The sequence below is a fragment of the Macaca nemestrina genome, chromosome X (genome assembly GCF_043159975.1).
Source record: "Macaca nemestrina isolate mMacNem1 chromosome X, mMacNem.hap1, whole genome shotgun sequence".
NCBI classification, from domain to species: Eukaryota; Metazoa; Chordata; class Mammalia; order Primates; family Cercopithecidae; genus Macaca; species Macaca nemestrina.
In genome coordinates, this window is record NC_092145.1 from 4,419,156 (window position 1) to 4,491,244 (window position 72,089).

Genomic DNA, 72,089 nt, shown 5'->3' on the forward strand with positions numbered 1-72,089 from the left:
CTATGAGGTAGGTGGCTCAGAGGTGATATATCTGTCTCGCTTTTTAGAGAGTTGATACTATTATCCCACATATATCACACCATCTAGGTTCTGGCAATCTATATGCTGATATTGCTGACCTACCCCTGCCCCCCCACAAATAAATGCGAAACCAGCAGGCCTTTTATTTTCTTACTAGTGAGACAGTGATAAGGAAGAAATTTGTTTTCAGTGCTCAGTGCTAACCTAGTCCTTATCCCTCAGTGTCCGGTTAACTGTGGACCTGTCCTTCTGGCCCCAACCCCGCAACCCCACCTCTCTCCCTTCCCACACACCTCCTCTTCCCTCCTTCCTCCCTCCCCACCATCCTAGAACATGAAGACACTCACATCATTTTACAACAGATTCATTTTATTTTCATCACCATGGGGCGTACCCTGTGGGGTGTAGAATGTATTCTAGACCCTGCTGGCTATTTCTCTAGGGTCAGATCTCTGGAGACCTCTCAGATAGATCTAGGCCTCTGAACTTGCCTTGAAATCACTGGCTGTCCAGGGAGACGCTGGAGATTGTGGAGGTCTCCTGGCTAATTTGGTCCTGCTGTGGCTCATTTTGAGTGAGTTTCCCATTCAGCTGGTCATAGTGGCTGGATAGTGTTGGCCCGTTGCCTTCCTCAGGTTTTCTTGAAGCGGTAGGCTTTTTGGGAGTGGCTTTTTCCTGGAACTTTCTCGAAGGGTCTCTTTTCCCTTCCAAGTTGCCTTTGGAACCTGGAAGGACAACAGGGAGATCACAAAAGGGCACTGGTTTTGGGAAAGAGGATGGAAGAGGGGTGGGAATGGGGGTTTCATAGATAAAGGGTGCAGGCTGGGGTGGGGATTGTGCCAGGTGAGGACAGGGTAAGGCGTCTTGGGCGGGAGGAATCAAGGGGTAGATGAGGAGGAGCCTGGGTTGGTCACTCACCTTCAGAGGGCTTCTGGACCTTGGTTGAGAGGGGGCCCTTCCTGTTCCACACCTCTTTTTTTTTTTTTTTTTTTTGGCCTTCTGAAGAAATGTAACTTACCTTAAGGGAAAACACTCATAGAATTATTTTTCATGAATAGTTCTAACAAGCTTCCAGCTTCTTGGAGGAGACACTTTGTGATCAATTTCAGTCCCTCCCTAGGTAGAGGGCGTCTCATTCAGGTTTTTGTCCCTGGAAGAAAGAAATGATAGAGTTAGCCACAGGCCAGAGTCGCTGTATTAATATCATACAAAGTAGATTTCAGAGGAAAAAACATCATCAAAAACAAATAAGTCATTTCATAATAAAGTTGTCAATCAAGAGAACAAAATACTCTAAACTTTTATGCCCGCAAAAAGATCAAAATATATGAAATAAACAATGATAGGACTACATGAAGAAGTAGACAAGTCCATAATCATAGTCAGAGATTTCAATACCCTTCTCTCAATAAGTGAAAAAACAAGTAGACAGAAAATTAGTAAAGACATAGAAAATTTGAACTGCACTAGCCATTAAATTGACCTAATTTACATTTACAGAATAATCCCAATAACATCAGAATTTGTACTATTTTCAAATGCGTATGAGATATTTATCAAGGTACATAATATTGTGGGTCATAAGTAAAATCTCAATAAATTTAAAATCTAAGTCATGCAAAGTTTGTTCTCTGACCACAATAAAATTGAATTTGAAATCAATAAGGGAAACATATCTGGAAAAAACCAAATATTTGGAGAACTAAGTAATATACTCCTAAGTAACTTATGGGGCAAAGAAGAAATCAAAGGAAAATGATCATATATTTTAACCAGAATGAAAATGAGAATAAAACATAACAATTATGTGATGATACCAAAGTAGCACTTATAAGGAAATTTATATTACTAAATGCTTATATTTGAAAAGAAATATCTCAAATCAACAGCCTTAGCTTTTCCTTTAAGAACTTAGGAAAAGAAGAGCCCATGAAACCCAAAGAAAGTACAAAAAGGGAAATAAAGATCACAGCAACATCAATGAAATAGAAAAACAGTAGAGACATTCAATGAAACCAAAAGGGGATGCTTTGGGAAGAACAATTAAATTGATAAACTTCTAACAAGAGAGATGAGAAAAAAAGATAAAAGATACAAATTAACCAATAGCAGAAATCAGAATGGTGGTATCACTACAGATTCTAAAGATAATGAAATTATAAGAAAATAATAGGAACAATGTGCAGCAATAAATTTGACAACTTAGAGGAAATAGACAATCTCCTGAAAGACACAAAGTACCAAAGCTCACTCAAGAAGAAATATATAACCCAAATAACCCTATTACCATTAATGAAATTGAACTTGCAGTTTTAAGTATTCTCAGGAAGAAAATTTCAAGGCCAGATGGCTTCACTCCTCAATTCTACCAAATGTTTAAGGAAAAATTGACAGCAATCCTTCAGAAACTCTTCCAAAAATAAATAAATAAATAAGGAAGGAAGGAAAGAAGGAAGGAAGGAACACTTTCCAAAGTTATTCTTTGAGGGTAATATTACCCTGAAACCAAAACCAAAGACATCACAGGAGAGAAAAACTGCAGACCAAGAGCCCTTATGAATAAAGGCTCAGATATTCTCAACAAAATACTAGCAAACTGAATCCAGCAAACTGTAAAAAGTATTATACCCCGTGATCAAGTGCAGTTTATCTCAGAAGTGCAATATTTGTTTAATATCCAAAAATCAATTAATGTAATACCCTCATATTCATTGATTAAAGGGAAATATATATAATCATCTAAATGACAAAATGCAAATCTTTTCATGATGCACTCAAATCAGGAATAGAAGGGAAGTGTTCCTCAACCTGATGATGGCAATGTACAAAACACTACAGCTAACATCATACTTAAAGGGGAAAGACAAAGCTTTCTCCTTAAGATCGGGAATAAGACAAGAATGTCTGCTTTCACCACCTCTATTCAACAGGATTATTAGGAAAGAAACAAATGAAAGGCATCCAAATTGGAAAAAAAAATAAGTAAAATTGCCTTTATTTGCAGATGACACACTACTAAAACTAGTAAATTTAGTAATGTTGCAGAATACAAAATCAATATACAAAAATCAATTTTATTTCTATTGGTATCAATGACCAATCAAGTGGTGAAATTAAAAATTCACAATAGCATCTAAAATGATATACCTAGACAAAAGTTTAATAATATAGTGAAGGATCTGTGCACTGAAAAGTATAAAATGTTGCTGACATAAAGAAGGTTTAAATAAATGGAGATACAGCCCTCATTCACAGGTCAGAAGACTCAATACTGTTAAGATGCCAAGTCTTCTCAAATTGGTCTACAGATTCAACACCATCCCAATCATTATCCCATCAGTGTTTTTGTAAAAATTGGCAATATGATCCTAAAATTCAAATGAAAATACAAAAGACCAGAGCAACTTTAGAAAAAAATTAATTTACAGGATGAACAGGGCCTCATTTGAGGTTATTATAAAGCTACAACAGTCAAAGCAATGCAGTACCAGCATAAGGGTCAGTGGAACAGAATGGAGAGTCCAGAAATACACTGATACATACTGTGATGGTTAATTGTATGTGTCAACTTGACTGTGCTAAGGAATGTCCAGATAGCTGGTAAAACACTATTTCTGCATGTGTCTGTGAGGATATTTCCAGGGGAGATTAGCATTTGAATCAGTAGACTGAGTAAAGAAGATCTGCCCTCACCAGTGTGGGTGGGCATCATCCAATCTTTTGAGGGCCTGAATAGAACAAAAGAGAGAAAAGGAGAATTTGCTCTTTCTGCTTGAGTTGGGCCATTCATCTTCTCTTGCCCTTGAATGTTAGTACTCTTGGTTCTTGGACCTTCATTTTGTACTGAGACTTACACCATTGACCCTCCATCCTCGGTTCTCAGGCCTTTGGACTCAGACTGAGACTTACCTCATTGACTCCCCTGATTCTCACGCCTTTGGGCTTGAGCTAGAATTGCACCACTGGCCCCCCTGAGCCTCCAGCTTGCAGATGGCAGAGCATGGGACTGTTCAGCCTACATGATTGTGTGAGCCAATCTGTCATAATAAATATCTTTATATCTATATCCTACTGGTTCTGCTTCTATGGGGAACCCTGACTGATACACATATATAGACAAATGAATTTTTTAAAAAGTGCAAAGAAAATTCAGTGGAGCAAGAGGTACTAGAAATGGTACTAGAAAACTCAGATATAGATATGCAAAAAATCCCCCAAACCTCTGATTACCCATACCTCACATTATATACAAATATTAAATAGATCACAGACCTAAATGTAAAACCTAAAAATATAAAACTTCTAGAAGAAACTAAAGGAGAAAACCACCGGGACTTCAGTTTAGACAAAGATTTGTTAGATGTGACGCCAAAGCCCAATTCATAATAGATCAAATTGGTAAACTGGGCTTCATCTAAGTTAGAAACATTTACTCTTTGAAAGACACTGTTAAAGGAAGTAAAGGACAAGCAGCAGATGGGAAGAAAACCATATATATGAAGAAAACCATATAAATGGTAGAGAAATTGTATCTAAACATATGAAGAGCCCTGAAAACTCAGCAACAAAAACCAAACAGCCCAGTTTTTAAAAACTTGGGCAAAAGATTTGAACAGACACTTCACCGAGGAAGATATATCAATGGTTAATAAGCACATGAAGAGATGCCCAAGATCACTGGGGAAATGTAAACTAAAACCAAAATGACATAAACTACACCATCATTAGAATGGCTAAAATAAAAGACTGATCGTATCATATGCCTACACAGATGTAGAGGAAATGAAGCTCTCATACACAATTGGTGGGCCTGTAAAATGGCACAGGCACATTGGAAAAATTTGGTAGTTTCTTAAAGTTAAAAACATACATCTATGATATGATTTACCTATTCCACTCCTATGTATTTATCAAAAAGAAATGAAAGCACATGTTCACACAAGGGCTTGTATACAAATGTTCGTAACAGCTTTATGTGTAATAGTCCAAAACTAAAAAATTTACAGATGTCCATTAACAGATGAATGGATAAATAAATTGTGGTATGGTCATACAAACAACATACAATACTACTCCACAATAAAAAAGCAACAAAAAGGAACACATTATTGATATGTTCCACATGAATGAATCTCAAAATAATTATGCTGAGTGAAAGAAACCAGACCAAAAATTGTACACACTGTATGATTTTATTTACATAATAGTCTAGAAAATGCAAACTAATGGATAGCGACAGAAAGCAGGTAGTGGTTACCTGGGAACTGGGGGTGGGAAGGAGAAGAGTGAAGGATGACCAGGAGGCACAAGGAAAATTTGAGGAGAAGGATATGTTCACTATCTTTATTGTGATGATGGTTTCCTGGATGTATAAATGTGTCAAAAATTATCAAACTGTACACTTTAAATATGTGCAGTTTACTGTATGTCAATTATACCTCAACAAAGCTATTAATAATAATAATGAATATAATAATAAATTATAATATTCTGTCAGACCAGACCCTTCCTTCTAAGTTTAGCCCTAACCAAGGTCCACCGGGGTAAATGGGCTACTGGTCAGGCTGATAACGACCAGAGGAAAACTATTCCCTTTATTGAGTGTTTACTTTGTCCCTGGCTTAGTGCTGGGTGCTTTCATAGGCATTATCTCATTTAAGGTTCATAGCAAATGTATGTGGAAAGAAAAAGGGTCAGTGACTTACCTAAGGTCGAATAGCTTTTAAAAAGTGAAGAGCTCTTTACCATGCTGCAAAAGCCCTTCACTTCTAGTCAATGCCAACAATGCAGTCAGTGTGTAAAAAGCAAAGCCGGCCAGGCACAGTGGCTCACACCTGTAATCCCAGCACTTTGGGAGGCCGAGGCGGGTGGATCACCTGAGGTCAGGAGTTTGAGACCAGCCTTGCCAACATGGCGAAACCCCGTGTCTACTAAAAATACAAAAATGAGCCAGGTGTGGTGGCAGGCATCTGTAATCCCAGCTACTCAGGAGGCTGAGGCAGGAGAATTGCTTGAACCCGGGAGGCGGAGGTTGCAGTGAGCCAAGATCAGGCCATTGCACTCCAGCCTGGGTGACAAGGGCGAAACTCTGTCTTAAAAAAAAAAAAAAAAACCACAGCCTTCTCATATGCCAATGACTTGCTTGGCAGGGCCTAGAGCAGAAAATTTAATTAAGGGCCTGGTTTTGGACATGATTTTAAATATTGTTCACTTCATAACAACACTGGAAAAATTAAGCTACTTTTGTTTTAGTCATTTTGAGAATCTTACCAATTACACTGACATGCACAAACAGCTGATGTAAAGCTATTTGAGTTCTCAAATAGCTACAGAATTTTTTTCACCAGTGCCTAATGAATCTTCCTAAAAATACTTCTTTCCTCTAAATCCTGACCCAGTTCCCTACTATTCACAAAAGAAATCCCCAAACTGAACATTCATGGAAAACCCAAGCTATGAAGTTAGAGTTATTTCTTACTAGTACCTTCTACTTGGTGAACACATTATGGTTTTCTAAAATCTTCCTTATAATTATCTTTTTATAATTCTCACAAAAGAACAAGAATTAGAATCCCCATTTAGCTACCTCATACCCACTAGAATAGGATTGCTATAATCAAATAAGACTGACGGTAAAAAGTGTTGTAAGGAGGTGAAGAATTGCAACCCTCACACACTGAGTGTGGGAATGTAAAATGTTGCAGTTGCTTTGGAAAACAGTTTGGCAGTTCCTCAGAAACTTAAACATAGAATTACCAAATGACCCAGCAATGTCCACACAAAAACATGCACCTGAATGTTAATAGCAGCATTACTCATAATTGCCAAAAGATGGAAATAACCCAAATACCCATCAATTGATAAACAGATAAACAAAATGTAGTATATCCATAAAATGGAATACTATTTGGCCATAAAAAGGAATGACATAATGTATAGTACAACCTAAAAACACTGTGCTAAGTGAAAGAAGCCAGGCACACAGGGTCACATATTGTATAATTCCATTTCTATGAAAAGTCCAGAATAGGCAAATTCATAGAGGCAGAAAGCAGATTAGTGATTGCCAGGAGCTGCAGGGATGGGAGTGGAAATGAGGAGTGACTGCCAATGGATACAGATTTCCTTTTGGATTGAGGAAAATATTCTAAAATTGATTGTGGGGATGATTGCCCAACTGTGAATATACTGTCAACACTGAATCATATACTTCAAAAGGGTGGGTTTTGTGGTATGTGAATTATAACTCAATTTTTAAAAAAGAATCTTCATTTAGCAGATGAAAAAACCAAGGACAGGAGAGGTTAACTGTCCTGCCTAGATTTCCTGCCTCTAACTTTGTCAGCTATTCTGAAACCCAAAATGTTTGGAGAGAACTTAAGTTAAATTCTCCTTTTCTACCTGGGCTGTTTCTTGTCTGTCCCAGAGCTCACCATGCTGTTTCTTGAGCACAGATTGTGCTCAGTACTGTATCAGGAACTCGAGATGTATGACTCCACATCTCCTCCCGATGAGATAGGACTTTAATTTTTCTTCTGTCATTTTAAATAAAAGAATCTGAGACTCAAAGAACTTAAGAGACTCACCCAAGGTTACACAATAGTAAGAGATAGGGAGGCTAGAGTTGAGTCTAGATGGTTTGAGTCTGGGCTCATTGCTATTGTCATTGCATTATCTCCTCTTCTTCTCCATTCTTCCACCTCCCCGCCCCCAACACATATCTTTATCCCACTCATCAGAACGCCTTTTTCCTCTCTTACACATATCCACAGCAGACTCATCTTTCCATAAGACTCACTTGTTTCTCAACTGTAACTGGAGGAACAGATTCCAATGGCATGGTGGAGACACTGGGTAATCAGATGTACAGTCTGATCCCTCAGCACCAGTGGGGGATTGGTTCCAGCATTCCCATAGATACCAAAATATGGGGATGCTCAAGTACCTGATACAAAATGGCATAGTATTTGCACATAACCGATGCACATCCTTCTGTATATTATTTATTTATTTATTTATTTATTTATTTATTTATTTGTTGAGACAGAGTCTCGCTCTGTCGCCCAGTCTGGAGTGCACTGGCATTATCTCGGCTCACTGCAACCTCTGCTTCCCGGGTTCAAGTGATTCTCCTGCCTTAGCCACCTTAGAAGCTGAGATTACATACCCAACTAATTTTTGTATTTTTAGTAGAGACAGGTTTTGCCATGTTGGCCAGGGTGGTCTTGAACTCCTGGCCTCAAATGATCCACCCGCCTCAGCCTTCCGAAGTGCTGGGATTACAGGCATGAGGCACTGTGCTCAGTCCCTCCTGTATCCTTTAAATCAAGAATGTCCAACCTGTGGCCCAGGATGGCTTTGAATGCAGCCCAACAAAAATTCATAAACTTTCTTAAAACATTCAGGGTTTTTTTGTGTGATTCTTATTTTTACCTCAACATCTATAATTACTGTTAGTGTATTTTATGTGTGGCCCAAGACAATTCTTCTTCCAATGTGGCCCAGAGAAGCCAAAAGATTGGACACCCCTGCTTTAAATCATCTGTAGATTATTTGTAATACCTAATACAATGTAAAGCTATGTAAATAGTTGATATATTTTATTATTTTAAAATATGTCCTTGTTTTACTTTTTTGAGACAAGGTCTCACTCTGTTGCCCTGGCTGGAGTGCAGTGGTGCAATCACAGACCTTCTAGGCTTAAGGGATCCTCCCACCTCAGCGTCCTGAGTAGCTGGGACCACAGGCATGCACCATTATACTCAGCTAATTTATTATTATTATTATTGCTATTATTATTACTGTGTAGAGACAGGGTCTCCCTATGTTGCCCAGGCTAATCTCAGACTCCTGAGGTCCTCCCACCTTGGCATCCTAAAGTGCTGGGATTACAGGTATAATCCACTTTGGCCAATTTGTCTCATTTTTATTGTTGTATTGTTATGTTTTGTTCTTAAAAATAACAACCACTCCATGGTTGATTGAATTAATAGATGAGGAACCCATGGATACAGAGAGCCCACTGTACTGATTTTTCTAAAAATCAGCCTGATATATTTTGACATTTCCAGTTCCTATCTTGAAACAAAAGGGAGAAAACACTGTTTCCTTGCATTAGATGCACTTCAGAAATGACCATTCCCAAAACATACTGTTTCTCTGAAGAACAAACTTGCTGCCCCATTTAAAGGACAGCCCTGGCTATCCAGCTGTTCAAGCTGAGAAACTTGGGCATGTATAGAAGCCATGACCCTATGAAGAGTTGGATGCAGAGAAGGTACAGTTTTTCAAAAGCCTCCCAGCAGAGTTCAAGGTGTTGTTAGGGCCAAAGTCCAGTGCATAAGGCCTCTGGTGCAAGTGTGCAGGGTGAGGACTTTTCTTATCCCCATATGTGGAAGTCACCCCTCACTCCTTTGAATCCTGTTCCCTGCCTCCCCAAATGAGACAGACTTCTACTATCACATATGGGATGATTCTGAGTACTTTCCCACATAGTCACCCTTCTCGCCAACCAGACATAAGGTCCTGGAGAGCAGAGCCCCTGCCTTGCTGTGGCATGGCATGTACTGTGGCAGACACAATTTCCAGCACACAGTAGGTCTTTATCACATGTGTGAACGCTCACTGGATTTTAGACTACATAAAAGAGAAATCAGGTATTTTTAGCCTCGGAAGAAAAAAAAAATCTTATCACTTTATAATACTCAATTTAACTTTGCAGAGTTTCCTTTTATTCTGAAAATACATGAATATATTTCCCAAACTTAATTCTGAGAAATGTCGCAGCAATATTTCCTGAAAGTTAAGGGAGTCCATGGTATTGGAACAAGGGAGGGAAATGAGGAACTTTGCTCTGACCTCTCCTTTCAAGGGGTGACTACTTAAAATGGGAGGTGGGTGGCAGCAGAGAACTGCTACATATGACTAATTAGCATGTGGGAGTCTGGGGAGCTAGTGGGGCATTTTGCCTCTGACATCTGAAGGTTGGCACAAAAAGGCACAGGCCAATGGGAAATTGGTGTGAGGGCATTAGGGTGGGCGGAAGCAGGCTCTCAGCCACTTTGCCCCAGGACAGGGTTAGGGTTGGAGACACTAAAATGCAAGGCAAGTTATGAAGACAAAGGCAAGTCCTGCAGGATGAAGATGAGACCAGAAGCCAAACTAACTAGCAGCAGAGCACGCTAAGAGCCTGACCTGAGGACGCTCCAATCTTCCTAAGTAACAGGGTGAGTCCCAGTATCTGGGAGCCAGTGACTTCAACTAGGAGGAGAGGAAGACTGTCCTTCAGGAAGAACAGAACTCAGCACTGTCACTGAGGCCCCTGAGTCTTCACCCAGAGTCGTCTTGATTGTGCATTTAATCATCATGACAACCCTGGAATTAAGATGTTATCATACTTCTTTTACTGAAGCTCAGACAAGTAGAGTAGCCTGTCTATGATTCAGCCCAAGGTCTGTCTGACTGCAAAGCCAAGGCCCATTGGTTCCTCTGTATCTCATAAGTAGAGGCTATCATGTGTCAGAGATGTGGAAGGAAGATATAGACTCACATGGAAGGTTGCTGTAGATAACCTACAAGGTAATCAATCCAAACCAAAGAGTTTTTGAGTCTTTAGAAAGGCAGAGAAGATCACCTGATGGAGGTGCTCAAATCCCAGGGATGGTGGGAGCTAGAAGTCAAAGTGCTATACCTGAGGTTCTTGGAGCCTGACTGCTTTTTAAGGCTGATATGGCAGCAGACCATAGACAACACACAGTGTGCCTGGTATCTTGCTAGTAGTACAAGTATTTGTTGAATTCAGTGAAAGAAAATAATAGCACCAACAGTAATATCACTTTGCATTCATATTGTTCAAAGTAAAAATAAGTATCAAGTTGGTTTGAGCCTCAGACCATATCAAGACATATAGAAGGAAAGGAATTTAATTTTTAAAGTAGGTTATAAAGTTCAAAACAGAACAAAGCTCAAGTGAGTTTCCAACATAAAAATAGATAACATTTTAGATTTTGTTCCATAAAAGAACAAAAAGTTCCATAAAAGAATAATCAGATCAATACTTCAGTAAGCAGTTTCAGCTGTACTGACAAAAAAATAACCAACACGGATTTCTGAAGTGGCTAGCGTAAATGGACTGTCATCTCTCTTATTGTGTTTGTATCAGGTACCAATTCTCCTTTTCATGAAAGTTTTTAAGATGGAGAAGGTGGAATATATTCCCTCATTTTCTCAGTAATGTATTAATTTCTCAGTAATGTATTCTTGAAAGAATAGCATTGATTAAAAGAAAAGATATTAGAGGGGAAGGACAGTTATAAGTCTAAACTGCAGATATGTAATTCCAAAGAAAATGTTCATTTATCATCACCAAAGTCAATCTAATTCCAGGAAATAAAATGTCATTGCTTATTTTTGTACTCAAAATTGCTAATATTACAGGCCAACCTTGACAACTTTGTAGCAACTTGACAACTTTAAAACCAGGTTTTAAAAAGAAAATCATTTCACCTTTACCTCCCCTCTTGAAGCAGATGAGAATCTCACTAAGATCCTGTAAATGCAATAATGTTAGTGCTTAGGAGATAGATGGAGAAGCATGTCTCTGAACAGCAGGGCTAACTCATTAGGCATGAGATTTCTGTTTCCATAAGTTATTCACTTATAGTGAGATTCCCAACTCAGCACTCAAACCCACAAAGGAAACTGTCTCTGGATAGCCAGTCAACACAAAGCATCAAAATGGTCCTTTCAAATTGAATAAACCTCACTTCAATAAGGCCCAGATACATGAAGTCAAACCATCTGGATGAAAGGTAAGTAATTTCTGCTGACATCTGGATGACTTGTCTATGTGCCAAAACTGGATATTTTTCCAAATCTCGGTGACCAGGCCACGGTCGCTGGGTACCAAGACATGATGGCATCATATATCGTGTCAAGGCCCACAGAAATAGATCTCTGCTGATGTTAGTGGCATATTCACCAGATTCTGAGTGCTGGCAATCCAGTTTCCAAGCATGCTTTGATGCCTGCGTCTTCTTGATTCCTCACTGCCACAACATGGCAGAGGCATGCATTAAACAGTGAATTCAAGGCACAGGTGGAGAATGAGAAAGTTAAAGCATGCTGCTTTAATACAATACTTTCAATGATGTTTCTCCGTAGTAACAAATGCAACTGAGGAAATTGAGAGAATTCCGACATGTTCTTGTTGGGCTTTAATACTGATTAGTCGCAATGATGCGAAAGTTAATGTATCCAGAGAGAGGAAATGCCAGAGACATTTTAAAAGTATTGATGCCGTGTCAGTCTTTAAGTTTTTAGTATTCTTAAAAACTATAGGGTGTGGTTGAGAACAAACGAAATACTGAGTAATAACATGAAACTGGGAGAGGCCGGGTGCGGTGACTCACGCCTGTAATGCCAGCACTTCAGGAGGCCGAGGCGGGCGGATCATGAGGTCAGGAGTTCAAGACCAGCCTGGCCAATATGGTGAAACTCCATCTCTACTAGAAATATAAAAATTATCCGGGCGTGGTGGCGCGGGCCTGTGGTCCCAGCTACTTGGGAAGCTGAGGCAGAAGAATCGCTTGAACCCAGGAAGCGGAGGTTGCTGTGAGCCAAGATCGCGCCACTGCACTCCAGCCTGGGCAACAGATTGAGACTCTGTCTCAGAAAAACAAAAAGCAAGCAAACAAACAAAAAAACAGTGGGAGAACTGCAACTTAACTATCTTTACTTCATTGCCCAAGGTCTGCTGAAAGAAAATAAAAACATAAATCAATTATATCTGGATGTAAAAACCAAGACCTAGGAAGGAGAAGAGACTTGCTCAAGTCAGTAGTGGGCTAGAACTGGAATCCAGACCTTCCTGGGTGCTAACTCAGACCTTTGTAACCCATGCTGCATCCCTAAGTCAGCAAGGAGCACCCCCTCTTAATAAGGTTGCACGAATTCTAGTGCATATCTCATAAAAATTTATAGAGCCATCAATGTCTGCAATAAAAAGCTCAGCTAGATTTCCATTTAATGAAAATATTAAAAACACCGTTTGAGAGAACATTGTTTATTTGCAATATCTCTTCCTGTTAAGTTTGATTTAGTGTTTAAGCAGAGAAATCTAATCTCATATAAATCTCAACAGCAAATAATTCAGGTTTCAAATCAGATAAGGTATGAATTCAACTTCCAGATTTGTGTTCCTTTCTCTAATTGACAATGCAAGCTTTTGCTGCCATTTATACAGGGAATTGTGTGTCTCACCTGTAATCAAATGAACTCTTTGAGTTAAATACTGATCAGTTGCCTTCTGCTTTGAAGTTTTCTTTAAACAATCAGGATCCACAAGTTTCTCAAATTCAAGCAGACATTCATGCTTGTTTGAAGTGATTTTTTTTAAAATTTCTATGTGTAAATGGAATGAATCTATAGAGTTTTGAAGTCTTAATTATGACTGAGCTTTATATATTAGACTTCTAAACACTTCAAAACAATATTAAATACTTGGATGCCACATGGCACACATTCCAAACCTGTCTAATTTCCCATGGGCTAATGCAGAAAGTAGAATTTCAATCATTTGCTCATCCTGAATTCTGGCTTTCCACGTCAGCATTTTCTGATTGGCCTTTCTGAGCAGGTCACTGTGGTAGACCCAAAGATGAAATGTGGAGTTGAAAGTGGAGGAAGGGGAGGCATGGATAGGAATAGACGTGACTAAAACCTTGTCTTTTTACTCACATCACTCATGGTCTAGATGGAACATTAAGACAGAAACATATGTATCACTCAGGAAGGGCAGTGAAGGGAGTGTTTCTGGGCAAAGTCTTGGGGTGACTTCTTAGAAGAGAAGGGTGGGAAATTTGTCCTTAAAGAATAGGAAAATTTCAACAGGCATAACTAGGAAGGTTGGGAGTGAGGGAGTATTGCAGGTAGAGGGAACAGCAACAGCAATGGTACAGAGTTGGGAAAGGGCAGATGACGCTGGGGATTGAATGGAAACAAGCCCATAAACTTTGATTGACTCCATTTGGTAGGGCTCATGTATGCAGCAAAACCATATGGTTGGCTAATTAGAGACACAAATTTCAATGCTCTTGTGCCATTAAGATAAGCTACAGGCAACTCTGGAGTCTAAGGCTGATTTCTTCTACTATAATCCATCTAATGATGATGGATTAAGGACTATTGTCTAGCTAGGCCCCACTGAAAGTTTCTCTCAAAGCCAATAATGAGAACTGGGAGCTCCAAGGACCTGGGACAAATGTAGAGCCTTCCTCTGTGCCTGACAAGGTGCCATAATTCTTTTGTTTGCTTGGAACTTTGTAAATTCAAGAGAGAGCAGGAGAGCAGAGGCCAAAGCAGGCTGCTTCCTTTCAGTGGGCCCCATAAGAGGTCTGAGGGAATTTTTCAAGTTGAAGCCTCTAAATTAACAGGGACTAATTTCAGCATGTGCAAAGATAGAATCTGGAGGTCTGAGGCTGGAAGCTGTAATTCTCTAAAGCTGCTATCTAAACAAAAGCCCACAGAGGCAAACTGGAGCAAACTATGTAGAAAAGTCAAGAAAAGTCTGTTTGGCTAAATTTGTACAATAGGCACATTCAAAAATCCTTCCAGAATTTTCCATTTTCCATTGGGCCACAGCTCAAAGCTGCCCTCTGTTACAGATAGAACAGAGGTGCAAACCCTATGAGAAAGAAACGAATAACCCAAGAAACATTTATCAGGACTTCAAGTATACCTATACTGCCAAACACTTTGTGTGACTGCTTTAATCCACATTCTATTTCCTCACCAAGACCATCAGAATCTGGGACAATTTTACATTGTACATTTAACAGTGGTGGTCAGGATTGGTGACCACTTTGAAGTACTAGCACTTGGAATTGAAATACAGGGTTTTTACTGCTGTGTAAGACACCCAGGAACAGAAACCCAATGCAAAAAAGGCAATTGGTCTTTCCTACTACAAACACTGCTTCACGTTCATTGACTTCATTTATGTTCATTTAACTCCAGCAACCTGAAGAATAGGCTATATCGTATTTCAACTCAGAAATATAATTTACATGTGATAAAATTCATCCTTTTTAGTGTATAGCCCTGATATCTGATGAACACATAGTTGTGTAACTACTATTACAATCAAGATATGAAACAGTTCAAGCAGTCCTAAAAATACTCTCGTGCCCCTTTGTAGTCAAACCCTTTCAGTATTCCCACCCTTTGACAATTGTTGGTCTGTTTTCTGTCCCTTTAGTTTTTCTTCTTGCAGAATGTTATGTAGATTAAACTATACAGTATGTAGCCATTTGTATCTGGCTTCTTTCACATAGCATAATGCATTTGAGAATCATCAATGTGGTTGTGTATATCAGTAGTTCATTCCTTGATAGTTTGGTAGAGCGTTCCACTGTATGAAAGTACTACAATGTGTTTATCCTTTCATCTGTTGAAGACTACTTGTGTTGTTTCTAGTTTTGAAAATTATATATAAAGTCTTTACAAACATTCACATACAGGGTTTTGTGTGAACATAAGTTTTAAGTTCTCTTTAGCAAATACCTGGGAGTGGGATTGTTGGGTTGTATAGGTACTGCAGATTGAACTATACAAGAAACTGCCAAAATGTTTTTCAAAGTTTTGGTACCATTTTGCATTCCCACCAGCAATATGTGAGATTTCCAGTTGCTCTGCTTCCTTTTCAAGATGTAGAATTATAGTTTATTAACCACTAGTATAGGTGTGTATCTCGTTGTGGCTTTAATTTGCAATTCCCTAATGAGTAATGATGCTGAGCACATCATTTCATGTGCTAATTTGCCATCCAAATATCTTCTTTGATGAAGTGTCTCTGCAAACATTTTTGAATATTTTATTGGGGTGTTCGTTTTCTTATTATCCGGCTTTGAGAGTTTTAAAAAATATATTATGGTTACAAATCCTTTATCAGGTATGTGTCTTGAAATATTTTCTCCAAATCTATAGTTTGTCTTTTCATTCTCTTAACAGTGTGTTTCATAGAGTTTTAAATTTTGATGAGGTCTAATTTATCAAATTTTTTTTCCGTAAAAGTATTATGATTTTGGTGTCATATATAAGACATTTTTGCCTAACTCAGGGTTACAAAGATTTTAGCTTAGGTTCTGCATTAGTCCGTTTTCATGCTGTTGATAAAGACACACCCGAGACTGGGCAGTTTACAAAGGCAAGAGGTTTAGTGGAGAACTCACAGTTTCACATGGCTGGGGAAGCCTCACTATCATGGCAGAAGGTGAAAGGCAGGTCCCACATGGCAGCAGACAAGAGAAGAGAGCTTGTGCAGGAAAACGACCCCTTATAATAACCATCAGATCTTGCGAGACTTAATCACTACCCCAAAAACAGCATGGGAAAGACCTACTCCTGTGATTTAATTACCTCCCATCTGGTCCCTCTCATGTGGGAATTCAAGATGAGACATGGTGGGGACACAGCCAAACCATATCAGGTTCTCTTCGAGAAATTTCATTCTTATAGCTGTTACATTTAGGTCTATAATCAATTTGTCTTATTTTTTGTTTATGTTTTGAGGTTGAAGTGAATATTTATGCACACGAATATTCAGTGGTTTCAGCAAGTGTTAAATACGTTATTATTTTCCATTACATTCTTTTTGAACCATTTTTGAAAATAAATGGTTATATGTGTGTGTCCATTATTGACTATATCTTGGTCCACTGATCAATGCTATCTTTTACTAATGCTATATTGTCTTGATTATTGCAGCTTTATTGTAAGTCTTAAAGCCAGTTAGTGTGATTCTACCAAATTAGTTCATTCTCAAAAAACATGTGACTGTTCTAGAGTCTTTGCCTTTTCATATACATTTTAGTATCAGTTTGGTCATTCCTTTAAAAAAAAAAAAAAAGACAAAATCCTTCTGAGATTTTTATCGGGATTGTGTTGAATCTATACATAAATTGAGGTAGAATTAACATCTTAACAATATTGAGTCTTCCAATTCATGAACAAAGCATATCTCTTCATTTATTTAGATGTTTTATTTATTTCTCAATATTGTATAGTTTTTACCATATTTTGTACATATTTTGTTAGATTTATATATAAATATTTCCTGTGTTTTTGAGTGCTGCTATAAATCATACTATTTTTGTTAACTTGTTTTCATTCATTGCTAGTCTATACATATGCAATTCATTTTGTATATTGATCTTTGATCTTACAACTTTGTTAAATTTGTTCTAGTATTTTTTTTTAACTTTTATTTTAAGTTCAGGGGTACAAGTGCAGGTTTGTTATATAGGTAAACTTGTGTCATAGGGACTCGTTATATAGATTATTTCATCACTAAGGTATTAAGCCTAGTACCCATTTGTTATTTTTCCTGATCCTCTCCCTCCTCCTAACCTCTACCCTCCAAAACACCCCAGTGTGTGTTCTTTCCCTCGATGTGTCCATGTGTTCTCATCATTTAACTCCCACTCCTAAGTGAGAACATGCGGTATTTGGTTTTCTGTTCCTGCATTCGTTTGCTAAGGATAATGACATCCAGCTCCATCCATGTCCCTGAAAAGGAAATGATCTCATTCTTCTTATGGCTGCATAGTATTCCATGGTGTATATGTACCACATTTTCTTTATCCAGTCTATCGCTGGTAGGCATTTAGGTTGATTCCATGTTTTTGCTATTGTGAATAGTGCTGCAGTGAACTTACACTTGCATGTGTCTTTATAATAGAATGATTTATATTCCTTTGGGTATATACCCAGTTAGAATGATTTATATTCCTTTGGGTATATACCCAGTAATGGGATAGCTGGGTCTAATGGTACAATGAGTTACCATCTAACACCAGTCAGAATGGCTACTGTTACAAAGTCAAAAAATTACATGCTGGCTAGGTCATAGAGAAAAAGGAATGCTTATACACTATTGGTGGGAGTGTAAATTAGTTCAGCCATTGTGGAAGACAGTATGGCCATTCTTCAAAGACCTAAAGACAGAAATACCATTTGATCTAGTAGGTTTTTTAATAGATGTTTTTAAGGGCTCTCTATGTAGATAACAATGTCATCTGTGAATAGTGACAGTTTTACTTCTTCTTTCCAATATGAAAGTGCCTTTAATAAATATAGGACTGTTCAGTTTATCTTCATCTTCTTATCTTTTGGTGCCCCAGGAAAACGTCTTTGAACCTCTTCTCTACTTTCACTACCTTTGTAATCTCATTCTGTCTCATGGGTTTAAATACTACCTACCCACTACTAATTCTCAATCACCTCCAGCCAAGATTTATTTTCCATTCTCCAGACTTACCTAACTGCTAACTTGATGTCTCCATTTGGAGATCAAGTAGGTATCTCAAACTAAACAAGTCTATAACTAAATTATTAACCTTTTCCTCTGATCTGCCTTACCCATGGCCTTCCCTTTCTCATTGGATGCAATTCTGTTCTTAGAGTTGGTTAGGCCAAAAACATTGGCATCAAACTTGCCACCTCTCTCACATGACAACAATCTGTCAGCAAATCCTGATGGTTCTACTTTCAGAATATATCTGGAATCTTACCACTATTCACCAACTCCAGTGCTACCACCCTGGTCCAAGCCACTTTCATCTATTACTCGGACTAATGCATTCACATTCTAAAGGGTCTCGCTGCTTCAGCCCTTGGCCCCTATAGTATATTCTCAATGCTGCAGCCAAATACATCATTCTGACATGTTAAATCAGATCATGTCACTCCTTTGCTTCCCATTTCACTCAAAGGAAAAGGCCCAAGTCCTTCAAATGTCCTGTAAAGCCTTATATTATCCCTTTTCCAGTTACCTGTCTAATCCTCTTCTACCACTTTACCTTGATTTCTCTGTTCTAGCCACACTGGTATCCTTGCTGTTCCTCAAACATGTGAGTCTCACTCTTGCCTCAGAACCTTTGCACTGATGTTGCCCTCTTCCCTGAGAATTTCCTAAGGGTAACTTCCTCAAGTCTTTGTTTAAATGTCACTTTCTCAATAGGACCTATCCTGACTATCCTACTTAATACAGCATCCTGTCCCAACTTCACCACATCCCCCTCACCACATACATTGTACTCTCAATTTACCTTGCCCTGTTCTACTTTTTCATTTTTATAAACACTATGGCCTTCTAACATAGTATCACAAAATTCATATATGAATCAGGTTTTGGGGTTTGAGGGGGGCTTTTTTTGAGACAGGGTCTCACTCAATCACTGAGGTTGAAGTGCAGTGGCACTATCATAGAATACTGCAGCCTTGAACAGTCCTAACCTCAGGTGATCTTCCTACCTTAGCCTCCTGAGTAGCTGGGACTACAGGCATGCACCACCACACCTGGCTAATTTTTCTGTATATTTCGTAGGGTCGGGGTTTCACCAGGTTGCCCAGTCTGGTCTCAAACTCCTGAACTTAAGTGATCTGCCCACCTTGGCCTCCCAAAGTGCTGGGATTACAGGCATGAACTAACACACCTGGCCAGGATGAGGTTTGATATCTGTTTTTTCTTGTTATTATGTAAGTTTCATGAGGCCAGGACCTTTACTTTATTCACTGATATATCTCAATTACCTAGAATACTACCTGGAACAAAATAGGTACTCAGCAAATGCTTGCTGAATAATTGAATGAACTCCTGCAAGAACAATCCTTTGTGTGAAGCTTCCTAATGCCAGATTCCCAGATGGTCTTTATAAAGGCTCTTATGAGCTGTGGCAGCCTGAGTGCCATGGAAGGAGGAACTGTGCAATTTGGAGAGTTGGGAAAAAGCACCGCCACAAATCTACTGCTGCAAAGCCTGTAAGAGAATATCAGAAAGGTCTCTGAATCACAGTGGCAGACCCAGGGACATTTGGCTGATTTACATCAAGATCTAGCCCCGCTGCTGCCAACAGTGGCTCTCTGTAATACCAGTGACATATTTGTGCTGCAACATCAAATGTTTTCCAAATAGTAACTGCAAAATAAGAAAACTGCTCAGCATATGCAGAGCCTCCAAGAGGGGGGAAGAAATACCATACTGAGCAAGCTCAGAACTGGAAAATAACCCTCCAAAAAACCCCCTCCAAATAAAAAAAAAAGCCTATTTGGGTTGGGCTAGTTCTGCTGATATCTTAGTTGAAATGGGAAAGAAAAAAAAGAGGGGCTTTGTACACTGAATAAACTCTCCTGACCATCTGTCTGTTAATTCAAAAACATCCTTCTCAAGAATTGGCTCATGTTGTTGGTGCTATTTTCTGGTGAGTATTGGGACTTTTATGTGTGTGTGTGAGATAGAGTCTGACTCTCGCCCAGGCTGGAGTGTAGTGGCACGATCTCGGCTCACTGCAACCTCTGCCTCCCAGGTTCAAGTGATCCTCCCACCTTAGCCTCCCAAGTAGCTGGAACTACAGGTTCGTGACATCACACCTGGCAAATTTTTGTATCTTTAGTATAGATGGAGGTTTCACCATGTTGCCCGGGCTGGTCTCAAACACCTAACCTCAGGTGATCCACCTGCCTCACCCTCCCAAAGTGCTGGGATTACAGGTGTGAGCCACCGCGCCCGGCCTACTGGGATATTCTTGAAATTGCCTAGTGCCCCAAAAGTGCAGAGCCTAGAACACATAATATATGATCAATTAGTATTAGTTGAGTGAACAAATGAAACTCCAGTATCATCAGATCTAGGGTATGAAGTGGAAATATCATTGGATTTCAGGAGACAAGCCTGAATTTGAGTCCAAATACCACTATTTATTAGGCTTGTGATACCACATCCTTGAGATTCAGTTTCCTTCCCTGTAAAAGAGCAAGACCCTTACCCTGACTACCATGCAGACTTATCTAAAGGAGGAACAAAGGAGAAAATACATGAGAGTTATTTGTAAATTGTGAAGCATGTGACACATGTAAGTTGTTAGGCATTTTAGAGCTGAAGCATCATCTAAAGCCTTCCTCTTGTTAAACACAGGAATCCTGAGGCTCAGAGAGGGGCAAGTCACACAATAAGGTAATGGTATGGCAGAGCCTAGAGAGACCAGGTCTCTTCACTGTCAGCCCAGTTCTTTTTTCATTACACCACAATTGTTTTGTGTTTCCCTAAAAATGAGGAAAGATGCCGAGAATGTGAGGAGGCCAAGGCAGCTGGAGTTAGCCTTACAGAGCACCAAAGAAGAAAGACATGCACAGAGAGAATTAGGGAGATTCTTAGAGAGTCTCTCTTGAGCATTTGGCAGAGTACTAATCAACATATGCACATAATAAAACTAACTAAGGCTAGAGAAGGAATCTCTCAAAGAATTCAAGGAATCTGTTCTTGGAATTCACATAGGGCTGGGAATAGAGCTAGTTCCCACCAGCCAGCCTGGAAATCTCATGATTCACAGGGCATATGGTATCCTGAAGGGCTTTGCCTCAGTAGTAGGAAATAACTAACCCTACAATAAATGCTGCCCTGTTCCTTCCTAAAATATTAAAGAAAGATCTGAAAGGATAGAACTGTTTACTATGAAAAAAGTTCAAGATCATTTACAAGAATGGAAAAAATATCCAGCACACTCAATAAAATATAGGCAAACTGAATCCAGCAACATATACATTTACCATGACCAAGTAGGATTTATCCCAGGAATGCAAAGTTGGTTCACTAACTGAAAATTAGTATAGCCTCACAATCATGGCAGAAGGCAAGGGGGAGCACGTCCTGTCTTACATGGATGGCAGCAGGCAAAGAGAGAATGAGGAAGATGCAAAAGTGGAAACCCTTTACAAAACCATCAGATCTTGTGAGATCCATTCACCACCACAAGAACAGTGTGGGGGAAACCGTCCCCATGATTCAACCATCTCCCACCAGGTCCCTCCCACAACATGTGGATATTATAGGAGTACAATTCAAGATGAGATTTGGGTGGGGACACAGCCAAACCATATCAACACATATATGTAAGAGGAGATTTATTATGGGAATTGGCTCACATAATTATGGAGGCTGAAAAGTCCCATGATATGCCATCTGCAAGCTAGAGAACTAGGAAAGCTAGTGGTATAATTGAGTCTGAGTCTGAAGGCCAAAGGCCTGAGGAGGTAAGGGGCACTGGTATAAGAGCTGGAGTTCAAAGGCCAAAAACACAGGAGCTCTCATGTCTAAGGGCCAATGAAAATATATGGCCCAGCTCAAAGACAGCCAATTGACTCTTCCTCCATGTTTTTGTTCTATGCAGTTCTTCAAATGATTGGATGATGCCCACTCCCATTGCTGAGGATGATTCTTCTTTACTCAGTCTATTGATTTAAATATTAATCTCTCTTCTGGAAACACCCTCACAGACACACTCAGAAATAATGTTTTACCAGCTATATGGGTATCCCTTAAGCCAGCCAAATGAACATATAAAATTAACCATCACAGTAACATATCACACCAATGGAATAAAAGACATCACAAGATTATCTCCATACATCCAGAAAAACGTGACAATTCTAACACCCTTTCATGATAAAAACACATCTAACTAAGAATAGAAGAAAACTTCTTTAACCTGATAAAGAGCATCTACAAAAAAATCCATAGCTGAGAAGAAAAGCCACAGACTGGGAGAAAATATTTGCAAAGACATATCTGATAAAGAGAAAATGTTATCCAGGAGAAAATGTGGCACACATATACCATGGAATACTAGGTAACCATAAAAAGGAATGAGATTATGTCCTTTGCAGCAACATGGATGCAGCTAGAGGCCATTATCCCAAGTGAATTAATGCAGGGACAGAAAATCAAATAGTGCATGCTGTCACTTATAAGTGGGAGCTAAACATTTGGGTACTCATGGACATAAAGATGGCAACAATGGACACTGGAGACTACTTGGGGGAGGGAGAGAGTTAAGAGTTGAAAAGCTACCTATTGGGTACCATGTTCAGCACCTGGGTGATAGGATCATTTGTACCCCAAACCTCAGCATCACGCAATATATCCAGGTAACACATTGCACTTGTACAAAGAACTCTAAAAATTTAACAATAAGAAAATGAACAATGCAATTTAAAAATGAGCAAAATACCTGAATAGACACCTCATCAAAGAAGATACATAAAGAAGGTATATCTAGGCCGGGCGTGGTGGCTCACGCCTGTAATCCCAGCACTTTGGGAGGCCGAGGCAGGCAGATAACGAGGTCAGGAGTTCAAGACCAGCCTGGCCAAGATGGTGAAACCCTGTCTCTACTAAAAATACAAAAATTAGCCAGGCATGGTGGTGGGCGCCTGTAATCCCAGCTACTCAGGAGGCTGAGGCAGGAGAATCACTTGAACCTGGGATGTGGAGGTTGCAGTTAGCCGACCCCATGTCACTGCACTGCAGCCTAGGCAATAGAGCGAGACTCCATCTCAACAGAAAAAAAAAGAAGAAGAAGAAGAAGTTATATCCAAAGAAGATGACAAATAAGCATGTGAAAAGATGCTCAACATCATATGTCATTAGAGTATTGCAAATCAAAACTACAATGAGATACCACTGTACACCACTATAATGACAAGAACACTGATGACACCAAATGCTGGCAAGGATGTGGAGCAACAAGAACTCTCATTCATTGCTGATGGAAGTGCAAAATGGAACACCCACTTTGAAAGACAGTTGACAGTTCCTTACAAAGTTAAACATATTCTTACCCTATGATCCAGAAATTGTGCTCATGGGTATTTACCCAAATGAATTGAAAACCTGTGCCCACACAAAAACCTTCAAGTAAATGTTTATAGCATCTTTATTCACTATTACCAAAAACTTGGAAGCAACCAAGATGTCCTTCAGTAGATAAATGAATAAATAAACTGTGGACATCCAGACAATGGAATATCATTCAGCACCAAAAAGAAATGAGCTATCAAGCCATGAAAAAATGTGGAATAAACTTAAATGCATATTGCTGAGTGAAAGAAGCCAATCTGAAAAGGATAGATACTATATGATTCCAACTATATGACGTTCTGGAAAAGGCAATATTATGAAGAAAATAAAAAGATCAGTGGTTGTCAGTGCTTAGGGGAGAGAAAGGGATGAATAAGCAGAGCACAGATAAATTTTATGGCAGTGGAACTCTTTGTGTGACAGTATAATGGTAGATATGTGGCTTTATGTATTTGTCAAAACCCACAGGATATACAATGCAAGAGTGAACTCTAATGTAAATGACAGACTTCGGGTGATAATGATGTGTCAATGTATTCATTGCTTGTAACATATGTACTATTCTAGTGGGGAATGTTGATAGTGGGGGAGGCTGTGCATGTATGAGAGCAGGGGGTATACGAGAATTCTCTGTACTTTCAATTTTGCTGTGAACCTAAAACTGCTCTAAAAATAAAGTTTTTTTTTAAAAAATAGCTAACATCATACTTAATAAATGTTTCCCTCCTAAGATCAGGATCAAGACAAGGATGTCTGCTCTTACCACTTCTATTCAACATTCCACTAGAGGTGCTATCCAGGGAAGTTAAGCAAAAAAAAGAAATAAAAGGCATTAAGATTGGAGAAGAAAGAATAAAACCACCTGTATTCACCAATTATATCATCTTATATATAGAATATTCTAAGGGATGCACTAAAAAACTATTAGAACTAATAAACAAGTTCAACAAGATTGTAGATATAAGATCAGTATACAAAAACCAATTGTATTTCTATATATTTGTAAACAACAATCCAAAAATAAAATTAAGTAAGTAATTCCATTCACAATAGCATCAATAAAATAAAATGCTTAGGAAAAAATTTAACAAAACAACCGCAAAACTTATACTCTAAAAACTACAAAACATTGTGGAAACAAATTAAAGATATAAATAAATGGGAAAACATTCCATGTTCATGAATCAGAAGACAACAGTGTTAAGAAGGCAATGATCTCTATTTGATCTACAGATTCAAAGCAATCCTTATCAGAATCCCTGTTGACTTTTTTGTCGAAATTAACAAACTGATTTTAAAATCATATGGAATAGCAAGAAATCCAAAATAGTCAAAACAGTTTTGAAAAGAAATAACCAAGTAAAATGCACATCTCAATTACAAAATATACTACAAAGCAATGGTAATCAATACAGTATGGTAGTGGCACAAGGATAGACATACAGGTCAATGCAATAGAATTGACAGTCATGAAATAAGCCTATATATCTATCTATGGTCAACTGATTTTCAACAATGGTGCCAAAATTATCCAGTAGGGAAACAATAGTATTTTCAACAAATGTTGCTCAGACAACTGGATAGTCACATGCAAAAGAATGAAGTTGTATACTTACTTCATACCATATAAAGCATGTTCAACTCAAAATGGATCAAAAGCCTACATGTAAGAGCTAAAAATATGAAATATGTACAAGAAAACATACAGGTAAATCTTCATGATCTTAGATTTATTTAGCAAAGCAGTTTTAGGTATGACACCTGATATGGTTTGGCTTTGTGTCCCCACCCAAATCGCATCTCGAATTGTAATCCCCATCTGTCAAGGGAGGGACCTGGTGGGAAATGACTGGATCATGGGGGGCAGTTTCCCCCATGCCATTCTCCTAATAGTGAGAAAGTTCTCATGAGAGCTGAAAGTTTTAAGTGTGGCACTTCCTCACTCTTTCACTCTCTCTCGCTGCCGCCATGATTGTAAATTTCCTTAGGCCTCCCCAGCCATGAGGAACTGTGAGTCAATTAAACATACTTTCTTTATAAATTACTCAGTCTCAGGTAGTATCCTTATAGCAGTGTAAGAAAAGACTAATACACAGAATTGGTACCAAAGTAGTGGGGTACTGCTATAAATATAACCTGAAAATGTGGGAGTGACTTTGGAAATGGGTAACTGGCAGACGTTGGAAGAGTTTGCAGGGATTCGAAAAAGACAGGAAGAGGAGTGAAAGTTGGAACTTCCTAGAGACTTGTTGTAACCGAAATCCTCATAGTGATAGGGACAATGAAGTCCAGGCTGAGGTGGTCTCAGATGGAGATGAGGAACTTAAAGGGAACTGAAGCCAAGGCCACTCATAATTGTGCTTTAGAAAAGATACTGGCAACATTTTGCCCCTGCCCTAGAAATCTGTGGAACTTTGAACTTGAGAGAAATGATTTAGGATTTCTGGCAGAAGAAATTTCTAAGCAGCAAAGCATTCAAGGGGTGACCTGTTTTTTCCAGAAAGTGTATAGTTATATATACTCACAAAGAGATTGCTTGAAATTGGAACTTATGTTTAAAGGGGAAGCAGAGTGTAAAAGTTTGAAAAATTTGCAGCCTGGCCATGTGGTAGAAAAGAAAAACCCATTTTCTGAGGAGAAATTAAAGCCAGCTGCAAAAATTTACATAAGTAACAAGGAGCCAAATGTTAATAGCCAAGACAATGGAGAAAATGCCTCCAGGGCATTTCAGAGATTTTCAAGACAGTGTCTCCCATAACAAGCCCAGAAGCCTAGGAGGGAAAAATAGTTGCTATATGCAGCCTTGAGACATGATGCGCTGCATCCCAGCCGCTCCAGCTCCAGCTGTGCTTAAAAGGGACCAAGGTACAGCTTGGGCCATAGCTTCAGAGGTTGCAAGCCCCAAACCTTGGCAGCTTCCATGTGGTGTTGGCCCTGCAGGTGCACAGAAGACAAGAGTTGAGGTTTGGGAACCTCCGCCTAGATTTTAGAGGATGTATGGAAACACTTGGATGTCCAGGCAGATGTTCTGCTGCAGGGGCTCCTCATGGAGAACCTCTGCTAGGGCAGCGCAGAAAGGAAATGTGGGATTGGAGCCCCCACACAGAGTCCCCACTGGGGAACCGCCTAGTGGAGCTGTGAAAAAAGGGCCACCATCCTCAAGACCCCGGAATGGTAGATCCAACATTAGCTTGTACCTTGCACCTGGAAAAGCTCCAGGCACTCAACGTCAGCCCATGAAAGCAGCTGCAGGGTCTGTATCCTCCAAAGCCACAGGGGTGGAGCTGCCCAAGGCCTTGGGAGCCCATCCCTTCTATCAGTGTGCTCTGGGTGGAGTCAAAGGAGATTTTGGAGCTTTAAGATTTAATGACTGCCTGGCTGGGTTTTGGGATTGCATGGGGCCTGTGGCCCCTTTGTTTTGGGCAATTTCTCCCACTTGGAATGGGAACATTTACCCAATGCCTGAACTCCCATTGTATCTTAGAAGTAACTAATTTGCTTTTGATTTTATAGGCTCATAGATAGAAGAGACTTACCTTGTCTCAGATAAGACTTTGAACCTGGACTTTTGAGTTGATGCTGCGATGAGTTAAGAGGTTGAGGGACTGTTGGGAAGGCATGATTAGTCTTGTAATGTGAAAATGACATGGGATTTGGGAGGGTCCAGAGGTGGAATAATATTGTTTGGCTATGGTTTGAGATTACAAATCTCATCTCAAATTGTAATCCCCATGTTTCGAGGGAGGGACCTGGTGGGAGGTGATTGGATCATGGGGTTAGTTTCCCCCATGCTGTTCTCATGAGAGCTGGTGGTTTTAAGTGTGGCACTTCCTCGCTCTTTTGCTCTGTCTTGCCTGTCGCCATGATTGTAAGTTTCCTGAGGCCTCCCCAGCGATGTGAAACTGTGAATCAATAAAATGTCCTTTCTTTGTAAATTACCCAGTCTCAGGCAGTATCTTTCCAGCAGTGTGAGAATGGACTAATACAACAACAAAAGTATTAACAACAAAAATATATAGATTAATTGGATTTCATTACAATTAAAAACTTTTTTGCTTCAAAAAATACAAACAAGAAAGCGAAAGGATAACTCACAGAATGGGAGCAAATATTTGTAAATTATATACTGGTAAAAGACTTGTATCTAGAACACATAAATAACTTTTACAAAGACATACAGCACAATTTAAAACTAGACAAATGATCTGAATAGACATTTCTCTAAGGAAGGTATACAAATGACTAATAATCACATAAAAGGATGTTTGGCGTCATTGGTCATCAAGGAAATGTACATCACAGCCACAATGAGATACCACTTCATACCCACTAGGATAGTTAGAATAAACGTCAGAGAACAACAAGAATGTTACAGGCAAGAAGGCAGACAAATCTGAACCCTCACATACTGCAGATGTTAATAGAAAATGGGGAGCCACTTTCAAAAACAGTCTGGCAGTTCCTCAAACAATAAACCATAGAGGTACTATATGACCCAGTAATTGTATTCCTAGGTACATATCCAGGAGAAATGAAATATATACTCAAACAAAACTTGTACAGGAATGTTTACAGAGGTATTATTTACAATAGCCAAAAAGTGAAAACAACCCAATGGATGAATGGATAAACAAAATATGTTATATCTATACAATGAAATATACTAAGTGAAAGAAACCAGTCACAAAAGTCCACACATTATGTGATTTCAGTCATTTGAAAGCACAGAATTGGTAAGTCTATGGAGACAGAAGGTAGATTAGTGGTTGCTTATGGCCTGGGGGGAAGCAGAGTAGTAATGGGAAGATAGGAGGTGATAGCTAAAGGATATAAGGCTTCTTTTTACAGTGATGAAAATGTACTAAAATTGGCTATGGTTGTGTTGCACATATCTGTGAATAGACTAAAAACCATTTAATTGCATACTCTAAATTGATGAATTATATGGTATGTGAATTATACTTCAATAAGCTGTTTTTTAAAAATATGTAGCACACAACAAGATAAAACACACTATGTAGGGCATCCAATCAAATATTACCAGGCATGCAAAGAAACAATAAGAAAAAGACTCAGAATGAGGAGAAAAATTAACCAAACCCAACTCCAAACTGAAACAGATGTTAAAATTATCAGACAAAGAGAATAAAAGTTATTATAACAGTATTCTATATATTCAAAAAGGTACAGATAAGAACAAACACATTGTGTAATGACATGACAGATATAAAAGAAGACCTAAATTGAATTTCTAGAGATGAAAACTACAGTGTCAGAGATGAAAAACACACTGAATAAAACTGATGGCAGAGTAGAAATTGCAGAAGATTGGAAGACATGGGAATAAATACTATTCAAAACTAAAACACAGAGAAAAAAGGACTAAAAGAAAGAAAAGAAAAAGAACAAATAACCCGTGAACTCTCAGACAACTTCAAGCAGCCTAATATATGTAGAATGGAGTCCACAGGAGATGGAGGGAACAGAAAAAATATTTGAGGGGATAATGACCAAAAATTTTCCAAATTTGATGAAACTATACACCCATAGAACCAAGAAGCTCAATTGAGCCCAAGTTCAAGAAACATGAAGAAAACTATACACAGACAAACCAGTTGCTCAAAACAACTGATAAAGAGAAAAATCCTGGCCGGGCGCAGTGGCTCACGCCTGTAATCCCAGCACTTTGAGAGGCCGAGGCAGGTGGATCACGAGGTCAGGAGATCGAGACCATCCTGGCGAACACGGTGAAACCCCGTCTCTACTGAAAATACAAAAAAATTAGCCAGGTGTGGTGGTGGGCACCTGTAGTCCCAGCTACTCGGGAGGCTGAGGCAGGAGAATGGCGTGAACCCGGGAGATGGAGCTTGCAGTGAGCCGAGATTGCGCCACTGCACCCCAGCCTGGGCAACAGAGTGAGACTCCATCTCAAAAAAAAAAAAAAAAAAAAAAAAAAAAGAGAAAAATCCTAAATGCAGCCAGAGGACAACAAAAGACATGTTATGCACAGAGGAAGAAAACAAAGGGGAAAAAATACAATAAAGAAAAACAAAGGCAGCAGATTTCTCATTGGAAACAAGACATCAGTGAAGCTTTAAACTATAAAATCTTGAGAAAAAAACATAACTGTCATCCTATAATTCTGTATCCAGTGAAAATTTCTTTCAAAAATAAGGGTAAAATAAAGAGCTCTTCAGACATACAAAAATCAAAAGAACATTATAAGGAACAGTAAAGGACGTCCTTTAGACTGAAGGAAAATGATACCAGATGCAAATACGGATCTACATGTAGAAATGAAGAGCACTAGAAATAGTAATTATGTGCATAAATACATATCATTCTTAAATTACTTAAATCCTTTCAAAAGATAATTGTCTAAATAAAAGGAAAAATGTAAATACATTATAGCAAAATTTATGAGATGGCAACAAAGCAATATTCAGAGGGATATTAATACAACTAAAGATCTTTATTAGAAGTTTCTTAAGTTCTACACTAAATAACCAGAAAAAGGAGAGCAAATAAAACCAAAAGTAAGCTAAGGAAGGAAATAATGAAAAACCAGAGTGGAAATCAATAAAATGAAAAACACAAAAGCAATAGAGACAACTAATAAATTCAAAAGCTAGTTTTTGAGAACATCAGTGTAACTGATAAACCTAGCCATACCGACCAGGAAAAAAAGAAGATGCAAATCACCAATATCAGGAATAACAGAAGGGGCATCACTCCAGAATCTACAGATATAAAAAAGATAATCTGAATAAACATATATACATATGTCTCCTGATATATAATACAGATAATATATAGATATATCTGATATATAATATATACCTGATATAGGTAGGTAGGTATATAGACAACTTGGATATACATTTTTTAAAATTTGAATTCATACTTAAAACCTTCCCACAAAGAAAACTACAGGCCCAGATACCTTACCTGGTGAATTCTACCTAAACATAAAAGAAGGTGTAATTCCAATTCTGCACAAATGATTTCATAAAATTGAACAGGATGAAGTATGTCCCAACATATTCCATGAGGCCAGCTGTACTCTGATACCAACACCTGACAGACATAATAAGGAAAACTACTGATGAATATCCCTCGTGAACAGAGATGTAAACATCCTAAGCAAAATATGGCCCAGTAAACTTTAGCCCAGCATTCAAGGTTAGAAAATCAAATAATGTAATTCACTTCAGTAACACAGACAATCCATATAATCTAAACATCTAAAAAGATGTATAAGCAACGCTCAACAAAATTTTAAATTGATTCATGATATAAAATCTTGGAAAACTAGGAATAGAAGAAAACTTCTTTAATTTGATAAATGGCACGTAAAAAAAGGAAAATAAAACATAGCAATATTATCATTAATGATGAAAATTCAAAATCATTCCCTTTAATATCAGGAGCTATACAAAGGGACCTGTATTTAACAGTCTACTACTACTAATAGGTACTTGGGTCATTGTTTGCAGGTTATCCATCCATATATTCCTTAGTTTGGAGAAATTCATATGTTCATCTAGAGTCATAGAAGTAGTGTTTGCAATGTGCATAAACTGGAAACAATGACCCAAATGCCCATTAGTAGTAGAATAGACAATACTTTGAAAGCAGTGAAAATGAATGAGCTATAATCATATGCATCTCACAAAGCTGAATCTCAGGAGCACAATGAATAGCAAAAGAAGCAAGTCACAAGAGAAAATATAATATGGCTCCATTTATATAAGATTAAAGAACAGGCAACACTAAACAACATCAACAGTTGGCAAAGGTATAAAGAAAAGCAGATAAATTATTTAACCTAACATTAAGGATAGCTAGCTTATAGTCTGAGAGATGAAGAGTGATGTGATATGGTAGAAGTTTATAGAGATTTCCAAGGGACTAGCTATCTGTTCATTTTATAATTTAAACTGTACACAAATAATTTATATACCCTTTTGTATGTATTATGTATCTCATAAAAATTTTTAAGAGTAAAGTATTAAGAATAACCAAAATATTTTGAAGAAGAAAAGCAATGCAAGAGAACTCATAACAAATGAAACAAGACAGAGACTCTAGAAACAGCTCCTCACATATATGGAAATGAGTAGCGAAAATAACAGCACATTCAGTATATAATCCTTGGATGAGTGGTTATCTTTCTATAAAAAGATAAAAACATAAAAGCACATCTTCCCCTAACATCATACCAAAATCTTTGTCAATTTTCAGGCAGATAAAAAAACTAATTATGAAAATAAAATCTTTAAAACTCAGAAGAAATTTTATAAGAATATTTTTATGACTTCTGGGCACAAAAAATTACATAAGTAATATGTATTTTGATAGACACACATATCTGTGCATGTGTGTGTGTGTGTGTATGTGTGTGTGTGTGTGTGTGTGTGTGTGTATATATACGTTGTTCCCTAATTTGTTATTGTCAATAGTGGGTATTATACTCATCTTATAGATAAGGGAGGGATCAGAGTCACAACTGTGGTTGTCACTTGTCCAAAGTCACAAAGCACCTAATTGGTGGGTCCCGGCTTCCTGACCAGTCTGATCTGACTCCATGAGCTTTACTGACAGTCTTCTTCGCCCACCCTATCCTAAAGCCTCCCCCTGATTCATCAGTAGCCATCTCACTTGCATGCAGCTAACGCCAAGGAATCCCAGAGTAAAAAAGTAAATAGAATGGGCAGCTTCCTTAGAGCCCATCCAGATCTACTGTGGGTCCTACTCCCAATGATGAAGATTGACAAGGAAAACCTTCTGAAAACTAAAGAGAGGTCATGATCCCTACAGATAATTTCAGCTATTAACTAGCTGTGTCCATGACTAGTTTACTCCCCTCTGAGCCTCAGTTTCCTAGCTCATTGATTGAGGCAATTAGATTAATAATCTAAATTACTTTCCAGCTCTGAAATTCTATAACTCTAGATATAAAATAAATCAGTTTTTCTTTGTGAAAATCAAAGTACTCTGATTTGAATTTCCAAGACTAGAGTGCATGCTTGTGGGCTAGCTGATCTGTAGTAGGCACCAATATTTTACAGAAGAGAAACTCTTGAAGAGCTGAAAATCAAAGTAGCCTGACCCCATACCACTTGGGCAAAGTTGCAATGCAGCACAGCAAAACATCAAGTCTAGTTCAGCTGCCACCCTCCCCCATTATGACTCTTATGAATGTCATTTGTCTGCTAGCTTCACATGATCCCCTATAGACTAAGTGCCTGCTAGTGTAAAGGAATGAAAGTACTGACCTTGGAAGTAAATAATCTAAGTTCAGGTCTCAGTTCAGCCAGTCCTGAGTTGTTTCACCTGGGGTCACCTGTTTCGCCTCTCTAAGCTTAAGCTTCCTCCTTCATAAAGTGGTGTGACAGTTCTTGCTCTGTGTGACTGTCACTGGATTGTTGTGCACTTTAATGAGATAGTGGTGGCCAAACTACCTTAAAAATGTAATGTGGTCAATGTAAATTTTATCTGATGAGGTAAATGAGAACAAGACCTGAGATATCTCCAGGCTCAAGGATTTCTCCACAGAATTCAGTGTGAGCAGCTAGCCAGAGGAGGTACCAGTCACACTTCAAACTTCCTCTGGCAGTATTTTGCTAAAAGCTGAGCAAAGAAATCTTCCCAGAAGAATCTAAGGACGGGAGCTAATAAGTGAGACCAGCACTTGATTTAAGAGTAGGATTCAGTTTGGCCATGACCACTAATGGTACACCTACCTTGTGTGCCCAGAATCAGAGTAGGGTACTCACATGCCCAGCCAACTTCCATGGCTTGGGAAAAGTCTGGGTCTCTCCACTGTTGACTACCCAATGGCAAACAGTGGAACTATGCTTGATAGGTGGAAAATAAAATCAGTATCCCATGGAGAGGAGTGTTGCATTGCCCAGCCTGGCCATCCTCTTTCCCAGTCAGGTTACCTCATCTCTTCCCCAGAATGGGCTTCACAGAAGCCCCAGGGGAACAGGCCTTCCATCCTGGGCTCAAGTAGTTGGGTGATTCTTAAAACACCACCCATTCTTACTAAATCCCCAGGAACTATGAAGAGCAGAATTGGCTACATTGACAACATTATCTTTACTGGGTGACTTTTCTTTTCACTGGGAGACTGAAAGTAAATTACTACAAGAATAATCCTTTTTGTGGTCTAGGCAGCCAATGCCAGCTGGAACTGAAGCAGCCTGAGGGCACTTGAGAGCCTGTGCAGCCAGACAGCCAGGTGGGTGGGGAGACATACAGGCAGGCAGGCAGCTGAGCAGGTGGGGTTTGCTAGGGGTAAGAAGGGGAATAGTGACCAGGGGGAACCAGCTGGCCAGGAGGAAAGAAGACATAATTTGACTGGACTCAACTATTTGCTCACCATCAGATTGGAGTCTAGATATCTGCAGTTGTTAAAAAATCTTCAGGTATTTCAAAGAGCAAAAGGAGTCCTAGGTGTCATGTACCTGTTCTTTCTCATGTCCTGAGAGCTAGAAGAGGCAGGACGTCAATCTGCTGAACATGAACCATGAGTGAGCCTACTCAATAGTCCTTTTCTTGATGACACTGACTGTTCATCCTCGTCATCATTCTCTGTTTTCCAAGCTCAAGTCAAAAAAATTCTCAGACTCCCCAAAATCTCAGCAAGAAGCTCATCTAACCTAACCCTAACCCTATGGAGAGCCTCTCCTGACCGTAGGCTCCTGAGAGCCACACTGCCCAGGACCCAAATTAGATCCAAGCCTTCAGAATGATAGTGACATTTGCATTTATGTTATTTGGCCTTGGTTGCCACATGGTACTGCTGCTAATAATAGCACAGAATACCTAAGGATTGTTTACAGTGCCTCCTGGATCATCACTGCCAATAATCTCGACAGTTCCTCAAATTCATTGTCTAACTAAATTCATTATCTTCCTTTCCATGCTCACCCACTCCCACACTGTTGGTGAGTACTGAGGACCAACATGTTCCTAGAACCCCAAGCCAGAAACCTTAGCTTAGATTTCACCACGGATGCAAAGCTAATAGTGGCTACTACTCACTGAATGCTTATCTAGCACTAAGCAGTGTATGTCCATTTTGATTATCTGGTTCCATTGATTTTATATCCTTAATATCACATGAAACACTCATCACTGCATAGTTCAACCTTGTACCATCTCTTGTCTGAACACTTTTAGCAACTTCATTCATTCATTTATTCAAACAGTATTTAGTGAGGCTCTAGTACATGCTAGGCACTGTGCTGAGGATTCAATGATAAGCAAAACACACCCAGTCCCTCCTCCCATGGAGCATATGTTCCAGAAGAGGACACAAAGGTTAAACTAGTTGGCCAATCCATTCATACTCTAGATACAGTCAGCTTTCCCTTTCCAAAATACATATCTGTCCTTTCAAAGAACTATCCCCCTACAACCTTCAGGATAAGGCCTGAACTTGTTAACTTGACATTCAAGTCTTGGCAAGCCTTTTCCAATTTACCTTTCCAAACTCAATGTCAACTAATCTCCCTAAGACAGATGAAGACACACACACATTCACACTCCTCTTTTCTGCTCCCACATCCCAGAACCAGCCAGATGAGATTAAATGCATGTTCTTCAAATACTTCATGCATTATCACATCTGCATGGCTTCAGACTTCCTCTAAAAACCAGTTTCTAGGGGCTCTTCCCACTCAGGCAGGCTGGGTGTCCCAAGAAACCAGATTGCCCGTATTGGGACCAAATGTTGGAAGAAAGCCTTGACAACCACCCCCCAAACCCCTCCTCTGCCTGTAATTCCCATCCCCCTTTTACTTGGTGAACTCCTACTTATCCTTCTGGTCCCAACTTGGCCTTCAATGCCCCACCCACCACCTTTCCCTGCTGCCCCAACCTGCACAAAGCATCCATCCTTTTTATATCCCTCCTGGTCTCTCATCATTGTTTGTTTACCGTCTGTTTCCCCTTGAGGGGAGAGGATAGAGGGACCTTATTTACCATTCTATCCCCAGTGCATGCCACAGAGTTGGTACTGAAGGAATGAATTGTTGAATGAATAGATGAATGAATAAATGAATCTTTAATAAAAGGCCAGAGTTTCATCCATTCACTACAGCAAAATTTTCATTTCAGTCCCCAAAAGCAGACTGGAAGTTCTCTGAAGGACAGAGACACATCTATATTAATAGCTGATTTTTCCACAGCATCTAGCATTCTGTTCCCTCTATATGTTTCTGTATCTGAGTCCCAATATCCCTGTTTTATAAGGACAACGGTCATACTCACTTAGGGCCCACACCAATGACCTTATTTTACCTTGATTACCTCTATAAAGACCCTATCTCCAAATAAAATCACATTTCTGAGGTACTGGGGGTTAGGATTTCAACATGAATTTAAGGGGTAGGGGTCACAATTCAATCCGTAAGATTATTTTATTTTATTTTATTTTATTTTTTGAGACGGAGTCTCGCTCTGTCACCCATGCTGGAGTGCAGTGGTGTGATCTCAACTCACTGCAACATCCACCTCCCGGGTTCAAGCAATTCTCATGCCTCAGCCTCCTGAGTAGCTGGGATTTCCAAACATGTGCCACTGCACCTGGCTAATTTTTGTATTTTTCAGAGATGGGGTTTCACCATGTTGGCCAGGCTGGTCTCAAATTCCTGACCTTAAGTGATCCACCCGCCTTGGCCTCCTAAAGTGCTGGGATTACAGGTGTGAGTCACCACGCCCGGCCAGAATTTTGCCCTATTGTTCAACAACATGTTTCTTAAGTAAGCACTGTTTCTTAAGTAAGCACTGTAGACTCCAAGTACATTTCTTCCCATTAGGAAAATTTCATTACCTATTTTATGAATATTTTTCCCCAGTATTTTGCACGGTCATGGCCCAGAAGTGAAGAGAAAAAGATATTTCTGGTTCTAAGATAAAAACTAAAAATACTGAAAAAACAAAGCCAAACATTGTTGAAAATTATTAGCAAACACTGGTACTTGGAGTCATTCAAGGATAAAGGGGTTCTATCTGCCTCCTCTCAAGACAGCTGGGCTTCCATGTGCCTTGCCTGATTGAGGAGGGGTCATTGTGCACCCTGGAGTAAAAATGCCTGTCTTACCCTTTATGAAGTACTTCTCCCTGGAAGTGCAATGCATTTAAAAATGCTTTTTGGTGTCTGTGTTTGCATCTAGTGCCACAAGTCACACTGTCTTGATGCTTCAAGTATATTCTGTGATTAAGCTCCTAATATCCATCAACCAGGAAGAAAAAAACAAAAGAGAAAGAGAGGAAATTTATCCTGGAAAATAATAATATAACACTGAATGACTTTGAAGTGTGATACTTAATAAAGGAAATGTGTGAAAATTGAGGCCAAGATATTTTGGGTGGGTGAATTTGCTTTGAAATAGTAGCTGTTAATTTGAATTTTGGCTCTATGTAGTAGGTTTCACATAATGCAAAACAGTGTTTCCCCTAATATATTAGTACAAGCAAAAATGCATGTTGTTAATATGAGTGCTCTAGCTAAGACACCTATGTGAGTTCTGGTTTTCTCCCAGATGTCCCAGTCAGTAATGCATAACATGTTGGCCCATATGGAAATTGTAAGCTTTCTGTTCAACAGTACTGCTTTCTAGATGAACTCCCAGTACACTCTGGAATTTAGTAACTTGAACTCTGCAGGATGCTGTTGGTCTTATCTGTCCTCAGCTACCGGACTCAGTGTCCTGAAATGCTTGTGAGAAGGCGATCCACACTGTAGACCCCAGAAATTACTCAACCCAGTGCTACTCAAAGTGTGGTCCACAGACTGGTGCCAGTACACAAAAATATTGGTTTCCAGTATAATAAGGCAGGTATAGAAATTGAAAATAAGCATTGATACATGTATATAGCCATTTGACAGAATACTTTTATGTCTGTTGAATAATTAAAAGATGAGTTTGTATTTTGTATATATTTTTCATTTTTATAGTAATTTGTTTTTATTTTATTTTGAAAAGCATTTGTGATGATTAGAAAAAATTTTTAAACTTTTATTTTAAGTTCAGGGGTACATGTGCAGGTTTGTTACATAGGTAAACTGTGTCATGGGGGCTTGCACAGATTATTTCATCATCCAGGTATTAAGTCTAGTACCCATTAGTTATTTTTCCTGATCCTCTCCCTTCTCCCACCCATCATCCTCTGATAGTCCCCAGTGTGTGTTGTTCCCCTCTATGTGTCCATGTGTTCTCATCATTTAGCTCCCACTTATAAGTGAGAACATATGGTATTTAGTTTTCTATTCCTGTGTTAGTTTTCAATTGGTTCTTCTCTATGGATGGTTAAGAAGCCCTAATTTAGTCTGCCTTCCCCATTCCAGAAAAGGTCAAGACTCCTTAGGATTGACCCTGGGTTCCTCCAGGTTCTGTAAGGTTATAAGAAAAACTCAAATATCTACTGCATTCAAGTCAGTATTTATTCATTGCGTACTTACAAGACAATGGGCTATGTGCTTGGGATACCTTAGTGATTGTGATAGAAAGTCCAAAGATTTGTTGACTATCTGCATTCCCGATAGAGCTTAAAATCCAGCAAAGTATAAACTGTAAGAAAGAATTAAATTATCTCCAATTCCACCCAGGTTGCTGCAAATGCCATTATTTTGTTCCTTTTATGACTGAGTAGTATCCCATGGTATATATGTACCACATTTTCTTTATCCACTCATTGATTGATGGGCATTTGGGCTGGTTCCACAGTTTTGCAGTTGCAAATTGTGCTGCTCTAAACATGTATGTACAAGTATCTTTTTTGTATAATGACTTCTTTTCCTCTGGGTAGATACTGAGGAGTGGGATTTCTGGTAGTTTAGGAATGGAAAAACAAACATCATATGTTCTCACTCATAAATGGGAGCTAAGCTATGAGGACATGAAGGTATAAGAATGATACAATGGACTTTGGGGACTTGAGGGAAAGGGTGGGAGGGGGGTGATAGATAAAAGACTACACGTTGGGTCCAGTGTACACTGCTCGGGTGATGGGTGCACCAAAATCTCAGAAATCACCACTAAAAAACTTATTTTTAAATAAGTTTTGAAATAAAAAAAGAAAGAATCAAATGGAAATGCTATTGAAAATAAAAAAGAAATAAAAAATTGAAATAAAAAAAGAAATAAATTGAAATAAAAAGAAAGAAATAAATTGAAATAAAAAAAGAAAGAATCAAATGGAAATGCTAGAAATGAAAAACAGGAACAGAGATGAAGACCTTTGATGTACTCAACAGTAGAATTAACACAACCAAGGAATGAGATGAAACAATTTCTTTCACAATAGTTTTAACAAAAATAAAACACTCAGAAATAAATTTGCCAAAAGAATTGCAAGACTTATGCACTGAAAATTACAAACCATGGCTGAAAGAAATTAAAGACCTAAATAAATGGTAAAAGACTTTTTTTTTTTTTTTTTTTGAGACAAGGTCTCACTCTGTCATCCAGGCTGGAGTTCAGTGGCATGATCATGGCTCACTGCAGCCTCAGCCCCCAGGCTCAAGCAATCCTCCAAGCTCAGCCTCCTATAGGCATGGGCTACCATGCTCAGCTAGCTTTCTATTTCTTGTAGTGATGGGGTCTTGCTATATTGTCAGGACTGGTCTCCAACTCCTGGGCTAAAGTGATCCTCCTGCCTTGGCCCTCCCAAAGGTCGGTATTACAGGCATAAGCCATCATGCCTGGCCAAGATATCTCATTTTTAAGGATTAAAAGAATTAATATTTTTAGGATGGCAATACTCCCCTAATTGATATACAGATTCAATACAATGCCTATCAAAATTCCAGCTTCACTTTTTTTTTCATTTTTGCAAAAATGACAAGCTGATCCTAAATTCATATGGAAGTGTAAGGGGACCCAAAATAGTCAAAACAATCTTGAAATAGAAAAACAAATTTGGAGGACTCACATTTTCCACTTCTAAACTTACTATAAATCTACCTATTGACATAAGGTACTGACATAAGGACAGCCATATAGATCAATGGACTAAATAAGCCCATACATCTATGATCAACTTATTTTTGACAAAGGTGCCAATGTCAGACAATAAGAGAGTAATAGTGTCGTCAACAATGGTGCTGGAAAAACTGGATATCCACATGGAAAAGAATAGAGTTGGATCCCTATCACACACCATATTTTAAAAAAAATCAAAGTGGATCAAAGACTTACATTGTAAGAGCAAAAGCTATAAATTCTCAGAAGAAAACATAAGTATAAATCTTTGTTATCTTGGATTAGGCAATGGCGTTTTAGGCAATGGTCTCTTAGACATGATACATAAAGTATAAGCAACCAAAGAAAAAAACAGATAAATTGGACTTCATCAAATTTTAAAACTTTTATGCTCAAAAGACACTATCGAAAAGTCGAGAAGACAACCAACAGAATGGGAAAAAAATATTTGCCTGTCATATATCTGTTAAGTCTCTAGCATCCAGAATATATAAAGAACTCCTACAACTCAAAATTAAAAGACAAATAATCCAATAAAAATTGGGCAACAAATTTAAATAGACATACAATTTTAAAAGAAGATATACAAATAGCCAAGAAGAACATGAAAAGATGATCTACATAGTTAGCCATTAGGGAAATACAAATCAAAACCATAATAAGATACCACTTCACCCTCTGAAAGATATCTATAATCCAAGGTAAACATTAAGAAGCATTATTGTAGATGTAGAGAAATTACAACTCTCACACATGGGGGTTGGAATGTAAAATGATGCAGCCACTTTGGAAAACAATTGGCAGTTCCTCAAAAAGTTAAACATAGAACTACCATGTGACCTGGCAATTCTACTCATAGCTACAGTAATTGAAGCTAGTAATTGAAGAGAATTGAAAACATACATCCACACAAAACATGTACATAGATGTTCATAGCAGTATTATTCATAATAGCCATAATGTGGAAGCAACTCAAATGCCCATTAACTGGTGAATGGATAATCAAAATATGGTATATTCATATAAGGGAATAGTATTCAGTTATAAAAAGGAATGAAGCACTGATGCATGCTATAACATGGATGAACCCTGAAAACATTATGTTAAGTGAAAGAATACTAACACAAAAAGCCACATATCATATCATTCCATTTATTGCAGAATAGGCAAATCCATAGAGTGGATTTAAAGAGTGGCTGAAGATCACCTACCTCTACATGTAAACCCCGGACAAATTCTAAGAGTTAGTCAAAGGTAAAGATCACCTCTATGTGTAAACCATCATTTGAAACTGATTTCTCACTTGCACAAAGAAAAACACTTTGGAGCAAAACAGATAGAAAAAGATTGCAAATACTAACACAAAAATAGCCTGAGCTCTTTCAGTCTTTCTGATTAAGGTGTTTAGGGCTATGAACTTTCCTCTTACCATCGCCTTTTCTATATCCCAGAGGTTTGGGTAGGTTGTGTCATTATTGTCATTCAGTTCAAAGAATTTTTTAATTTCCATCTTGATTTCGTTTTTCACCCAATGCTCATGCAGGAGCAGGTTATTTAATTTCTATGTATTTTCATGGTTTTGAAGGTTCATTTTAGAGTTGATTTCCAGTTTTATTCCACTATGGTCTCAGAGAGTGCCAACTTTCTTAAATTTATTGAGGCTCAGGCCTATCATATAGTCTATCTTGAAGAAAGTTCCATGTGCTGTTGAATAGAATGTATATTCTGTGGTTGTTGGATGAAATGTTCTGTAACTATCTGTTAAGTCCATTTGTTCCAAGGTATGGTTTAAATCCATTGTTTCTTTGTTGACTTTCTGTCTTGATGACCTGTCTAGTGCTGTCAGTGGAGTATTGAAGTCCCCCATTATTATTGTGTTGCTGTCTATCTAATTTCTTAGGTCTATTAGTGACTGTTTTATAAATTTGGAGGCTCCAGTATTGGCAAATATATGCTTAGGATTGTGATATTTTCCTCTTGGACAAGGCCTTTTACCATTGTATAATGTTCTTCTTTGTCTCTTTTAACTGCTGTTGCTTTAAAGTTTGTTTTGTCTGACGTAAGAATAGCTACCCCTGTTTGCTTTTGGTGTCCATTTGCATGAAATGCCTTTTTCCACCCCTTTACTTTAGGTTTATGTGAGTCCTTATGTGTTAGGTGTGTTAGGTGAGTCTCCTACTCTCTGGTATCTATCATTCTATTCTTTACTTCCATGAGATCTACTTTTTTAGTTTTCACATATGAGTGAAAACGTGATATTTGTCTTTCTGTGCCTGGCTTATTTCACTTAACATTGTAATATCCAGTTCCATTCATGTTGCTACAAATGATAAGATTTCATTATTTTTTATAGCTGAATAGTACTCCATTGTGTATATGTACCATACTTTATCCATTTATCCATTGATAGACACAGATTGAATCCATATCTTGGTTATTGTGAATAGTGCTGCAAACCCTGAGAAGAAAGCACAGGGCACTGGAGAGATTGCATGCTCAAAAGATACCTTAAAAAAATGATGAATTTTAAAATATATTTATGGACAAGTATTTTAATATTACATTGCTGTGATAATGATTATTAAATGAATAAACACTATAGAATCACAGATTTTAAAAGCTAGTAAGCACCTTAGAGATTAAAGTTATAACCCTCACCATACCTCCCACCTCTGCTAGTACTTCAAAGATCTTTCACCTGACCCTTTTTTCTCTGTTCTATCATATCACAAACACCTTATTTATTATATTTATTGTTTGTTGTTTGCTGTTTGCCCTCCCATGCCCAACAAGGATGGAAGCCCCATGAGGGCAGGGATCCTTGCCTGTTTTGTTTACTGATACATCCCAACCCCCCACAACAGTGCCTGAGCAGCTACTCATTTGCTGAGTGAATAAAACCCAACTAACAGCCACTTGTTTTAGTTTAACAAACTAACAGTGGACTAAAACTGGCAGTCAACTCAAAAAGGAACCTTCGAAATCATGCAAATACATGGAAATTAAATAACATGCTCCTGAATGATCATTGGGTCAAAAATGAAATCAAGATGGAAATTAAAAAATTCTTTGAACTGAACGACAATAATGACACAACCTACTAAAACCTCTGGATACAGCAAAGGCAGTGCCCTAAGTGCCTACATCAAAAAGACTGAAAGAGCACAAACTGACATTCTAAGGTCACACCTCAAGGATCTAGAGAAACAAGAACAAACTAAACCCAAACCCAGAAGAAAGGAAATAACCAAGATTAGAGCAGAACTAAATGAAATTGAAAAAAAATAACAATATGAAAGACAAATGAAACAAAAAGCTGGTTCTTTGAAAAGATAAATAAAATTGATAGACTATTAGCAAGATTAACCAAGAAAAGAAAAGAGTAAATCCAAATAAGCTCACTAAGAAACCGAAACAGGAGATATTACAACTGACACCACTGAAATACAAAAGATCATTCAAGGCTACTATGAACACCTTTACACACATAAACTAGAAAACCTAGAAGCGATGGATAAATTCTTGGAAAAATACAACCCTCCTAGCTTAAATCACAAACAATTAGATACCCTGAACAGACCAATAACAAGCCGTGAGATTGAAATGGTGATTTAAAAATTACCACCACCACCACCAACAACAACAAAAAGTCCAGGACCAGGCAGATTCACAGCAGAATTCTACCAGACATTCAAAGAATTGGTACCAATACTTTTGACACTATTCCACAAGATAGAGAAAGAAGGAACCCTCCCTAATTCATTTTATGAAGCCAGCATCACCCTAATACCAAAACCAGAAAAGAACATAATCTAAAAAGAAAACTACAGACCAGTATCCTTGATGAACAAAGATGCTAAAATCCTTAACAAAATACTAGCTAACCAAACCCAATAACATATCAAAAAGGTAATCCACCATGATCAAGTGGATTACATATCAGTGATGCAGGGAATGTTTAATATACACAAGTCAATAAATGTGATACACCACATAAACAGAATTAAAATAAAAAATCACATGATCATCTCAATAGATGCAGAAAAAGCATTCAACAAAATCCTGTATCCCTTCATGATTAAAACTCTCAGCAAAATTGGCATACAAGGGATCTTTCTGTATGTAATAAATACCTTAATGTAATAAAAGTCATGTATGACAAACCCGTAGTTAACATAGCACTGAATGGGGAAAAGTTGAAAGCATTCCCTCTGGGAACTGGAACAAGACAAGGATGCCCACTCTCACCACTCCTCTTCAACATAGTACTGGAAGTCCTAGCCAGAGCAATCAGACAAGAGAAAGAAATAAAGGGCATCCAAATTGGTAAGGAGGAAGGCAAACTGTCACTGTTTGCTGATGATATGATCATTTACCTTGAAAACCCTAAAGACTCCTCCAGAAAGCTCCTAGAACTGATAAAAGAATTCAGCAAAGTTTCCAGATACAAGATTAATGCACAAAAATCAGTACCTCTTCTATACACCAACAGCGACCAAGCAGAGAATCAAGAACTCAACCCCTTCTACAATAGCTGCAAAATAATAATAATAATAATAATAATAACAATAAAATACTTAGAGTATACCTAACCAAGGAGTCGAAAGACCTCTACAAGGAAAACTACAAAACACTGCTGAAAGAAATCATAGATTTCTTAGATGACACAAACAAATGGAAACACATCCATGCTCATGGATGGGTAGAATCAATATTGTGAAAATGACCACACTGCCAAAAGCAATCTACAAATTCAATGCAATCTCCATCAAATTACCACCATCATTCTTCACAGAATTAGAAAAAAAAAATTCTAAAATTCATATGGAATCAAAAAAGAACTGCATAGCCAAAGCAAGACTAAGCAAAAGAACAAATCTGGAGGCATCACACTACCTGATTTCAAACTATACTATAAGGCCACAGTCATCAAAACAGTATGGTACTGGTATAAAAATAGGCACATAGACCAGTGGAACATAATACAGAACCCAGACATAAGCCCAAATACTTACAGCCAACTGACCTCGACAAAGCAAACAAAAACATAAAGTGGGGAAAGGATACCCTTTTCAACAAATGGTGCTGGGATAATTGGCTAGCCACATGTAAGAGAATGAAACTGGATCCTCATCTCTCACTGTATACAAAAATCAACTCAAGATGGATTAAGGACTTAAACCTAAGACCTGAAACTATAAAAATTCTAGAAGATAACATTGGAAAAACCCTTCTTGACATTGGCTTAGGCAAGGATTTCATGACCAGGAACCCAAAAGCAAATGCAATAAAAACAAAGATAAAAAACTGGTACCTAATAAAGAGCTTTTGCATGTCAAAAGGAACAGTCAGCAGAGTAAACAAACAACCCAGAGAGTGAGAGAAAATCTTCACAATCTATACATCTGACAGAGGACTAATATCCAGAATCTACAACAAACTCAAACAAATCAGTAAGGAAAAAAAAAAAATCCCATCAAAAAGTGGGCTAAGGACATGAATAGACAATTCTCAAAAGAAGATATACAAATGGCCAACAAACATATGAAAAAATATTCAACATCACTAATGATCAGGGAAATGCAAATCAAAACCACAATGTGATACCACCTCACTCCTGCAAGAGTTCTTTGAAAAATCTCCATACTGTTTTCCGTAGAGGTTGTACTAATTTATTTGCCCACCAATAGTGCATAAGCTTTCTCTTTTCTTCACATCCTTGCCAACATGGCCAACATGTTTTTTTTTGTTTTTTTGGGGTTTTTTTTTGTCTTTTTAACAATAGCCATTCTGACTGGTATAAAACGATCTTGTGGTTTTAATTTGTACTTATCTGATGATTGGTGATGGTGAACATTTTTTAATATGCTTGTTGGTCATTTCTATGTAATTCTTTTGAAAACTGTTGATTCATGTCCTTTGCTTCCTTTTTAATAGGGTTGCTTTGTTGTTGTTGATGAGTTGATTTCCTTATAAATTCTGGATATCAGTCTCCTGCCAGATGCATAGCTTGCAAATATTTTCTCCCATTCTGCTTGTTATCTCCTCACGCTATTGATTATTTCTTTTGCTGTACAGAAACTTTTTAACTCCCATTTGTCAGTTTTTGTTGTTGTTGCTTGTGCTTTGAAGGACTAAGTCATGCATTATTTGTCTAGACTAATGTCCAGAAGAGTTTTCCCTAGTATTTTTATGTTTCAGATCTTACATTTAAGTCTTTAATCCATCTTGAGTTGATTTTTGTATACGATGTGAGATAGGGCTCCAGTTTCATTCCTCTGCATATAGTAATCCAATTTTCCCAGTACCATTTGTTAAAAAAGGTGTCCTTACCCTACTGTATGTTTTTGCCAACTTTGTAAAAGGTCCATTGCCTCTAGATATGTGGCTTATTTCTGAGTTGTCTACTCTATTCCATTTATCTATCATCTGCTTTTATACCGGTACCATGCTGTTTTGTTTACTATATAAACAAAATAATATTTTAATTTGAGGTCTGGTCATATAATTTGAGGTCAGGTAATGTAATACCTCCAGCTTTGTTCTTTTTGCTTAGAATTGCTTTGGCTATTCAGGCTCTCTTTTTGGTTACACATGAATTTTAGGATTGTTTTTCCTAATTCTGTGAAAATGACATTGGTATTTTGATAGGGATTTCATCGAATCTATAGATTGCCATGGGCAGTATGGTCATTTTGATGATATTAATTCTTCTGATCCATAAACATAGGATGTTTTTCCAATTGTTTGTGTCATCTATAATTTCTTTCCTCAGCATTGTGTAGTTTTCCTTGTAGAGATCTTTCGTTTCCTTGGCTAAATATATTCTCAGGTATTTTATTTTTTGTAGCCATTGTAAATGGGATTGCCTTCTTGATATGATTCTCAGCTCAATTGTTATTGGTGTATATAAATGTCACTGAATTTTGTACATTGATTTTGTAAGCAATAACTTTACTAAATTTATCAAATTTAAGAGTCTTTTGGAGGAGTCTTTAAGGTTTTCTACGTATAAGATCATATTGTCAGAGATAATTGAACAGAGATAATTTGACTTCCTGTTTTCCAATTTGGATGCCTTTTCTTTCTTTCTCTTGCTTGATTGTTCTGGCTACTGTGTTCTTTTCTGAAGGCCATAGTGAAGAATCCATTTATTTGCCCTTTCCAATTTCCAAAGGTTCCCACATTCTTTGTTTTTTGTCCCCTTACTCCATCATCAAAGTCAGCAATGCTGGACTAAGTCTTTCTCACAACACCATCTCCCTGGTTCTCTCTATTATGCCCTTTGTTTCCACCTGTAAGGACCCTTTTGATTACATTGAGCCCACCCAGATAATCAAGAATAATCTCCCCCATCTCCAGGTCAGGTGGTTAGTAATCTTACTTCCATCTGCAACCTTAATCCCCCTTTGCAATGTAACCTAACATAGTCACAGGTTCTGGACATTACCAAATGGACTTCTTTGGGAGCTAATTATTCTGCCTACCATGATAGAATTAGAACAAGGAATATTATCAGGTACAAAGAAGGATAAAGAGTCAATTCTAGAAGAAGATGTAACAATTCTAAGGATGTATGCATTCAACAACATAGCTTCAAAATACATGAAGCAAGAACCAACAGAACTGAAAGGAGAAACAGTAAATCCACAATTATAGTTCGGGACTTCAACACTCTTAGTAATTTGTAGAGAAGGCAAGCCAAAAATTCTTAAGAATATAAAATATCTATAACACATTATCAACCAACCTGACTAAATTGATATGTATAAAACACGCCTCCCAACAACAGCAGACTACATATGTATTTTCACATGCTTATGGAATATTCAGCAAGATAGAGTATAAAGCTACAAAACAAGCTCTAAACTTAAAAGCATAGAAATCATAGAAAGTATATTCCAGAGTAACATTAGAAATGAATTATAGAAAGATATTTAGAAAATCTCCAAATATTTAAAAATTAAACCATACACTTCTAAATAGCCATGGGTCAAAATGAAGTCTCAAAAGAAATTACAAAATATTTCAACAAAATGAAAATAAAGATACAACATATCAATATTTGTGGAAGAAGATAAAGCAATGCTTAGAGGGAAGTTTACAGCATTAAATGCACATATTAGAAAAGAAGAAAGGTTTCAAATTGATAAACTAAGATTCCACTTTAAGACCAGAGTAAAATAGCTAATTAAACCCAAGGAAAATAAAATTTAAAAGATGATAAGTGCAAGAATCCATGAATATCATAGAAAAACAATAGAGAAAAATCAATGAAGCTAAAAGTCTATTCTTAAAAAAAATTGATAAAATTGATAGATTTCCTGCAAGCAAGAGTAACCAAGAAAAAACAGAGAAGATACAAATTACCAACATCTGTAATGAAAGAGAAAATATCGATGTAGATCCCACTGGAATTAAAAAAGATAATAAGGGCATACTACAGATAAATCCATGTCCATAAATTTAACACCTTAGATGAAATGAAACAACTCACATTATCGATGTCTGTTGAAAAAATTTATATCCTAAATCGTCCTATATCTATAAAAAATGAATTCATAATTTAAAATTTTCCAATAAAGGAAAAACTCCAGGGCTGGATGGATTCACTAGTGAATTTTATAAAACATTTAAGGAATAAAAAATAATAATTCTACCCATTTTCTTTCAGAAGATAGAATAGGAGAGAGCACTTCCAAGCTTACTTTATAAGGTCAAAATTACCCATGTTCTAAAATCAAAGACTTACAGGAAAAGAAAATTAAAGACCAACATCCCTCATAAGCAAAAATACAAAAGTCCTTAAAAAAAATAGCAGATTGAATCTGGCAAATTATAAAAAGAGTAATACAACATGATTAACTGAGGTTTATTCCAGGGAGTTGAGGCTGGTTCAACATTCAAAAATCAACCAATTTACCATATTAATAGACTGCAGAAAAAACAGCTGTGACTGTGACCATCTCCATAGATTCACAGAAAGCCCTGCATAAAATGCAGCATCTATTCATGATAAAACTTTATGTAAACTAGGAATATAAGGTAGCTTCATGAACCCGATAAAGAGAATCTGCAAAAGTATCTATAGTCAACGCTATAATTAATGGTGAATGACTGAATGTTATCCCCATTAAGATTTGAAAAAAGGCAAGGATGTCCACTATCACCATTCCTATTCATCATTGTACTGCAAGTCCTAGCCCATAAAATAAGGTAAAAGAAGAAAAAGGAAAAGAAGAGCAAACAGATTAAAAGAAATGAAATAAAACTGTCTCTACTTCCAGATGACATATTTACATAGAGAATCCCAAAGCATCTACCAAAAATCTCCTAGAACTACTAAGTTTCATAAGGCTGATGAGAAAAGCACTGCATATAAAAATTAATTGTACTTCCATGTACTAGTAATGGCAATTGGAATTTGCAGTTTTAAAAGTATCATTTACAAAAGCATCAAAAACATGAAAAATGTATAAGTCTAAAAAATATCTGTGCAGGATCCACAGGTTGAAAACTACAAAGCACTAGTGAAAGAAATGAAAGAAATACTAACTAAATGGATTGATATTGTATCCATGGTTTGAAAGACAATATTGCTAAGATGTGAAATTTCCCCAAATTGATCTATGGATTCAAAGCAATCACAATAAAAATCTCAGGAAATTTTTAGTAGATATAGTAGATACAAAAAACAAATTCAAAAATTTATATAGACAGGCTAAGGAGCTAGAATAGCAAACAAATTTTTAGAAAAAGAGAACAGGCCGGGTGCGGTGGCTCATGCCTGTAATCCCAGCGCTTTGGGAGGCCGAGGCAGGTGGATCACCTGAGGTCGGGAGTTCAAGACCAGCCTGACTAACATGGGGAAACCCCGTCTCTACTAAAACTACAAAAATTAGCCAGGCATGGTGGCATATGCCTGTAATTCCAGCTACTTGAGAGCCTGAGGCAGGAGAATTGCTTGAACCCGGGAGGTGGAGGTTGTGATGAGCTGAGATGATGCCATTGCACTTCAGCCTGGGCAAAAAGAGTGAAACTCCATTTCAAAAAAAAAAAGAAAAAGAAAAAGAGAACAAAGTCAGAAAACTGACATTATCTGACCTCAAAGGCCTGTGTAACATATACTAAGATATACTCTATTTTAGGATACAAAAACAAATCCCAAGAAATTTAAAAGAATTGAACTCATATAGTGAGTATGTTTTCTGACCAAAATGGAGTCAAGCTAGATGTATTTCCAGGCGCATGGTGCATGCTGTCAGTGGATCTACCATTCTAGGGTCTGGAGGAAGATGGCCCTCTTCTCACAACTCCACTAGGCAGTGCCCCAGCAGGGATTTTGTGTGGGGTTCTGACCCCACATTTCCCTTATGCACCACTCTAGCAGAGGTTCTCCATGAGAGCCCCGCCCCTGCAGCAAACTTCTGCCTGGGCATCCAGGCGTTTTCATACATCTTCTGAAATCTAGGCAGAGGTTCCCAAACCTCAATTCTTGACTTCTGTGTATCCACAGGCTCAATACCACATGGAAGCTTCCAAGGCTTGGTGCTTGCACCATCTAAAGCCACAGCCCAAGCTCTACATTGGCCCCTTTCAACCATGGCTGGAGCGGCTGGGATGCAGGGCACCAAGTCCCTGGACTGCACACAGCTCAGGGACCCCGAGCCTGGCCCACAAAACCACATTTTGCTCCTAGGCCTCTGGCCCTGTGATCAGAGGGGCTGCTGTGAAAACCTCTGACATGCCCTGGAGACATTTTGCCCATTGTCTTGGGGATTAACATTTGACTCCTCATCATTTATGCAAACTTCTGCAGCCTGCTTGAATTTCTCCCCAGAAAATGGGATTTTGTTTTCTATCGCATTGTCAGGCTGCAAATTTTTCAAACTTATGCTCTATTTCCCTTTTAAAACTGAATACTTTTACACGCACCCAAGTCACCTCTTGAATGCTTTGCTACTTAGAAATTTCTTCAGCCAGATACCCTAAATCACCTCTCTCAAGTTCAAAGTTCCACAGATCTCTAGGGCAGGGGCAAAATGCTGCCAGTCTCTTTGCTAAAACATAACAAGAGTCACCTTTGCTGCGGTTCCCAACAAGTTCCTCATCTCCATCTGGGACCACCTCAGCCTGGACCTTATTGTCCATATCGCTATCAGCATTTTGGGCATAGCCATTCAACAAGTCTCCAGGAAGTTCCAAACTTTCCCACATTTTCCTGTCTTTTTCTGAGCCCTCCAAACTGTTCCAACCGCTGCCTGTTACCCAGTTCCAAAGTCGCTTCCACATTTTTGGATATCTTTTCAGCAACACTCCACTCCTGGTACCAAAAGCTGTATTACTTAGGGTTCTCTAGAGGGACAGAACTAATGGAATACATATATGTATATATAAAGAGGAGTTTATTAAGTATTAACTCACACAATCAGAAGGTCCCACAATAGGCCATCTGCAGGCTGAGGAGCAAGGAGAGCCAGTTCAAGTTCCAAAACTGAAGAACTTGGAGTCCGATGTTTGAGGGCAGGAAGCATCTAGCAAGGGAGAAAGACATAGGCTGGGAGGCTAGGCCAGTCTCTCTTTTCACATTTTTCTGCCTGCTTATATTCTAGCTGTGCTGGCAGCTGATTAGATTGTGCCCACCCAGATTAAGGTTGGGTCTGCCTTTCCCAGCCCGCTGACTCAAATGTTAATCTCCTTTGACAACACCCTCATAGACACCCACAGGATCAATACTTTGTATCCTTCAATCCAATCAAGTTGACACTCAGTATTGATCATTACACTAGATATCAGTAACAGAAAGATAATTTAAAAAATCTATGAATACACAGAAGCTAAACAATACATTTCTAAATGGGTCTAAAAAGAAGTCCATGGGTCAAAAAAAGAAATATCAGGGAAATAAAAACTACATCGAACTGAATGAAAATGAAAATACAACATATCAAAATTTGTGGGAAATAGTTAAAGAAGAACTTAGAGAAAACTTTTGAGCACTAAATGCACATATTGGAAGGAAGGGAAAAGCTTCAAATCAATAACCTATGCTCCTGTCTTAGGAATACAGAAAAAAAAAGAACAAAATAAACTTTAAGCAAGCAGAAGGAAAGAAGTAATAAAGATAAGAGCAGAAATCAATGAAATTGAAGACAGAAAAACAATGGAAAGATAAAAAAAAGAATGGGATATTTGCAAAGATCAATAAAATTGACAAACCTCTATCAAGGCAGACAGCGAGAAGAAAAGAGAGAAAACACAAATGACCAATATCACAAATAAAACAAGAGATGTCATGAGAGACCCTGAAGACATCAAAATGATAATAAGTATATTACAAACAACTTTACACATATAAATTTGATAATATAGACCAATAGACCACGTTCTTTAAAAACCACAAACTACCATGATTCATTCAGTATGAAATAGATTGGATAAGTCTGTTTTCACGCTGCTGATAAAGACATAACCAAGACTGTTCAATTTACAAAAGAAAGATGTTTAATGAACTTACAGTTCCACATGGCTGGGGAGGCCTCACAATCATGGCAGAAGGCAAGGAGGAGCAAGTCACATCTTACGTAGATGGTGGCAGGCAAAGAGAGAGCTTGTGCAGGGAAACTCCTGCTTTTAAAACCATCAGCTCTCGTGAGAGACTTATTCACTATCATGAGAACAACAGGGGAAAGACCTGCCCCCATGATTCAATTACCTCCCACCGGGCTCCTTCTCACATGGGAATTGTGGGAGTTACAATTCAAGATGAGATTTGGGTGAGGACACAGCCAAACGATATTATAGATAATGTAAATGGCTCCATAGCTTTTTTTTTTTTTTTTTTTTTTTTTTTGAGACAGGATCTCACTCTGTAGCCCAGGCTGGAATGCAGTGGTGCAATCATGGCTTATTGCAGCCTTGGCTTCCTGGGCTCAGGGGATCCTCCTACTTCAGCCTCCCAAGTCACTGGGACTACAAGTGTGTGCCACCGTGCTAGGCTAATTTTTATATTTTTTGTAAAGATGGGTTTTCGCCATGTTGCCCAGGCTGGTCTTGAACTCCTGGGCTCAAGCGATCCACCCACCTCAGCTTTCCAAAGTGCTGGGATTATAGGCATGAGCAACTGCACCCAGCTTCTATAACTATTACATAAACTCAAATCAAAATTTAAAAGCCCCATAAAAGGACTCTCCAGGCCCAAATAGTTTCACTAGAAAATTCTACCAAACATTTAAAGAATTAACACCAATTCTACACAATCTCTTCCAGCCAATAGAAGAGGAAAAACACATTCTCACTTTAAGAAGCTAATATTACCCTATGATAAGAAAACAAGACAAAGACATTACAAGAAAAGAAAACTATGGACCAATATCCTTTATGGCCAGAAATATAAGTCCTTAACAAAATCAAAGTAGATTGAATGCAGCAATACATAAAAAGAATAATACAATGTGACTAAATGGGGAGACAGTGAACCTATAAAGAGGACAGGGAAGAAGAGATAAGAAGGAAGAAAGAGACAGAAGAACACTATATCTTATAAGCTGTTTTAATTATTTTGTGTTGCTATAAAGGAACACCTGAGGCTGGGTAATTTGTAAAATGAAGAGGTTTATTTGGTTCACAGTTCTGCAGGCTGTACAAGAAGTGTGGCACCAGCATCTGCTTCTTCTGAGGGCCTCCGACTGCTTCTGTCATGGCTGAAGGCAAAGGGAAGAAGGCATGACATGATGAGAGTGGAAGCAAGAGAGAGAGGAGGAAGGTGCCAGCCTCTTTTTAATAAGCAGTTCTCATGGGAACTAACAGAGTGAGAAATCACTCATTACCATGTGGTGACAGCACCTAGCCATTTATGAGGGATATGCCCCCCTGAGCCAAATACCTCCTTTTAGGCCCACCTCTAACATTAGGGATCAAATTTCAACATGAAATTTGAAGAGAAAATATATCCAAACTATATCATAAGCCAAGGGAAAAACTGTTTCAGAAAAGAGGCAATAGTCAAGTTCATTGACTGTTGCAGAAAAATCAAGCAAGATGAGAAAGGAAATATGTGCTTAGTGACAAGGATGTAATTAATGACTTTGGTAAAAGTGTTGGTGACAGAGGCCAGATTGCAGTGGGAGGGGAGTGAGTGGTAGAGGAGGAATTAGAGACACTGAATGAAGGTAGACAACTCCTTCCAGAAGTATGTGAAAGTAGGAGATAGCTCAGTAGCTTCAGAAGCAGTTCAGGTCAGGATGAGAGGAGGGATATTTAACACAGGAAGATTTTTTGACATATTTATATTCAATTTCATGTGGGGAACAGAGACAGTCCAGAGAAAGAGATGACTCCTATAGATGACAAAGAATAACTGATGAAGAGCCAGGTCCTCAAGAAGGAGGAGTTGAGATCCACAGTACAAGTGAAGAGGTTGGCTTTAGCCTGGAGCAGGAGCCCTTATTCCCCTACAGAAGAAAGAACAGCATGGCTTTGAGTCCCAGACTATCTTGGGACTTCGGGCAAGCTAGACAACTTTTTAATACTTAAACTTCTCCATCTGTAAAGTGCTAATAAATATATCTAACTTCTCTTTTTCCTTCTGCTGGTCAAAATGCTACCCTCAGTCCTATCAGATTAAGATCTTGACTTGCATATGAAGCCCAGATCAAAGTGAGCTATTAATATTCTGTCCACCCAAACTTGATGTGGTGGCTGAAGAGCCATCAAGTGCATGACCATAGACAAGCTGTTTAACCCCTTGAAGTCTTAGTTTTCATATTTGTAAAATAGGAATGATATCAGCTCCTACCTCACAAGATTAGTGTGAAGATTAAGGGACATAAGACATGTCCCTTACTTAGCATAGCAGCTAACCTATTGTGCTCACTAAATTGTAGGCATAACCTATAAGCCAGAAAGTCACTTGAAATTAAGACGTGTGTTTTGCAGCCGGGTGCGGTGGCTCATGCCTATAATCCCAGCACTTTGGGAGGCTGAGACAGGCGGATCACCTGAGGTTGGGAGTTTGAGACCAGTCTGACAAATACGGAGAAACCCCATCTATACTAAAAATACAAAATTAGCTGGGTATGGTGGTGCACGCCTGTAATCTCATCTACTCGGGAGGCTGAGGCAGGAAAATCGCTTAAATCCGGGAGGCAGAGGTTGCGGTGAGCCCATATTGTGCCATTGTACTCCAGCTTGGGCAACAAGAATGAAACTCTGTCTCAAAAAAAAAAAAAAAAAAAAAAAAAAACTGTGTTTTGCTCATCTCAGTGTATCTCGCAGGATCTGTCATGGAGTTGACACTCAAGGTATTTGCTAAATTGAACTGCATTGTACAGAGCTAAAAGAAGTCCAGAGATCTAAGCTGTTAAAAGGTCACACAGCGGGTTAGAGTCACAACTGGGACTAGATGCCAGGTCTGCTGTTTCCTAGTATAGAAAGGGATCTTTCTAGTACATTACACACTAGAGGATGACATACACACAAATTTCCAACAACACAACTGCTGTGTAGGGCAATATAACCATAAATAAGTAAAGGCCCACTTAGTAGGTAGAATAGAAAAACTCCTTTAGTTTTAGTTACTGACAGAACCTCATAGCCAGGCCACTTCCACCTGCTGTTTTCCATTTGATATTTCTATGATCTAACAGTTTTGAAGTTTTCCTTCTTAGTCTCTCAAGGTAAAACATTGTATTTTTCTACATTTGAGTTCTGATTCATCTTACAATTCTCTATGGCTCCAGGCTAATTTTTTTTTAATTTATTTATTATTATTATACTTTACGTTGTAGGGTACATGTGCATAACGTGCAGGTTTGTTACGTATGTATACTTGTGCCATGTTGGTGTGCTGCACCCATCAACTCGTCATTTACATCAGGTATAACTCCCAATGCAATCCCTCCCCCCTCCCCCCTCCCCATGATAGGCCCCTGTGTATGATGTTCCCCTTCCCGAGTCCAAGTGATCTCATTGTTCAGTTCCCACCTATGAGTGAGAACATGCGGTGTTTGGTTTTCTGTTCTTGTGATAGTTTGCTAAGAATGATGGTTTCCAGCTGCATCCATGTCCCTACAAAGGACACAAACTCATCCTTTTTGATGGCTGCATAGTATTCCATGGTGTATATGTGCCACATTTTCTTAATCCAATCTGTCACTGATGGACATTTGGGTTGATTCCAAGTCTTTGCTATTGTGAATAGTGCTGCAATAAACATACGTGTGCATGTGTCTTTATAGCAGCATAATTTATAATCCTTTGGGTATATACCCAGTAATGGGATGGCTGCGTCATATGGTACATCTAGTTCTAGATCCTTGAGGAATCGCCATACTGTTTTCCATAATGGTTGAACTAGTTTACAATCCCACCAACAGTGTAAAAGTGTTCCTATTTCTCCACATCCTCTCCAGCACCTGTTGTTTCCTGACTTTTTAATGATCGCCATTCTAACTGGTGTGAGATGGTATCTCATTGTGCTTTTGATTTGCATTTCTCTGATGGCCAGTGATGATGAGCATTTTTTCATGTGTCTGTTGGCTGTATGAATGTCTTCTTTTGAGAAATGTCTGTTCATATCCTTTGCCCACTTTTTGATGGGGTTGTTTGTTTTTTTCTTGTAAATTTGTTTGAGTTCTTTGTAGGTTCTGGATATTAGCCCTTTGTCAGATGAGTACATTGCAAAAATTTTCTCCCATTCTGTAGGTTGCCTGTTCACTCTGATGGTAGTTTCTTTTGCTGTGCAGAAGCTCTTTAGTTTAATGAGATCCCATTTGTCAATTTTGGCTTTTGCTGCCATTGCTTTTGGTGTTTTAGACATGAAGTCTTTGCCCATGCCTATGTCCTGAATGGTACTACCTAGGTTTTCCTCTAGGATTTTTATGGTATTAGGTCTAACATTTAAGTCTCTAATCCATCTTGAATTAATTTTCGTATAGGGAGTAAGGAAAGGATCCAGTTTCAGCTTTCTACTTATGGCTAGCCAATTTTCCCAGCACCATTTATTAAATAGGGAATCCTTTCCCCATTTCTTGTTTCTCTCAGGTTTGTCAAAGATCAGATGGCTGTAGATGTGTGGTATTATTTCTGAGGACTCTGTTCTGTTCCATTGGTCTATATCTCTGTTTTGGTACCAGTACCATGCTGTTTTGGTTACTGTAGCCTTGTAGTATAGTTTGAAGTCAGGTAGCGTGATGCTTCCAACTTTGTTCTTTTGACTTAGGATTGTCTTGGAGATGCGGGCTCTTTTTTGGTTCCATATGAACTTTAAAGCAGTTTTTTCCAATTCTGTGAAGAAACTCATTGGTAGCTTGATGGGGATGGCATTGAATCTATAAATTACCTTGGGCAGTATGGCCATTTTCACGATATTGATTCTTCCTATCCATGAGCATGGTATGTTCTTCCATTCATTTGTGTCCTCTTTTATTTCACTGAGCAGTGGTTTGTAGTTCTCCTTGAAGAGGTCCTTTACATCCCTTGTAAGTTGGATTCCTAGGTATTTTATTCTCTTTGAAGCAATTGTGAATGGAAGTTCATTCCTGATTTGGCTCTCTGTTTGTCTGTTACTGGTGTATAAGAATGCTTGTGATTTTTGCACATTAATTTTGTATCCTGAGACTTTGCTGAAGTTGCTTGTCAGCTTAAGGAGATTCTGGGCTGAGACAATGGGATTTTCTAAATATACAATCATGTCATCTGCAAACAGGGACAGTTTGACTTCTTCTTTTCCTAACTGAATACCCTTGATTTCTTTCTCTTGCCTAATTGCCCTAGCCAGAACTTCCAGCACTATGTTGAATAGGAGTGGTGAGAGAGGGCATCCCTGTCTTGTGCCAGTTTTCAAAGGGAATTTTTCCAGTTTTTGCCCATTCAGTATGATATTGGCTGTGGGTTTGTCATAAATAGCTCTTATTATTTTGAGGTACGTTCCATCAATACCGAATTTATTGAGCGTTTTTAGCATGAAGGGCTGTTGAATTTTGTCAAAAGCCTTTTCTGCATCTATTGAGATAATCATGTGGTTCTTGTCTTTGGTTCTGTTTATATGCTGGATTATGTTTATTGATTTGTGAATGTTGAACCAGCCTTGCATCCCAGGGATGAAGCCCACTTGATCATGGTGGATAAGCTTTTTGATGTGTTGCTGAATCCGGTTTGCCAGTATTTTATTGAGGATTTTTGCATCGATGTTCATCAGGGATATTGGTCTAAAATTCTCTTTTTTTGTTGTGTCTCTGCCAGGCTTTGGTATCAGGATGATGTTGGCCTCATAAAATGAGTTAGGGAGGATTCCCTCTTTTTCTATTGATTGGAATAGTTTCAGAAGGAATGGTACCAACTCCTCCTTGTACCTCTGGTAGAATTCAGCTGTGAATCCATCTGGTCCTGGACTTTTTTTGGTTGGTAGGCTATTAATTATTGCCTCAATTTCAGAGCCTACTATTGGTCTATTCAGGGATTCAACTTCTTCCTGGTTTAGTCTTGGAAGAGTGTAAGTGTCCAGGAAATTATCCATTTCTTCTAGATTTTCCAGTTTATTTGCGTAGAGGTGTTTATAGTATTCTCTGATGGTAGTTTGTATTTCTGTGGGGTCGGTGGTGATATCCCCTTTATCATTTTTAATTGCGTCGATTTGATTCTTCTCTCTTTTCTTCTTTATTAGTCTTGCTAGTGGTCTGTCAATTTTGTTGATCTTTTCAAAAAACCAACTCCTGGATTCATTGATTTTTTGGAGAGTTTTTTGTGTCTCTATCTCCTTCAGTTCTGCTCTGATCTTAGTTATTTCTTGCCTTCTGCTAGCTTTCGAATGTGTTTGCTCTTGCTTCTCTAGTTCTTTTAATTGCAATGTTAGAGTGTCAATTTTAGATCTTTCCTGCTTTCTCTTGTGGGCATTTAGTGCTATAAATTTCCCTCTACACACTGCTTTAAATGTGTCCCAGAGATTCTGGTATGTTGTATCTTTGTTCTCATTGGTTTCAAAGAACATCTTTATTTCTGCCTTCATTTCGTTATGTACCCAGTAGTCATTCAGGAGCAGGTTGTTCAGTTTCCATGTAGTTGAGCGGTTTTGATTGAGTTTCTTAGTCCTGAGTTCTAGTTTGATTGCACTGTGGTCTGAGAGACAGTTTGTTATAATTTCTGTTCTTGTACATTTGCTGAGGAGTGCTTTGCTTCCAATTACGTGGTCGATTTTGGAGTAAGTACGATGTGGTGCTGAGAAGAATGTATATTCTGTTGATTTGGGGTGGAGAGTTCTATAGATGTCTATTAGGTCTGCTTGCTGCAGAGATGAGTTCAATTCCTGGATATCCTTGTTAACTTTCTGTCTCATTGATCTGTCTAATGTTGACAGTGGAGTGTTGAAGTCTCCCATTATTATTGTATGGGAGTCTAAGTCTCTTTGTAAGTCTCTAAGGACTTGCTTTATGAATCTGGGTGCTCCTGTATTGGGTGCATATATATTTAGGATAGTTAGCTCTTCCTGTTGAATTGATCCCTTTACCATTATGTAATGGCCTTCTTTGTCTCTTTTGATCTTTGATGGTTTAAAGTCTGTTTTATCAGAGACTAGTATTGCAACCCCCGCTATTTTTTGTTCTCCATTTGCTTGGTAAATCTTCCTCCATCCCTTTATTTTGAGCCTATGTGTGTCTCTGCGTGTGAGATGGGTCTCCTGAATACAGCAGACTGATGGGTCTTGACTCTTTATCCAGTTTGCCAGTCTGTGTCTTTTAATTGGAGCATTTAGTCCATTTACATTTAAGGTTAAGATTGTTATGTGTGAACTTGATCCTGCCATTATGATATTAACTGGTTATTTTGCTCGTTAGTTGATGCAGTTTCTTCCTAGCCTCGATGGTCTTTACATTTTGGCATGTTTTTGCAATGGCTGGTACCGGTTGTTCCTTTCCATGTTTAGTGCTTCCTTCAGGGTCTCTTGTAAGGCAGGCCTAGTGGTGACAAAATCTGTAAGCATTTGCTTATCTGTAAAGGATTTTATTTCTCCTTTACTTATGAAACTTAGTTCGGCTGGATATGAAATTCTGGGTTTAAAATTCTTTTCTTTAAGAATGTTGAATATTGGCCCCCACTCTCTTCTGGCTTGTAGAGTTTCTGCCGAGAGATCTGCTGTTTGTCTGATGGGCTTCCCTTTGTGGGTAACCCGACCTTTCTCTCTGGCTGCCCTTAAGATTTTTTCCTTCATTTCAACTTTGGTGAATCTGGCAATTTTGTGTCTTGGAGTTGCTCTTCTCGAGGAGTATCTTTGTGGCGTTCTCTGTATTTCTCCAGGCTAATTTAATTGTTAAAATTAGACCCCTGAGGAGTTGAGAGAGACCAACAATGATCAAACTAAATGCACACTACATGATCAGTATTTAATTAGGTATTGTTGCAAAATTCATGTTAATTACCATGTTGGTATTATTACAAAATGATGATTCACTTTTTATATATCTGAGAGGAAATTAAGCTATGTATATTGGGACCTGGAGCCAGTAAAAACCTTAAATAGGTTAAAAACCCAAGGAGGTCCTTATAAATATGCCTGGTTGATTTTTGTCAAGGTGCAAAATGAATTCAATGGAGGAAGGACAGCCTTTTCAACAAATGGTGCTGGAGCAATTGGACATCTATCGGCAAAAAAATGAACATACACCAACACTTCATACCATATACAAAAATCAACTCAAAATAGATCATGACGTTAAATGTAAAACATAAAACTTTAGGAAAAAATAAGAGAAAACTCTTGGGATTTTGAACTAGGCAAAAATTTTATAGATTTGACACCAGAAGCATATCTATAAATGGAAAAAATGTCAATAAATTGGACCTGATCAAAGTTTAAAACTTTTGCTTTGTGAAAGCCCATATGAAGAAGATTAAAAGATAAGCTGCAGGCTGGAAAAAAATATTTTCAAAACCACATATCGAACAAAGGACTTGTATCTGGCATATATGAAGAGCTCTCAAAACTCAATAATAAAAAATAATAATCCAGTAAGAAAAAGACAACAAAAGACATTTCACCAAAAAGGATATACAGAAGGCAGAAAGCACATGCAAAAATGCTCAACATCATTAGCCATGAGATAATGCAAATTCTAACCTCGATAAGATATCATTGCATGCCTATAAGAATGGCTAAAATAAAAAGTAGTAACAACACCAAATGTTTGTGAGGATACAGAGAAACTGGATCACTCATTCATTACTGGTGGGAATATAAATGGTATAGTCACTCTGGAAAAGTGTTTGGCAATTTCTTATAAAACTAAACATGCAACTCCCACACGACCCAGCAATTGCACTCTTGGGCATTTATCCCACAGACATGAACATGTTTGTTCATACAAAACCCTGTACATGAATGTTTATAAAAGCTTTATTTGTAATAGCCCTAAACTGGAAGCAACCCAGATGTCCTTCAATGGCTGACTGGATAAACAAACTGATATACAGTCCTACTATGGGATTCTACTCACCAAAAACAAGAAATAAACTAACAATACATGCAACAACCTGAATGAATCTATAAAGATTTATGCTGAGTAAAAAAGCCAAACATGAAAACTTACATACTGTGTGATTCCATTTATATAACATTCTTGAAATGACAACATTGTAGAGATGAAGAGGTGGTTAGTGTTTGACATAGATTAGGAATGGGACCAGAGTGTGGATGCTAGAGAGAGGTGGGTGTGGTTATAAAGGGCAACACAAGGGTTCCTGGTGATAATAATGGAAGAACTGCTCAGTGTCTTGATGGTGATCATTAATAATTATCCAGGGGATAAAATGTTACAGAATTTAACATACATACACACACACACACACACACAAGTAAAACTGAAAAATGTGAATAAGATCAGTGGACTGATCTACTCTATAATGGGGAAACTACATATGGGGAAATTGGGCAAAGTGTACAAGGGATTTCTGTATAATTTCTTACAACTGCATGTTAATCTACATTGACCTCATTAAAAAATAAAATTGAAGGAGGCGTTAAAGACAAACAGTCAGTTGTGAGAAACATAACTTGAAGGCTTTTAAAAGAAAATAGAGGCGAATGTCTTCATGATCTCAGGATAAAGAAAGATTTCTTTTAAAAACATAAGTAGCACAAACCATAAAGTTAATGATTAATACATGTGACTACATTCAAACAAAAATTCTGTGCAACAAATAGCATTTCAAACATGAAAAGACAAGCCACAGAGTGCTAGAAGATATGTGCAGTACAGGATTCTAACAAAGGATTGGTATCCAGAATATAGACCAATAAACTACAAAACAATCTGTTTAAAAAAAAAATGGGTAAAAGACACAAACAGGCGATTCCTCAAAGAGGAACCCTGATCAGTGTACATGTAAAAAGTTTATCAACTATCCTAGAGACCTGAGAAATGCCCACTAAAGCACAAGAAACCATTTCACACCCACCAGATTGGCAAAAACTTTATTTATTATTATTCTGAGATGGTGTCTCCCTCTGTTGCCCAGGCTGGAGTGCAATGGCAGAGATCATAGCTCTCTGCAGGCTCAACCTCCTGGGCCCAGGTGATCCTTCCACTTCAGCCTCTCGAGTAGCTGTGACTACAGGCATGCGCCACCAAGCCCAGCTAAGTTTTTTTTGTTTGTTTTGTTTTGTTTTTTTGTAGAGATGGGGTTACACCATGTTGCCCAGGCTGGTCCTGAACTCCTGAGTTCAGTGGTCCTCCTGCCTTGGCCTCCTAAAATGCTGGAATTACAGGCGTGAGCCACCACGCCCAGCAGGGCAAAAATTTTAAAGGTCTGAAAATACCAGGTGCTGGCAAGGAAGTGGGACAACTGGGGCTCCCATACACTGCTGGTAGCGTGTAATTTAGTAGAAACACTTCAGAACTGTATTTGGCAACATCCAGTAAAATGGAAGATGCATGTATTTTGTGACCTAACAATTTTATTTCTAGATCTATAACCTAGATAGCAGCTTAAAATCTTTTTGGTTCACGAGTCATAGTATGAAATTCATTTTACATTGTAGCCTAATATATATATTTATAGTTGAAGCAAAAATGTTCTGCAAGAATGTTTATCCTGCATGAAAAGCCATATGATATTTTCTATTCCATTTTATTTTTTTACTACTTAGCACAACCAATTAAATTGATCTCATGATATACTAATGCAGTGTTTCTCAACTTTGGCTGCATATTACAATCGTCTGGGGGAGCTATTAAATTTCCATTGCTGAGGCCACGACCGAAACAAATTAAGTTAGAATATCTCAGGGGGTGACCCCAGCATCAGTAGTTTTTGAAGTTCCCCAGATGGTTCCAATGTGTAGCCAAAGTTGGGAATCACTGCAATAATGGGCCACAACGTAAAGTTTGGAAATCATTGCCTTAATTGCTGAAATTCTAATAAAGTCTATAAGTTAGTAATAGTATTGTGCCAATGTTAATTTTTTGGTTTTGATTATTGTACTATAGTTATGTGATATTAATATTAGAGGAAACTGAGTGAACATTATATAGGAACTCTGTACTGTTTTTGCAACTTTTCTGTAAGTCCAAAATTATTTCAAAAAAAAGTTTTTTAAAAAGAAGAAAGAACTGCCCTAGAGAAATTATTGCACCAAGAGATAAGAATAAGAATATTCACAGCAACACTTGTTTGTAAGGTCAGAAAACTGAAAACATTAAAAAGTCCATCAAGAGGAGAATGTGTAATACATTGTAGTACATTCCTACAATGGAATACTATACAGTAGTTAAAATACATGAACTAAAAGTACATATATATCTACATGGATGGATCTTAAGAGCAGATAATGACTGATATAAAGCAAGTTGCAGAAGGGTAATTTATAGTATGATACTATTTTGTGAGACTTAAAAACGTGTAAAATAATATTACATATTTTATGGATACATAAATTTTGAGTAAAAGTATGGAGAAATGCATGGGAATGAAGACCACTAAATTCAGAATAGTGATTTCTTTGGGGAGGAGGCAGGAAAATGAAATCAGAGTTGGGTGGATGAGAGACTTCAATTGCATTTGTACTGTTTCGTTACAAAAGCTGAGCAGTGGGTATGTAAGCTTTGGTTGCATTACTCTTTTTTTGCTCATTTGTATGTCTAACATATTTCATAATTTAAAAATTAATCTGATCACAACAAATGCCCCACACTGGTTGGGGATGTTGACTGTGGGAGAGGCTATGCATGTACCGGGGCAGGGAGTATATGGGCTATCTCTGTATCTTCCTCTCCGTTTTGCTGTGAACCTAAAGGTGCTCTAAAATTAGCCTTATTTTTTTTTTTTAACATAAGCCAAAGGACTGGTAAATCATCAGGTGGGATGGAAAAGAGAACAGTTGTAGATAAGCTGAGTTTGGGAGCAAGTAAGTGGCAGTAGCACACCATTGCTGTTGTCTACCCAACCAGGTCATCTGCCAGTGTACTTGACTGCCAATGTGCGTAGAAAAGGACTATGTCATGTGAATACCAAGCCCTTGGGGCTAGCATTTCACTAGTAACATGAAGAGAAGTAAGCTCAGATGACAGCCCACTTTCTTTTCTTTTCTTTTTTCTTTCTTTCTTTTTTTTCTTTTTCTTTTTTTTTTTTTTTTTTTTTGAGACAGAGTCTCGTTCTGTCACCGGGATGGAGTGCAGTGGTGCGATCTCAGCTCACTGCAACCTCTGCCTCCCAGGTTCAAGCAATTCTGCCTCAGCCTCCCGAGTAGCTGGGACTACAGGCATGCGCCACCATGCCCAGCTAATTTTTTGTACTTTTAGTAGAGACAGGGTTTCACCATGATGGCCAAGATGGTCTCGATCTCTTGACTTCGTGATCCACCTGCCTCAGCCTCCCAAAGTGCTGGGATTACAGGCATGAGCCACTGCGCCCAGCTGACAGCCCAGTTTCTCTGATCTCACCTTAAAGGTAAATGCCTCCACATTGGTATTCTCTCAAGTAGGGCTGAGAATAGAAAACAAAGCCCTGGGAACAAGGTCAATCAACCACAAATACTTCTCTAGTACAGTCCAAACTCTGAACACTACAGCAGGAATAGAGAAGTAGGAGGAAGAAAGGTGGTAAAAGATGGGCTAGAGACACCCCTTCTCCTTTAAAGAAGAATCAGGCTCTGTTAGGGCTGTGAGCCATCAGACCTTTGCCATGACCATTTTCAGGTGTGATCACAATGCTGACCTCCACTGCCTACCCAAAGCCATTCACCATCCCACAGAGGAATACATGGAGGAGGTGAAGGAGTTAATTTAGGATCCAGGACAGCTTTGAAGAGGTAGGTCAGGCAGCAATCAAGGGCTGTCGGCACCTTAGACCAGCATGATGGTGCTATGTGCCTAAGTTACTGCAAAAGATAATAAAGAAAGGAAGGTGGGAGACACCAAAGACAAACCCCATCTATTTCCTAATTTAGGATCAGGCCCCATCCTGTCTCCCACACTTTCTCCCAGATAGCAGATGGAAAATGCCTCCAAAGCAGGAAGGGAATATGTTGGCTCCTGCTCCATCTTCCTCTGGTAGAGTTCCAGACTCTAGGGATGGAAGGGTACAATGCACCAGCACCATTCATCCTGCTCTCGTGCCACATGGAAGAGCTTCTCTCTTTTCCTCTTGCCCCGTACCTCCACTTAAGAAGGAAAAACCCATTCTTCATGCCTGCTGGTGGGAAAGGCTCCATGGGAATGCCTACCTACAGAAACTTGAGGTTATTCTCATACTTGAGGCCACTATCTGAATCCTCCACAGCAAATGTGAATCCCAGATGGTTATCACCTTGCTCAGGGCACAACACTAATTGTAGAGAGATTAAAGACAGAGACGAGTGGAAGGACTGGAAAGGGATTTAGAAGATTGAATTTACAAGGTTTGGCTACTGATATGGGGATAAAGAGAAAGTTGTTAACGATGGGAATTGGTGAAGGATTTGCTAAGTGCTTGGCAAGGCAATGGGTGCCATCCCCTGAGATGCTACATAGTCGAAGAGAAGTAGGTTGGGTGGGACAGGATGGTGGTGATTGAGGAGCATGGGGGACAACTGAGTGGAGGTACCCAAAAGGCAGGTGGCTTTTCATGTCTGGCATTCAGAGGAGAAGTCCGGCCTGGAGGCATGTATTTGGGCATTATGGCATAAAGATGGTGACTGGGGAGTAGACAAGATGGCCTAGGATAGACTGGAGAGAAAGAACAGGACTGACCCACTGAAGACAGAACCACTTAGTAAACACAAACTTGGGTAACTTGTTTAATGCTCACCTTGCTGCTTCTCTGTGACAGTTCTTTGAAAAAAAAAAAAAACTTTGAAGAAACACCAGTATTCCAGTAGAAAATCAACATATTTCTTTTAATTTCTAATACGACATCTTTGCTACCACAACTGCTATACATTTTGCACAAATTCAGGCAGGGGAACTTACTGGAGACAAATTAAGCCAAAAAGAATTTGTGAGGAAGACACTGTACTTTGATGAGATGAAATTTGTTCCCTAAACCACTTTGAAAAGCTCTTTATCTCATTTGTCAAGATCAAGCTTTTTAGACAAAAACCTATTTTGGTCAAGTCTTTAGACACTGGATTGGAAATCTGAAGAGAATAATCAGACAGTAATTTCCTTGGTCCTAGTTGAAAAATTATGATAAGCTGAGTAGAGGTACTTTGACCAACCATATACAGAGCATAATTTTATGTCTAAGCTGCTGATGACAGTGCATATTTCCCATAATAGGCACTCTAGCTGCACACAATAATGAACTGAGAGGAGGTGAGAGGCTGTTGATGGACTTACTAAAATCTTAGCAATGGCCAAGTTATACTGATTAGGGAACATCAAGAGTCCATATGATTAAGTCTTTAGTATTCTAAGTTCCTCAGAACAGCCCCTCCATGTCAGCACTGAATTTTAGCTCCCTTTGTAAGTGACAAGAATGCATTAAGAAGAGGTTCGTGTAAATCAGAAAAGTTCCCTTCTCTCCGAGAGGCTCTGGTGCTGTAGCGATGAATCATTGAGGCGAGGATACTTCATGCAGTCCCTGTACCAAGAAAGTTGCTTGGAATCCTTTGTAAAAGAAAGCTTTCATCACCAGCCTTTTTTCCTTCCGTCCATTTCTAGAATCTACCTGGTAAGAAGAGACAGAAATGACCACTGAGATGGAGGCCTGCTTTACCTGCTCTATTGGTTTTCTAGGGCTACTTGTAACTAAGTACCACATACTGGGTGATTTAAACAACAGAAATGCATCGTCTCACAGTTTTGGAGGTAATAAGTTGGAAATCAAGGTCTCCAGAGGGTTGGTTCCTTTAGAAGGCTGCAAGGGAACCATCTGTTCCAGGCCTCTCTCTCCTTGGCTTGTAGATGGCCATCTTCTACCTGTGTGTTCACATGGCATTCTTCTTATGCGTGTGTCTGTCTCTGTGTGCAGATTTTCTCCTTCAATAAGGACACCAGTCATAGTGGATTACAGCCCACCCTAATGCCCTCATTTTAACCTGATTACCTCTATAAAGACACTATCTCCAAATAAAGTAACATTCTGAGTTGAGTCACCTACTGAGGTTAGGACTCCAACATATCTTTTTTAGGGGGAATACAATTCAGCCCATAACACCCGCCAAGCACATAATCTGGTCCCTGGGAAAAGCACCATTCTGGCATTGGGCAGCCTATTACTGGTAAGAAACTTTGAGGCTTGGACCCGTGGACTTTCAGGGCTGCAAGGGCTCCTAGAAACCATCTGGTCCCACAAAGGACTGGTCCAAATTCACAAGGCAGAGCCTTAGTTGAGACTCAGTTCTTAGAGTTGCCAGAAGCCCTAGGCAGAGGCGATGGGGAAGACAGCAAGATGAGTATCTTTTCCAAGCACTAACCCACAAGGCTGGAGCTGCCCCAAGATCTTGCTCTGATGGCATAGTGGGTGACAGCTGTTGTGCCTCCCCCCATGTCCTCCTCCCCACCCTCATCCCATTTCTAGGTATCCATGAGGCCTGACAGTGAGTCCAACTGAAATGGGTTATTTCGCCTATCCAAGCAGATTTTAAATTCATTTCAAAAGTAAAGGAAAGAAGCCAGAAGTGGAAAATAAAGTGAAATGACTTAGTTCATCATTACAAAATGTGATTGAAAAGTGCATTAACTCAGACATATATGAGCTTTCTCTCTTAATATCAAAATGAAGAATAAAAGTTATTGCTCAACCTTCATGAAGTTTTCTCTCTCTGAGGTCTGCAGACCAGTCTGGTATCTCTTTTTTTTCCTCTCCTTTTTAAAAATTGAAACTGGACCCCTTCCTTACACCTCATACAAAAATTAACTCAAGATGGACTAAAAACTTAAATGTAAAACCCAAAACTATAAAAACCCTAGATGAAAATCTAGGCAATACTGTTCAGGATATAGGCATGGGCAACTATTTCATGACAAAAACATCAAAAGCAATTGCAACAGAAATGAAAATTGACAAATGCGATCTAATTAAACTAAAGAGCTTCTGCACAGCAAAAGAAACTATCATCACAGTGAACAGACAACTTACAGAGTGGGAGAAAAATTTTGCAATCTATCCATCTGACAAAGGTCTAATATCCAGAATCTACAAGGAACTTAAGTTAACAAGAAAAAAACAACCCCATTAAAAAGTGGGCAAAGAATATGAACAGAGACTTCTCAAAAGAAGACATCTGTACGGCCAAGAAACATATGAAAAAGAGCTCAACATCACTGATCATTAGAGAAATGCAAATCAAAACCACAATGAGATACCATCTCATGCCAGTCAGAATGAAGATTATTAAAAAGTCAAGAAACAATAGGTGCTGGTGAGGCTGTGGAGAAACAGTAACACTTTTATACTGTTGGTGGGAATGTAAATTGGTTTAACCATTGTGGAAGACAGTATGGCGATTCCTCAAAGACCTAGAACCAGAAATACCATTTGACCCAACAATCCCATTACTGGGTATATACCCAAAGGATTATAAATCATTCTATTATAAAGTTACGTGCACATGTATGTTTACTGCAGCACTGTTCACAATAGCAAAGACATGGAATCAACCTAAATGCCTATCACTGATAGACTGGATAAAGGAAATGTAGTACACATACACCATGGAATACTATGTACCCATAAAAAGAAACAAAATCACGTCCTTTGCAGGAACATGGATGGAGCTGAAAGCCATCATCCTTACCAAACTAACGCAGGAACAAAAAACCAAACACTGCATGTTCTCGCTTATAAGTGTGAGCTGAACAGTGAAAACACACGAACACAGGGAGGAAAACACACACTGGGGCCTCTCATAGGGGGCAGGGGGAGGGAGAGCATCAGGATAAATAGCTAATGCATGTGGGGCTTAATACCTAGGTGATGGGTTGATAGGTGCAGCAAACCACCATGGCACACATTTACCTATGCAACCAGCACGTCCTGAACATGTATCCTGGAACTTAAAATAAAATAAAATAAAATTTTTTAAAAATTGTGATAAAATGCATATAACATAAAATTTATCATCTTAACCATTTTTAAGTGTACAGTTCAGTGGCACTAAGTACATTCACATTGTTGTGCAACCATCACCACCATCCATCCACATAACTTTTTCTTCCTCCCAAACTGAAATTCAACACTCATTAAACACTAACTCTCCATTCCCCCCACCCCAGTACCCCCCAGTAAAATGGCAACCACCATTCTACTTTCTCTCACTAGAACAATGTCCAAAAGAGTTTTCCCTAGGTTTTCTTCTAGTATTTTTATGTCTCACATCTCACATTTAAATCTTTAATCCGTCTTGAGTTGATTTTTGTATACTATTTGTCCTTGTGTGACTCCTTATTTCACTGAGCATAATATCTTCAAGGTTCATCCATATTATAGTATGTGTTGGAATTTCCTTCCTATTTCTTCCTTTATAAAAGGTCTAGTTTTCAAAACTTCGCTGTTGGGTTGTTTTTCGTTGGGAGAGGCCACTAGGGCCAAGTGTAACTGCAGTTGGGATGTCATTATGTTAGAAGTGAATCCTGGACCCAGTGACTAAGGTTTACAGAAAAGGAAAAAGGACAGTAGAGAAGTGATGAATTCAAGGAGATTCCCCACTCCTGCACACCTGCATCTGTGTAGGACACAAGCCCAAACATGCAGGGCAAGGTCTTTTGCGTTATCTGTTCAATCTAACTCAAAATGTGTTTATTGAATGCAGATACACAAAGCACTATGGGTCATGCAGAGAGAACTTCAGTGGCTTAGGGCAGGCCAGTACAATGAGCTTACCTACAGAAGGTAGAAAATACAGGATAGGGGACCAAACCATTTGTCCATCTGCTCCTTACTCCTGGTGTACATGTGCCCCCTCTCCCCCGTCCTTGGCATCATACCTTGGAAAACAGTGCCACCAGCCATCTTTGGCCACTGCAAAGTCAGGTGTAGGGAATTGACTGATCAGTGTGTCATTCATTCAGCCCCTACCTCGTTCCAAAGAGGATCAAAGGGGAACAGTGCAGGTCATCGAACCTTTAAGTTCTCTATTACCAGAGCTTCCCAACCTGTGGGTTACATATTAGTCACAGACTTGTGTAGATACTGATTTCCTCAGCCCTTCTATTGACTGAGCAGTCTCTCAAGCAGGGGTTCAGTCTGTGGGAAGGACACTTCAAGCTGTAAACAGCCTCATTTGTCCAACCTCAGTGTATGGTACAATATTATCATTTTCTAAGTAGGTACTTATATGAAAAATAATTGGGAAGCGTTAGACTATGTAGTGCCCTTGGTTCGTCTGGCCATCTCAACTTTTATCAGTTCCTACCCCCTCTATCAGTCTCCTCTTTCAATTCCAGCCCGGCGTTCAGGACACATTTATCTCCCTCTTCTCAAGGGTTCAGATGGAAAGATGCTCATTAATTGCCTCATTCTGAATGTCAGGGACTATCCCACATATAGGAGCCACACAGGAGAAGGGAAATTAACACTTATTCAGTATATACCAAGTATGGAGATTTTACATATATAATCTCATGTCATCCTCACCACAGTGGCCTCAATTATTAACCCCAGTTGGCAGATGGGAAAATCAAGGCTCCGAGTAGTTAGAATACCTTACCTGGGTTTACAGCTATGATATGTAGAGGCATGATTTGAACTCAGGACTGTCCTGCTACAAGGCCCACACTCTTCATCTCACACTTGACTGCAGACACAACCATGTCTTCTGGTTTCATTTCCTCCCAGCAGACTGAGGATCACTTCTACTTTGGGACCCCTCACATCGTCTAACACAGTGCTAGGGTACATAGTAGGCAGCTCATGAGTGCTTCTTGACTAAGCTTGTTTCTAGCTTAACACGTCTAGCTCCTTCCTGGGCTTGACACTGTTGAGAATCAACAGCAGACCAGGTTTCTCACTAACATCCATTGACTGATGTGATGTAGTTTAGTTAAGTCTGGCACTTTCTCATTGACTTTGATATCTCCCAAAATGCAAGCAAAGTCTCAAAAACTAATAACAGAATGTTCTATTTGAAAAGTTGAAAGTTAGTACACATGATTAGATGTCTACAAGCAATTTAAGCCTATTTATTCTTGTGGATCTATAATCGCTTTTGAGTTACAATCATGACATTATTTTCTGATCCATTTTTGCATAAAGGTTTTAATGACTTCCGTTTCACTCAAAATCCACTGATCCATTAGGAGCTTTTAAACTTCCCCTGACGGTAGAGTACATGAGTACAGCCCTATGTTCTACTGGCACTTGAAATAATGTACTGATTTCAAAATACCACCTTGGCAGAAATCAACTGACAATACTTAAATCAAAACTTCTCATGAATTGTAGCTGATTAGAGCACTTACCCTCAAATTACTTCAAGTCCATGTGAAATTAGAAAAAAAGTTGAACCCATTTTCAAGATCATTGATATCTGGAAAATATTAAAGTATTTCAGAGTACTTCACTGATTTCCAAACTAGTGCTAGGAAACTTCATTACAACAGCTCAAGAGGAGGCAGCATGGGTGCATGGGCTAGGACCCCCTAGGTGACACTGCATAACGTCACTTCTCTTAGACCACTTCCCAATTTATAAAATGAGGGGGGAAGACCGTTCAATCTCAGATGCCATCAGGCTCTAAAATTGCTACTGTTTTGTGGGGTTTTTTTGTTAGGTTTAAGAATACTGTAATCAAGACAAGTGGTCCTCAAATTTTTGTGTTTATAGCCTATTTTGATTATTACAGTTTTTTTGTGGTACACCTTAGGGGACTAAAAGATGCAAAACAATATCAAACAAGCAAGCAAAAATTACAACACCCGAAAGCTCAGTATAACAAAGTCTCTCTCTGTCTATAAAATAATTCCTAA

At 38.5% G+C, this 72,089-nt stretch overlaps 1 long non-coding RNA gene across 1 annotated transcript; it reads right to left on the minus strand.

Annotated features, from left to right (window-relative positions):
- Positions 1-393: 393 nt before the first annotated feature.
- LOC105495889 (uncharacterized) lies at positions 394-51,241 on the minus strand. The gene is made up of 3 exons (XR_011618403.1): positions 51,136-51,241; positions 1,040-1,171; positions 394-746 (listed from the first exon to the last, which is right to left on the minus strand). It is a non-coding gene; the product is annotated as an uncharacterized lncRNA (long non-coding RNA).
- Positions 51,242-72,089: the final 20,848 nt, after the last annotated feature.